Raw genomic sequence first — 52,130 nt, forward strand, 5'->3', positions numbered from 1 at the left:
TTTGGTTTGGCTTTCCGGACGGAGAGCTGTTGGATGCTCCGTTTGGTGTTTTGCTCCTGCAGTTCTGCGTGTACCAACCGGAATGGATCTCGGATTGGTCTGTTTATGTTATGTAACTGTAATAACAAGCGAATTCTTCATACAAACACACGACGGAGGCAGGGTTGACAGAGTTTGTGGCGCACAAGTCAACAGAGGGAGACCCCAGGTCGGTAGCAACTCTTTGTTCGTTTAATTTGCTTCTGCATTCCACGCTGAAATCAGTTGATGCCATGAGTTATTATGTACTAGTAAGTAGTATGTTTGCATATGCACATCCATTCTTTTTAGAAGAATGCAGATTTCTTCGACTGTCCTCGGATCATAGCCCCTACTACGTAATCTGACAGAATGTCTTTGCGTCATTTTCGTGAGTGGAGCTGATTTTTCAGCAAGAGTCCGAGTCAAGCAAAACATGACGCATCGAGTCCAATCTCTAAGAACAAGAAGAAGAAGAAGAAGAAATAAAATGAAACAAAAAGAAGACTAGAAGAGGCAAGCGAGGGAATGAATCTGGAGTTGGGCCGTACATTGCTGGACACAGGCTTTCTGGCTCACTATACTCTTGCACCGCCCCAGGTACAGTGTTCCATCTCCGGTCCAGTCCAGTAGCCACCCAGAGCCAGCGAGGCGTTTTCTGGCTGGAATACGCTTCTCTTGTAAGAAAGCGGGTTTTATATCGCCATTTTGGTCTCCTCCCCCCCTCCCCTTCCTGCAACGAAGTCCGCTGAAGCGAGCAGCGAGAGGAAGAGCGCGGAGGGACATGGAGGCGCAGGGAGCCCAGCGGATGGCAGGAGAAACCCACGTCGGGAGGGTGGTGGCTCCAATCGCATCGCCAAGCACGTCGGGATCCAAAACCAGGTACCGATTAAACTGCCCTGCTCCTGAATCCGGCTAGTCTTGCCGCCACCGTCGCCCGCCGATGCGGATCACTACGCGGCTACGCCCACTCGCGGACTGATTCGAATCATAGCAAATCCGTCCATCACCTCTTTGAGATCTCAGATCCTGTTCAGACTCGGGAATTGATAGTCAAGCCCACCCCGTGGCCGTATTCCGGCTCGAGTAACGTGCGATGTGTCTTTTTATTTTTTTCTGCTCACACTGCAGGTCTTATTAGAAGTGGCTGCAGCATTTCTCTGAGGGTGAATGAGTTGCTGGAGGAAGCCGGAGCGCTAGAGCTGGATACGAATGAGTTCGCTGAACATGCAAGTAGAGGTTCCAGCCTTTGAATTGTCCTTGTTCTGGATCTCTATTTAGTGGAATCGTGGTCGTTGTTGGCTACTGACTTGAGTACATATGATTGGTGAGTCATTTCATTCTGCCATGCTCTTCGAGTCAACTTATATTCATTAGTTTCAGAGAACAATGTATTTACTTCTTATCAAAGAGTACTATAGAACATAAACCATAGTTGCTGAGTTCTGACGTTGAGGCTTCAACTGCAGTCTGCAGAAAGTTTCTGATGATGATAATATTTTTTGAAAGGAAGATGATGATAATATCGACTTGACAACAAGAGACAGTATAAGAAGTTCTGCTCAGTCACAAGTGGGAACTCAGGATTGTGAACGTGACATCTTACTAAGATACAAAGATGCATTGCGCGTAGGAATTGCTTCCTGTAAGGATCACTTTCGAAAGAAATGGCCGTTCGACCACCTCGGTTTTCAGCATAAGCTTTGCTTTGCTTGTGGTCAATGATTTTTGCGAATTCTAGATTAGTTGGAGAGACCTTGTCCAACAGTATCGGTAATGTTCCCGTACAAAAGAAGAGTATTGATATTGTTGCATGCAAAAGGAATGTTGGCAGCTGTCTATTTTGTGCCAAAATTTGGGATAATAAATTTTCGCATGGATTTTGGCTTGTTTGGTTTGAAGCCAAAGAGCAAGAGCCACTTGTTAGCAAATCTTGGCAAGATTCCATTTCGTATGACATCTTAGTTCACCTTTTTGCCAATTCATGGGCGACCGATTTGATGTCTATTTTTTTTTCGAGCAATAGATGTCTAAATTTTGTAAAACGTACAAAGGGAAATTTTGGCTACCAAACATATTCATGGAACGACTTTTGTTTGTCACTGATACGGTCATTTTGTTACCACTAGAAAGTTGATGTAGACTGCTAGACTATTCAGCAGTACCGTTCAGAACAACAAAAGAATATACTTTGTGCAAAACTCCACTGTGAACCAAGTATCCATTTGCTTTTGGAAATTTGGACACATGCATTCTCTGTGTCAGCGTCGTTACATCGGTGTGGCAGCGTATGTAAAGAACAGCACCACCATGGTCCATGGGCATGGAGTAACAGGCAGAAGAAGATGCGCCCCATGCTGCCAGATGCATCATTATGTTAGTGTTGATCTTGATCTCGGACTGGGCTTTTGCCCAACGGCAAAGCCTAGCTCCGCCTTGGTCTCCCCATGCGCCTGATCGGGGGCGCCCAGCCTTCCTTTGGCTGGTGGGCCCCCGTAACACAGCGCCATAATAAATAGGGGTGAGGGGCCGGGGCGCTCGGTACGAGGTTCACCGCGCCAACACCCTCACCCACATAAACCCTAAGCCGATCTACTAGGGGGCGCTGGAGCAGCGGGAAGCTCCGCCACCGCCGTCGCCGCCATCGTCCTCGACGCCGACACGCCATCCTCGACCTCTCTGCACCGCTCGTCGCCGCCTTTGAGCGGATCTCCATCAACGACCAAGACATGGCCGGCTCGAGCTCCACTGGTGGCACAGAAGGTCCTCCACTCCCTCTTTTCTCTATGTAGTTGTTGTAGATCTAGGGATCTTGTACTCAGAAAAGGAAAAGAGAATGGAAACCCTCACTGATCTATGTTCTAGGGATCCTAACAGTATAACAATGGTATCAGTCGCCTTGCTAGCGCATAGATCCAGTAGGGGAAAGATGGATTCGAACTCGAATCGAAAGAATCAGAGAAAGAACAGAGAGAATTGATGAGAAATCCAACTCAAAAGTTGAAATACTAACCCTAACCCTGAGTGAAAAGGGCGTCGGGGCCTTACCTGGGTCCAACCGCCGGCTCCATCGCCGGCCACCAGCCGCGCGGGAGCCCAACAGAGGGCCGGCTCGCCGGCACACAGATCAGGAGCCGCCGCTCGACCGTCGGGACGCCGGAGGCGCACGCGCGCGGGCTCGAGAGGGCACCGTCCACGGCTCACTCAACGGCGGCGCACTCACTCCGACGAGTGCGCGCGCCGGCGAGGAAGCCGCGGCGGCGCCGCCGCACCATTTCCTCCTCCGGCCATCCATGGCTGTCATCGCCCGACGAGAGAGAGAAGGGGGAGGAGAAGAAAATGGATGCTAGGGTTTGGGGAGCCGGCGTTCGCCGGTTTTGTTCCACCGAAAAGGGCGGAGAGCTGTCGGATTCGTGGGAGCCGTGCACTCGCAAGCAAGCGGGCCAAATGTAGCCCAGGTGGGAGCCGTGCACGGGCCGGATTCGTGGCCCAGGCCCAGGCTGCGGCCTGGGCGCCGGGGGCGCTGCGCGCGCTAGCAGGCCGAGCGCCTGCTGGGCCGGGGCGGGCCGTTTTCGCGCCCGGGCCGCCTCAACAGTGAAAGCTTTAAATTGTTTTTCTATTTTCCAGAAGCATTTTCAATAGTATTTTTGAATGAATTTGTTTATAGTTTGATCTCTATTCAATTTTGCACCAATGTGTACATTGTTTAGAGATAAAAGTCCATAGTATTGCTTCTGAAAATAGAATTTTTACATGTTTCCGCAGCAAAGTTTAAAGTTTTTGCTCTCTAATTTAATTCGAACCAACGAGACAATTAAATTTCAGAGCATGTTTAAAGTATTTTTGAATAGTATGGTATTGTTATTTTTCTAACCAATGTTGTTAATTACAATATTGTAATTTCATAGTTCTTGTGGATTTATTTCTATTTCTGCCCAACGGTGATATAGATTTAATTGCATAAATAGTTGTATGTTCTATTTTTGACCAACGTTGGAATTATTACATGCAATTGTTGTTATTATGTTCTCACTATTTTTTGAATTTTTCAGCGGGGATGAATTTGATGGGATTCATCAATCACATACCAACTCTAAAAGGAGACAACTAATGGATCAAGAAGGTTGATCTTACTTTCGTCTGTGGAGAGGTGGATGAGATAATCACCACTCCAAAGCCCACTGAGCCACCGGCTCCAGTGAGAGGGGAATCTGACACTGATGCTGAGTGGTAGAAAAAGGAAAGGGACTATGCTCCCTTAAAGATGGCTTATGATCTCAAAAAGACAAAGTGGAACAATGCCAACAAGAAATGTGTGGCAGTGATAAAGAACACAATTGATCCTAACATTTTGGGTTCAATTAGAGAGTGTGATTCTGCTGCAGAGTACCTTGAAAAGATAATGAATCAGTTTACGGGTTCTTCAAAGACTTATGCCACACAGATCATAGAGCAGTTGGTCACAAAGAGGTATTATGGCAATGCCGGTACTATAAGAGATCATATCATGGGGATGTGCGCCTTGAACTCCAAGCTCAAACCAATGGACTTGGATCTCAAGGAAGAGTTTATGGTGCACCTGGTGTTCGCCTCTCTGCCAAAAGAGTTTGCAACGTTTGTTGTAAACTAAAACTCACAGCCAGAGAAGTGGAACATGGAAAAGACAATAGACATATGTGTGCAAGAAGAAGAAAGATTGAAGCGCCAGAATGGTGGTTCAATTAATTTTGTCCACAACAAAAAGAAAAGGACTTTCCAAGCTGGCTCTTCCTCACAGTCCAAAGACAAATCTCCTATGCCACAGGAGTATCAGCAACAGCACCCTCCAGCACAAGATGAATGCTTCCACTGCCATGACAAGGGGCATCGTAAAGCAGATTGTCCCAGCTACTTAAAGATGATAATGGCAAAGAATGATGAGAATGTAATTTCATTTGTTAATGAATCCCTGTATATACAGTTTTCTAAATCTACTTGGTGGATTGACTCTGTGCAACTGTGCATGTTGCAAATTCTTTACAGGGATTCCGTTCGTCAAGGACTACGCTAAGAAGCGAAAGACAAATTAAAGCTACGAACGAAGTACACGCAGAAGTTGAAGCTATTGGCGATGTCTCCCTCGAACTAGTTAATGGCTTTATGCTTGTATTAAGAGATGTTTTATTTGTTCCTTCGCTTCATAGAAACTTGATTAGTGTGTCACGTCTAGACAGAGATGGTTATGGTTGCCATTTTGAGAATGGCAAATGTGAACTATGGTTTGATAATAATTGTGTTGGTGATGTTTTCCTTCACGATGAGCTTTATTTATTATCTATGCATGATAAAGTACATTCTGTGTATGATGCGAATGTAAATGTGATAGCGTCCTTGTCAGTGAAAGCAAACAGGAAAAGAAAGAGAACTCAAGTTGAATTATCGAAATTATGGCACTGTCGTTTAGGTCATATTTCGAGGGGGGAATTGAAAGATTAGTAAAGAATGAAATTCTTCCTCCACTAGAGTTCTCTGATCTTGAACAATGCATAGAATGCATTAAAGGAAAGTTTGTAAAGCAAATTAAAAAGGGTGCCAACCGAAGCGCAGGAATTTTAAAGATAATTCACACAGACATTTGTGGTCCTTTTCCTGTGCGAAGTGTGGATGGTTGTGGCTCGTTCATAACATTCACAGATGATTACTCCCGTTTAGGATACATTTATCCAATTAAAGAAAGATCAGAGGCTTTGGATAAATTTAAGATATTCAAAGCTGAAGTTGAAAATCAGCATGATAAAAGAATTAAAATAGTAAGATCCGATCGGGGGGGGGGAGTACTACGGTCGGCATACCCCATATGGACAAGTTCCTGGACCTTTTGCGAGGTTTCTACAGGAAAATGGAATAGTCGCCCAGTATTCTACACCGGGTGAGCCTCAGCAAAATAGAGTAGCTGAAAGGCGTAACTATACACTGATGGATATGGTGCGCAGTATGATGAGTTACTCCATCTTGCCATTGAGCTTGTGGATGGAGACGTTAAAAACTGCCATCCATATTCTCAACAGAGTGCCAAGTAAGTCGGTGCCCAAAACACCGTACGAGCTGTGGACAGGCAGAGTACCCTCACTAAACCCCTTGCTTGTATGGGGGAGCCCGGCTGAGGCTAAAGTATTTAACCCAAATATTGGAAAACTGGATCCCAAGACAGTAAGCTGCCATTTCATTGGCTATCCAGAAAAGTCAAAAGGTTTTCATTTGTACTGCCCAGACAGACACACAAAGTTTGTAGAAACGAGACACGCTGTTTTTCTAGAGGAAGAAATGGTCAGGGGAGCATGGTAGCTCGAGAAAGTGATCTTGAGGAGAAGCGGGTCTGTGTGCCTACTCCGATGATTGAAGAGCCGTTTTTCTCACTATTTGTTGCTGCTGCTTCACCGACAATACCTGATATTGTGATGCCAACACCTGTTGTGAGTTCTCAAGCTGTGGAAACAAATGTTGATAGGGAACCTGTCCTTCAGGATCCGACAGAACCAATTGCCACAGATGAGGGGGAGCCACAACAGCCCCAAGAGGATAATGTGCCACAGGTTGAGGAACAAAGTGTACCAGAAGTTGAGGCCCCTAGAAGGTCTCAAAGAGTCAGGAGGTCAGCTATTTCTAGCGACTATAAAGTCTATAATACAGAAGCGGTTCATATGGAGGGTGATCCCACTTCATATGAAGAAGCCATGAGAAGTGTTCACTCATCCAAATGGCAGGAAGCTATGGAAGATGAGATGAAATCGATGAGTTCCAACGGTGTTTAGGATTTAGAGGATATTCCTAAAGGGGCCAAAACACTAGGCTGCAAATGGGTCTACAAGATTAAACGTGACTCCAAAAGAAATGTAGAAAGGTTTAAAGCATGACTCATGGCAAAGGGCTTTACGCAAAGAGAAGGGATTGATTACAATGAGACATTATCTCCAGTCTCATGTAAAGATTCCTTCAGAATTATAATGGCACTGGTGGCACATTATGACTTAGAATTACATCAGATGGATATAAAGACGGCATTCCTTAACGGAGATCTATATGAAAGTGTTTACATGGTACAACTGAAAGGTTTTGTCATGGAAGGAAAAGAGCATATGGGATGTCGTATTAGGAAATCCATTTATGGATTAAAGCAAGCCTCTAGGCAGTGGTATTTAAAGTTTGATGGAACCATAATGAAATTTGGGTTTAAGGAGAATGATGAGGACAATTGTATTTATGCAAAGTTTAAAAGTGGAAAATTTATTTTCCTTATCCTGTACGTGGACGACATTTTACTTGCTAGCAGTGATGTTGGTCTGCTGCTGGAGACAAAGAAATTTCTGTCCTCAAATTTCGATATGAAAGATCTCAGTGAAGCTTCATTAGTTTTGGGAATTGAAATTCATCGAGATAGATGAAAGGGGATATTAGGATTGTCACAGAAGGCTCACTTGGAAAAAAATTCTAAAGAAATACAGTATGCATGCTTGTAAGCCTTCACATGCTCCTATAGTCAAGGGCGATAGATTTGGGAAATTTCAATGTCCCAGGAACCAGTATGAGATCGATCAAATGAAAGCGGTTTCATAGCTTCAGCTGTCGGAAGCCTACAGTATGCTCAAGTATGTACACGCCTTGACTTAGCATTTTTTACCGGGATACTTGGCAGATATCAAAGTAATCCATGACAGGCACACTGGATCATGGTAAAGAAAGCTTTGCGTTATGTGCAAGGCACAAAAGGCCTCATGCTAACCTACAGAAAATCTGATTCTCTGGAGATAGAAGGGTACTCAGATGCGGATTTTGCGGGGGACATCGATGATCGAAAGTCCACGCCTGGTTATGTGTTCACACTAGCAGGGGGAACAATATCGTTGAAAAGCTCCAAACAAAGTGTCACTGCATCATCAACGATGTACGCGGAATTCGTAGCATGTTATGAGGCCTCGGGGCAGGTTGAATGGTTAAAGAAATTCATACCTGTTTTAATAGTGGTAGACAGCATTCAAAGACCACTCAGAATGTACTGCGACAATGAACCCGCAGTGTTCTATGCTCACAACAATAAGTCAAGTGGTGCTGCCAAACACATTGACATAAAGTTTTATGTTGTGAAAGAGAAAATCCAGGATCACTCCATTACTCTTGAGCATATTAGCACAAAGAAAATGCTTGCGGATCCGCTCAAAAAATGCTTACCACCCAACGTGTTTAGTGAACACGTAGACGGCATGGGTTTAAGGGAAAGCATGTGATTCCTGGACAATATAGGGCCCAAAAGTTAAAAGAATTTGTTTCAAAACAGTGAAGTGTATGGTAGCTGTTGAATCTATCGGCAACTGGTTGTGACGATGAAGCATGCTCTATGCGCTAATCTGTGATGGAACGAATAAAGTTAAAAGTGTTGAAGATAAAATATAAAGTTGAAAAAGTAAAGTGAGATCAAGGGGGAGAATGTAAGTGTTGATCTCGATCTCGAACTAGGCTTTTGCCCAACGGCAAAGCCCAGCTCCGACTCGGTCTCCCCACGCACCCTGATCGGGGGCGCCCATCCTTCCTCGGGCTGGTGGGCCCCCGTTGCACAGCGCCATAATAAATAGGGGTGAGGGGCTGAAGCGTCCCCTCATAAGATAAGACTTAAATGTGATACAAATATCAGTCCCAGGAGGCTGATAATATATTTATTACATCAGATGGTACATCACAGTACAACTCTACGCGGTAATGGGCAGTGAAGCGCCACTATCGCGAGGATAATAACTAAAACCCACACAACGATATTAACTACGAAGAGGTCATCAGAGTCTTGCGCCATACGGAGCTTCCTGCGGGTGACCCTATCAACAGGCAAGGTTGGGTGCAGGATAGAACCCCTACTCAACGTCTTCGGGAACGAAGTCTGGATCTTCTTCTGTAAAAATTAAAAAAAGGGTGAGTACAAATGTACTCAGCAAGTACAACCACACCCATGGAGGGGGTATGAACAGAATATAATGCACAGGGTAAACCAAGGGTAAGGCTACAGTTTAATTTGCGGAAAGCTAATTTTTATGCATGGATTTATTTGAAAGAAAGAGGTTTTCAAAAGCCATTATCTTGCACTGAGTAACACGTAGGGTTGATCAACACAAGATCCAAGTTTTAAATTGCTACCGGACTCCTCATCCGTCGTAGCACACGACACAGTTGCCGGACACTTTTTCAAAACAACTCACGCCAACCCATCCATTCCCAGAAGAATCACTAGTTGTGTGACCAAACCGTAACTCGCCCAGTACCGTGGGCACGACAATTCGAAAATATTTTAACTCTGCAGAGATGTGCAACTTTACCCACGAGCGGGGTACCACAGCACGATCACCTTAGTATCGGTGCAGATCCCAACAAAACCATTACCCACCTTAGCTAGACCTGACTAGCCACCACGGGATCCACCAAGGGGCCATTGACCTATCCCAGAGGTTTTAACTGGGGCATAAGTCACACAGAGCTTATCCCTTCTCCTTGATCACCCGTTGCTCTCATCTCTCCTGATGGCTATCAGACTAACTAGTGGGATTTATGCTAAGCTGTTGCCCATACAACGGTCGAGTGGTTTGCACGATAGTGGAGTTAGGCAAGATGACACACCAACTCGATCCTTAGTTGTGACAGGATGGATATCTCCCTTCCTTGCTCAACCACACAGGTACGAGCACACCATTCGGCAATTCACGCGGCCGGTGGTGGTGCGCGTGTAGGGGGCGGCGCCGAGCTGAGCAGCGTGCGGGGAGGGCGCGGCGCGAGGGGCTCGGCGGCCCCGAGCCAGCTCATGGCCGTGCGCAGCAGAGCAGGAAGAGGAAGGGAGAAAGGAGGAGGAGGGAGAAAAAGAAAAGAGGGAAAAGAAAAAGAAAAAGGGAAAAAGAAGAGGAAAAGAAAAAAGAGAGAGGGAGGAAAAAGAGAAAAAAGAAAAGGGGGCGCCAGCGGGATTCGCGGCGATGGTCGCGAGCCAGTCGCGACGTCGACGAGAAGTGACGCGCATGAGAAACGAGGAGAACAGGAAAAAAGTTAGACGGCGACTGATGCGGGTGTCGGGAAGGCGAATCGTCGGGAAAGGTTTCGGGAGATTAGGGGTTTACAAAAGATTTGAGCTCAACGATGCAAAATAAATTTTGAAAATTATTTTTAGCGCGTGATTTATTTTGGTAAATTTTTGGGCTATTACAAACCTACCCCACTTAAAATGAATCTCGTCCTCGAGATTCGGCTGGCTTCTAAAGAGGTGGGGAAACTCCTTCTTCAGAGCATCTTCACGCTCCCATGTAGCTTCTTCTATTCCGTGTCTGCTCCACTGAACTCTGCAAATCCGTACTTCGGAGTTTCTTGTCCTCCTAGTGACAATATCCAAAATCTTGACAGGTACTTCCTGGTGCCGAAGGTTTGTTTGTAGATCTATTTCTTCTTCTGGCACATGCTCTTTCTCAGGTACCCTCAAATATCTCCTTAGTTGAGATACATGGAACACCGGGTGTATATCTGATATTTCTTCTAGTCGCTCCAGATGGTATGCTACGGCTCCGACTTTCTTCAGAACTTGGTACGGTCCAATGTACCGAGGGGCCAACTTTCCTTGTATCTGAAATCTTCGAGTTCCCCGAATAGGTGAAATCTTAAGGTAGACAAACTCTCCCGGGTTGAAGCTTATTTCTCGCCTCCTCTTGTCTGCGTAGCTCTTCTGTCGAGACTGGGCGGCCTTCAGTTTTTCTCTAATCTCGGCCACTCTTTCTTTGGCTTCTTTTATGAGTGCGGGTCGAACTAGGGCACATTCTCCAACTTCTGACAACATCAGAAGAGTTCTGTATTTTCTCCCATAAAGAGCTTCGAATGGTGACATGCCCAAACTTGATTGATAACTGTTGTTGTATGAAAATTCTGCATAGGACAAACTCTGCTCCCAATCCTTGCCATAGGTAAGGACACATGCTCTCAACATATCCTCCATAATCTGATTCACCCTTTCTGTTTGACCATCCGTTTGTGGGTGATAGGCGGAGCTGAAATCCAATTTGGTGCCCATGGCTTTATGCAAACTTTTTCAGAACCTAGAGGTGAATTAGGTCCCTCTATCTGAAACAATTCTGCTAGGCACACCATGCAGCTTTACTATATTTTCCACATAAAGCTTAGCTAGATTTTCTCCACCGTAATTGGTCCGCACGGGTATGAAATGAGCCGCTTTAGTGAGTCGGTCCACTATTACCCATATGGAGTCATGTCCTTTCTGTGTTCTAGGCAAACCCACTACAAAGTCCATTCCTATCTCATCCCATTTCCAAACCGGGATGGGTAGGGGTTGCAACAATCCTGCTGCCTTCTGATGTTCGGCCTTGATCCTTTGACAAGTATAACAATGGACGACAAACCGTGTAATATCCGTCTTCATTCCCTTCCACCAATATTTTTGTTTTAAGTCCATATACATCTTGGTGGATCCTGGGTGGATGGAGTAGGCCGAGTTATGGGCTTCATCCATGATTATTTGCCGGAAATCTCCTTCCTGGGGCACACAAATCATATTTTTATACCATAAAATTCCCTCATTATCCACTCTAAAATCCGGTGCCTTATTTTCTCCAGTCTGCATTCGGATTTCCATCAAGTCATTGTCCGAACTTTGGGCCTTTCTGATTTTATCCTCCAGAGTAGGTTGAATACTCATCTTGCGAATGGAACCTCGAGGGACAATGTGCACATTCAATCGTGCCATTTCTTCCTACAGATGGGCATCCTTGGGTCCATAAGATTTCCGGCTTAAGGCATCAGCTACCACATTAGCTTTGCCAGGGTAGTAATGAATTTCCACATTATAATCTTTAACCAGTTCTAACCACCTTCTTTGCCTTAAGTACAAATCTGGCTGGGTGAAAATATACTTCAAACTCTTATGGTCGGAGTAGATCTCACACTTATTTCCAATTAGATAATGTCTCTAAATCTTGAGGGCATGCACTACGGCTGCAAACTCCAGATCATGGGTTGGATTAATTCTGCTCATGAGGCCTGAGCTGTCGGGAAGCATAAGCTACTACCTTCCCGTCTTGCATGAGTACGCAACCCAATCCTTGTCGGGATGCGTCACAATAAATAACAAAATCCCGATGAATATCTGGTAGGATTAGTACTGGGGCGGTTGTCAACCTTCTCTTCAATTCCTGGAAACTCCTCTCGCAGGACTCCGTCCAAACAAACTTCTTTTCCTTCTTAAGCAGCTCTGTCATGGGCCGGGCTATCATAGAAAATCCTTCAATGAATCTTCGATAATACCCAGGTAATCCAAGAAAGCTTCTGATTTCACTAATATTGGTCTGTTGCTGCCAGTTGGAGGCTGCTTCGACCTTCTCAGGGTCCACTGCTACTCCTTCTGCGGTCAGAATATGACCAAAGAAAGCTACTTTCTCAAGCCAGAATTCACACTTGCTGAATTTTGCATATAGCTTATGTACTCTCAGCTTTTCCAATACTACCCGCAGATGTTGCTCATGTTCCTGAACATTCTTGGAGTAAATAAGTATGTCGTCGATAAAGACTATGACAAACTTATCTAACTCGTCCATAAACACCTTGTTCATGAGATTCATGAAATAAGCAGGTGCATTGGTGAGTCCAAAAGACATCACCGTAAACTCGAACTGCCCGTAACGGGTGACAAAAGCTGTCTTTGGAATGTCACTTTCTCTAATCTTGAGCTGAAAATATCCTGACCTCAGATCAATCTTGGAGAAGTACTTGGCTCCTTTTAGTTGATCGAAAAGGTCATCAATCCTGGGGAGGGGGTACTTATTCTTGATAGTCACTTCGTTCAGTGCCCGGTAATCTACACACAACCTCATACTCCCATCCTTCTTCTTGACAAATAGGACTGGGGCTCCCCAAGGCGACGAGCTTGGTCTGATGGAGTCAATTCGTTGTAGTTCTTCCAGTTGCTTCTTTAATTCTGCCAATTCAGAGGCTGTCATCCTATAGGGTCTCTTGGCTATAGGAGAGGTTCCAGGAACAAGGTCGATGACAAACTCTATATCCCTATCTGGTGGCATTCTGGGAAGTTCTTCTGGGAAAATATCTGGGTATTCGTTTACTACCAAGACTCCTTCCAAGGACTTGGCTTCCATGCTAAACACCATCGGGTCTGGTCCACTTCTCCGGGTATAGCAGGTCACTCGTACTCCTTCTGGGTTCGTTAGATGTACCACCTTGTCAGTACAACCTATGAGACCATTGTGTAGGCTTAACCAGTCCATTCTAAGGATCACGTCTATTCCCTTAGACTTAAGTACTACTAGGTCTACTAGAAATTCTACCCCACTTAAATTAATCCTTACCCGTAGACAACCTAGTTGACACTTGATGTCACCTCCAGGCGTCCGAGTTAATAGGGGTGTTTTTAGTAATACTGTAGGTATTTTATGCTTATTCACAAAGCTTGATGATATGAATGAATGTGATGCCCCAGAATCAAATAATATTGTTGCCAGAGTTGAGCTGACTAGGAACTCACTAAGTACTACTTCTTGTGCACCCTGAGCCTCCTGCGCGTTGATGCGGTTGACACGGGCTCGTCCATAAGACTGCTGGCTGCTGTTGGTGGTGCCCTTGTTGTTGCTGCCGATGGGGACACGGTTGGCTCCGGATACAGGTGGTCTAGGCCCATTCACCGAGTTGGAGAAGACCGATACAGCAGGCTTGTTTTTGGCATACGGGCAGTTGGCAATGTAATGCCCTATCTCACGGCAGATGAAACAGGTCCTAGCATTGTTGTTGGTGGTGGTGACTTGCTTGCATTGTTCTGCGGGGCTTTCATGGTGTTCTGACTCCTGAACTGTGTGTTAGGGGGCCTGTGGGCCTGTCACCTGAGACGGGATCCAATATTGCATTGGGGCCTGAGATCTTGGTGCAGTGTAGCTGAAGCTTCTTGGTTTCTGAAAGCGGTCCTGCTGGCGGGCCTTGCTTTCCAGAAACTTGCGCTTGTTATCCTTCCTTTCTTCAGCTTTGGCCCTTTCTGTGAGAATGGCCTTGTTCATCAGAGTGTTGAAGTCCGGGTAGATCTGAAGGGTAAGCAAGGTCTGGAGTTCTGGGTTCAATCCCTTCATGAACATGTCCTGCTTCTTTTCATCATTGTCCACTTCTTCTGGTGCATATCGGGCCAGCTCCATGAACTGGTAGGTGTACTCTTCTACTGACATGCTTCCTTGCTGCAGTGCGCGGAACTCATCGACCTTGCGCTTCATGGTGGCCGAGGGGATATGATAGTGGCGGAACTCCTTCACAAATTCCTTCCAAGTGATGGTGGAGGCATCTTCGGCAGCGGCACAGTAATTCTCCCACCAGGCTAAGGCAGTCCCGGTGAGTTGGTGGGCTGCCAGAAGAACTTTGTCTCGATCTTGGCATTCGAACAGCTCGAGCTTCCTCTGGATCACACGCAACCAGTCATCTGCATCCAAGGGGTTGCTGGATCCGGCGAAGGTGGGTGGCTTGGTTCTCAGGAACGCTATCAGCTTGTCATTCATGGTCTGCTCTCGTGGCCGCTTATTGACGAGGGCATTGGCCAGTGCTTCCAGTACGAGGGTCTGGTTGTGTATTATTTGTGCCAGGTCCCCGAGGGATGGTGGTGGTGGTAGTGGCACTTCTCCTTGGTTTTCTCCTCCATTCTGGCTCACTTCCTGTTCTAGCTGAAGAGGGTTCTGTCCATTAGGCTGTCCTCCCGCGCCAGCGATTGCAGGGGTCCGGTTGTGGGAGGCCCTCGTACCGCTTCGGGAAGCCATCTATAGATTGGGTAGAGTTTTTGTGGGATTAGGATTAAGTGATGTTTAAATTGTTTAATTCGTATTTTTGAAAAGGCAGAATCTACCTTCCGCCGAAAAGCACACAAACTAAGAACAAGCACACAAAACAACGAGCACAAACAACTTTATTACTGCAAGGGAGAGTACAACACGGGGGCAAGACTAAAACGCGTACTACACGTCCGGTTCCAAAGGCCACTATTAAGGGTACAACTCAAGCCAGAGGGACTGGGGCTTCTTCTAGGGTGCCTTCGGAACATGCTACTCGCAGGGTGAGCCTTGTTCTGGGGCGGAGTGTGCTTCTAGGGGAACGAGCAGTCCTTGCTCGCCATTCTCTAGGTTTCTATTTTCCCGGGGTTGTGCAGCAGCTTCTCCTTCAACGGCGGTGGTAGGCCCTTCAAGGTTCTCGGGCGGGGCTTGTGGGGTTCTCAATAATGGTCCCCATCCTATGACATGCATCTTGAGTAGAACATGGTCTTTCCCAATTGCCGGGACTGGTGTTCCGCTTCTGGTCCATTCTTGCATACACCGGTCCCGGGCCTGCCTGAGGCTCTCCTGGGCGACCGCTTCGCTGCTGACCGCGGCTGCGGCTCTTGCCTCGGCTTGGGCTGCCCGGATCTGTTGCAGTCTTACCGCGAGCTCTGCTTGCTCGGCTCGATGGGTCTGCTCCCTCAGGATTCTGGCTTCCTTGTCAAAGAGCTGATCCAAGGAGGCTAGGTAGGTAGTCACTTGGTACAGGGGGTCTTCTTCATGGCGGCGCCATTCCATGTTTCTCATGCGAGCCTCCCAAACTGGGGTTCTGATGGCCGGGGGAAAGAACCTCATCGGTGTGGGGGCGAGGTGTCCCTCGAAAATCCGGCACAGATAACGGAGTGCCTTCCTGACAGCCAAGGGATAGGTGTCTTGGTGCCTAAACCCCGTGGCGGTCACTCACCATGGTTGGATGTCGAGGTAGCGGTCACTTCTGGCGATGACCAGGATCACCCTGCAGCGGAGGGTACCGTGGTGCTCGTACTCTCTGTTGTAGTACCTTGGGTGTTCCGAAACACCAAGGCTCTTCAGGGCGTTGATCAAAAGTCTGGGGAAGCCAGGTGTAGCTTGGCAATTGCCCTGGGTTCATCCTTCCTCAGCCATCTGGAAACAAAGATAGGGTGAACAAGCTTGCACAAATATTTGGGTACAAAGGGGATAAATGATACTTATTATTATAACATGATGGGGTACATATTCTATGGATACACGATTATTAGGATAGAGGCTCTAGCTTAGGTGTGCTACTCTCCTCTCATGGGGACTCTTCCTCGATCCAGATATGGCGTTTCTTTGGTGGAAAACACTGCTCCATCACATCATCTTCGGTCTGAGTACTCCTATCCCAATGGGTTTCTTCGGGTTCTTCTTCTATCCACCCACTTACTCCTCTGTGAGCCTCGTGGTCTTGCCATTGGGCTTGGAGAGTGGCTAGGGAATACTCGGCTCGTACGCCTCTTGTCCGTTGTTCCTCCATTTCTTGGATTGCCTTTTCTGCCCTGTGGATTTGGTGCTTCGGTTGTGCCACCTGTTCGCGGTAGAGTTCATCCAGGCCGGTGAGGTAGATGGATAGGTGGGAGACCGTATCTTCTAGGTCTTCATCTTCTCTCCCGAGTCCTCTCATTCGGGCAATCCATGAGCGTCCTCTTTCTCCAGTAGGTGGGAAAAACCCCATAGGAGTCCGCTGAAGATGATGCTTGTAGACCACGCGCTGACTTCGCAGGACTTTTCGGGCGGCCTTTCGGTAGGTGTCAGGGAAGCAAAAGCCAGTGGTGGAGATGAACCAGGGGTCCACGTCAGGGTAGCAGGTGCTTTTTCCCACGAAGATCATCATGTCGCACCGAAGAGTGCCCCTGGAGTCGAACTCCCGGTAGACGTACTCTGGTGGGTTCACAACTCCGACGCATTCCAGGCTGAGTAGCAATAACTTAGGGAGGCCGGACTCTGCGTGGCAGATTCCGCCATTCCATCCATTGTCAGCCATCTGGAATATGGCAAGAACCAGCGGTGAGTGCTTGTGTGGAAAAAGGATTAAGCAAGGAAAGTCCTAATGTGGGAAGACTCGAAAAAGGGGTCTTGATCCTAGGGTCACGTCCTACGGCCAACCTACGGCTCTGATACCACCTGAAGCGTCCCCTCATAAGAGAAGACTTAAATATGATACAAATATCAGTCTCAGGAGGCTGATAACACATTTATTATATCATATGGTACATCACCATACAACTCTACGCGGTAATGGGCAGTGAAGCGCCACTATCGCGAGGATAACAACTAAAACCCACACAACGATATTAATTACGAAGAGGTCATCAGAGTCTTGCGCCATACGGAGCTTCCTGCGGGTGACCCTATCCACAGGCAAGGTTGGGTGCAGGACGGAACCCCTACTCAACATCTTCGGGAACAAAGTCTGGATCTTCTTCTGTAAAAATTAAAAAAAGGGGTGAGTACAAACGTACTCAGCAAGTCCAACCACACTCACGGAGGGGGTATGAATAGAATATAATGCATAGGGTAAACCAAGGGTAAGGCTACGGTTTAATTTGCGGAAAGCTAATTTTTACGCATGGGTTTATTTGAAAGAAAGAGATTTTCAAAAGCCATTATCTTGCACTGAGTAATACGTAGGGTTGATCCACACAGGATCCAAGTTTTAAATTGCCACCAGATTCCTCATCCGCCATAGCACATGGCACAGCTGCCAGACACTTTTCCAAAACAACTCACGCCAACCCATCCATTCCCAGAAGAATCACTAGTTGTGTGACCAAACCATAACTCGCCCAGTACCGTGGGCACGACTATTCGAAAAGATTTTAACTCTGCAGAGATGTGCAATTTTACCCACGAGCGGGGTACCACAGCACGATCACCTTAGTATCGGTGCAGATCCCAACAAAGCCATTACCCACCTTAGCTAGACCTGACTAGCCACCACGGGATCCACCAAGGGGCCATTGACCTATCCCAGAGGTTTTAACCGGGACATAAGTCACACAGAGCTTATCCCTTCTCCTTGATCACCCGTTGCTCTCAGCTCTTCTGATGGCTATCAGACTAACTAGTGGGATTATGCTAAGTCGTTGCCCATACAACGGTCGAGTGGTTTGCACGATAGTGGAGCTAGGCAAGATGACACACCAACTCGGTCCTTAATTGTGACAGGATGGATATCTCCGTTCCTTGCTCAACCACACAGGTACGAGCACATCATTTGGCAATTCACACAGAAGTGCCATCCATCCTATCTAAACTCATCTTTTGAAATTCCACATTTTTCCCTTCCCACACACTCACACATTTTCCCTTTATAAAACAAGTTGTACCGTGTTTAAGGTCATAAGATTTCTAGCAGCGATTAATGTCCAAACAAATAACATTCAGACATTAATCTAGGTGGTCAAGGAATGGTTATAGCAAATCAAGGGGCGGCTATCCAACCATGTTTTCAGCAGACAAAACATATGCAGTTTTGCAAAACAGGCCAATGGGTTGTGTTTATAAAATTTGGACAAAACATGCATCAAAGGGCGGTATTGAACTTGCCATTCTCAAAGCCTTCCGGGAAGTCCCGATCGAGGTACTGTCCTTCAAGTTCAGGGTCGCGGAACTGGTCCTCGTTCACTTGTTCGCAGTACTGCTCGTCGACGGGTTCTCCCTCGTTCACACCGTTATCTACGACGCACAGCAGCAAGCACACAATCAAGAAAAAGAAATGAAGGTTTTATCGTTGAGCTCGAAGCGGAAACAATTAAGATATGGAGATAGGAGTAATATTTTTTGGCAGTTTTCTAATGGCATGATCGAAACTATCTTAGAAATGGCGTGGTAAAGTTTCGGAGCGATTGGAGGATTTTTGGCGCATGAAATGATAGGGTAACGAGAAGTTTAGGGCTAAACCGGGATCTAGGGACCTCTTCGTAATTATTTTTTTGGGATGACATGGGCTTGATTATAATTTGTGGGAATATGAGTGGTCACTCTGAAAAGGGCCAGGGGCATACTTGGAATTTTGTTTATATGGTGGAGGGACTAGTTCTCAAAAAAAAGAAAAGGGAAGGGGCCTTTTTGTAAAAGGTTATAGAGATGGGGGTGGACTCTTAATGGAAATGGGGAAAAGGGAGGGGGCCCAAGGCAATTTTGCCTTTCCTCTTCCTCTCTCCCATGGAACAGAGGAGGGGAGGGGGTGCTCGGCGCCGGCGCCGATTCCGACGCCCTGGGGCACGGCGGCGGCCGGGGATGGGGGCACAAGAGGGAGGGAGGCGAGGGGATTCCATCCCCCTTCTCACCTCGGGCTGGGATGGAGCGTGGAGGGCGGGCCACGAGGGCCGGCGGCGACGGCGCTAGGCGGCTCTGGCGACGGCGCTAGGGAACCAGGGAGGAGGAATGCGGGGGCGGCGTGGCTTGTGGTGGTAGTGGGCGACGCGAGGGGCCTTTTTATTGACGAAATAAGGCGGTGGGGAGGAGGGGCGCCGGTGGTGGCCGGTGAGCTCGTCGGGGCGGCCTTAATGGCGGTGGGACCGACGGTGGCGCTGTGATGCGCGGATGTCGAGGCGAGCAGGGGGGCGGTGGCGCGTAGCGGTGACGGTGGTAGCTGAGGGGGGTGCTCGCAGGGGGGGTCGACGCACGGCGGCTGTGCGAGCTCTGCTCGCAGCAAGCGCGAGCGCCAAGGCAGCGGCGCTGTGCCGGGCGGCGCGGCGAGTGCAGGGCGATGGACGGGTCAGGCAGGCGTGAGCGGAGGAGGCGCCACTGTGCTTGACGACGGGCGGCGCGGCGAGCCTCCGGACGCGTGGTGCACGTGGGAGCAGGGCACGCGTGCGCGCGCAGGGAGCGAGGGGCGCTGTGCGGCCGGCGGTAATGGCGGCGGCGCTGTGCTCTTCTCGCGCGCAGGTGGGGTGGTGGCGAGCGGCCGGTTGTGGTGCGCGTGGGCGCACAGGCGCGTGCGCGTGAAACGCGTGGAGGGGGCGGCATCGAGCTGAGCAGCGTGCGGGGAGGGCGCGGCGCGAGGGGCCTGGTGGCCCCGAGCCAGCTCGTGGCCGTGCGTGGCAGAGCAGGAAGAGGAAGGGAGAAAGGAGGAGAAGGGAGAAAAAGAAAAGAGGAAAAAGAAAAAGAAGAAGGGGAAAAGAAGAGGAAAAGAAAAAAGAGAGAGGGAGGAAAAAGAGAAAAAGAAAAGGGGGCGCCGACGGGATTCGCGGCGACGGTCGCGAACCGGTCACGGCGTCGACGAGAAGCGATGCGCACGAGAAACGAGGAGAACAGGAAAAAAGTTAGACGGCGATTGATGCGGGTGTCGGGACGGCGAATCGTCGGGAAAGGTTTCGGGAGATTAGGGGTTTAGAAAAGATTTGAGCTCAACGATGCAAAATAAATTTTGAAAATTATTTTTAGCGCGTGATTTATTTTGGTAAATTTTCGAGCTGTTACAGGGGCCGGGGCGCTCGGTACGAGGTTCGCTGCGCCGCCAACACCCTCAACCACATAAACCCTAAGCCGATCTACTAGGTTCTAGGGGGCGCTAGAGCAGTGGGAAGCTCCGCCACCGCTGGCGCCAGCTCCGTCCCGCCGTCGCCGCCATCGTCCTCGACGCCGACACTCCGCCCTCGACCTCTCTGCACCGCTCGTCGCCGCCTTTGAGCGGATCTCCATCAACGACCAAGACATGGCCGGCTCGAGCTCCACTGGTGGCACAGAAGGTCCTCCACTCCCTCTTTTCTCTATGTAGTTGTTGTAGATCTAGGGATCTTGTACTCAGAAAAGAAAAAGAGAATCGAAACCCTCACTTATCTATGTTCTAGGGATCCTAACAGTATAACACATTAAACCACTCTCCTACTGTCCGTTACCGCTCACCAGTCACCCGTACGCCGCGCCCTTTGGTTCACATGGCTTGTCCCTCGAAATCGCCCAAATTCTAGAGCATTTCTGTGGCGATGTTGAGATGTCGACCGGCCCATGGTAAACTCTCAGCCGGCCAACGGTTTCAGTCCAAGGAAAGAGCTCTCTGGCTTGCTGGCCGGTGACCAAGACACCAACGCTGCCGCTGCCAGTTCCCGGCGTGTGCGGTGTGCCCATCAGCGGCTGGCCCAACCGCCCTCCTCACGTCGCCGGCGACCCATCCACTTCATGCCCGCCGAGCTCGATGCCGGCAAGCGGCGACGGCTCAACCGACCATGCGTCCATGCCTGCCGTTGCCGATCGTCATTCGCCTCGGCAACAGGGAGGGGAGCACGGGGCGGCGCGCCAGAAAACCGGTAGGAAGCGGAGCGCCAGCGCCTCTGCTGCTCGCCAGCCGCACGGGTCTGACGCTCTTCTGCAACGCCCCAACTGATCGAGTCAGGTGGTCTGCCGCTCCGCCGCCGTCTCCGTGTGCTGCTACAAGTCAAAATCCACCAAACCCCGCGGCCCAACCACCAGCTGCCCGTCGCACGTCGCGCTGGCGCGCCTCGGCCTGATTCGTCCTCGTTAGCGGCTGCCGGGCGGCTGGCTGGCCGGCCGTGTTCACCGCGCACCAGCGTCCGGCTCCGTGAAATTGACCTTGACAGCTGCTGCTCCTGTGTCGTGGGGCGACGGAATTAAAATGGAGTTGTTTGGTACTACTGGAGGTCCCGCCCGCGTCAATTTAAATGATCTCGCGTGGCGTAGTTAGTGCTTATGAATTGGTGGTCGGGCATATAGTTGGGCCTTATTAAATTTTTTTTACAGTCACATCGAATCTTCGGACACATGCATGAAGCATTAAATATAGTTAAAAAATAACTAATTGCACAGTCTAACTGATTAGCACAAACTAAATCTTTTAAGCCTAATTAGTCTATAATTGAACATTATTTATCAAGTAACAATGAAATGTGCTACAGTACCAAAACCCAAACATTTTCACCAACTAAACACACCCTTGATATGGGCTTAGATGCCTTGTCCTTTTCCTTCTAGAAGATGAAAATCTAAAACTTTCAGAAGTTAAGATTCAGAATAAATAAAATCAGAAACGTTCAGTCCCCTGATTATATTTATTTATTCACCGAAAATTATATTTTCGAATATTGTAGCATCTGACAAATGTTGTTCGGAAAAAGTCTATATAATCCTCCAACGTATCAATGGTGGATCACATCACCCCCTGAACTACAAAACCGGATTTCTAACCCCCTCACCTTTGCAAAACCAAATATTTAACCCCTTAGGGTGGTTTTACAGCCCGGGTTGCTGCAGTAGTCTGGTTTTATTTTTTATTTATTTTTGCTGAATCTTTAAAAGATCATAATAAATCATAGAAAAATTATAAAATAAAAAATTTAATTTTGTTGGACTCCATATGAGTAGATCTATACAATGAGCATATAATATATTATGTTTTAGTACCAATTTTTTTGCTGTAGCTTTAGATCTATGCTTTTCTGTATGGAATAATTTATAGATGCAACTTCTATGGTCTAATTGTGGTGAAATTTTTATGGTGGGCTAATTATAGTATGCTTTTACTGTAGTAAAATTTCATACTCATTGGATCATGTATAACTTAGTTATAGATAAAGCATAGATTTAACAAACATAAACCTAAATAAAGTTATAACTAAGATATACATGATTCAATGAGTATGAAATTTTTACTACAGTTCAATAATACAATAATTCTCTCACAGTAAAAATTTCACCATAGTTGGACCACAAAAAATGCATCTATGGATTATTCCGATTAATTGCAGTAAAGTATAGATCTAAAACTACAACAAAAACTTTGTGCTAAAGCATACCATATTATATGTTCACTGTGTAGATATACTCACATGAAGTCCAACAAAATTAGATTTTCTATTTTATAATTTTTATGTGATTTACTATAATTTTTTAAAGATTCAGCGAAAATAAATAAAAAAGGAAAAAAACAAAACTGCGCCACTGTAGCAACCCGGGCTGCAAAATCACTCTGGGGGGTTAAATGGGTCCGGTTTTGCAAAGGTGAGGGTGTTAGAAACCCGATTTTATAGTTCAGAGGGTAATGTGATACACCATTGATATGTTAGGGGGTTATATAGACTTTTTCCAATGTTGTTCAGGTGTGAGGGATCACGTTCTTGATATGGAAGGGGAGGAGAAACTATGAGCATGACCGGTGAATGCTGGCCGATTACGCAGAGAAAGGCAGTCTGAACACTTCTCTTGCATCTCCTCCATGCATGGCATCACAAAGATGTGTACCAGATACCAGAACTCATCCTACCACAGTAACAGTAGTAGTAATTCCAGATCACCAGGTGCATGTTGGTAAGAGCTCGGAAGAGCGAAACGTGGAGCCTCTATTTACAGGGTTGTTTATTTCAGAAGAAAATTCGATACGGATTCAATGTGAGGAGGATGAACAAGATATGGATCGCTTTGTTAGTCGGACACAGGGTTCACTTCATGGCTCTAGTTCATGTTCATCCCATATTTACATGCATGCACAGGCAATGCGAGCTGCCATTACAATATGCAGACCGAGCATAATCAAGCGGGAACAAAAAAAAAATCCAATAGTCGCCGAGAGCAAGATCACCGACCAAGAAACACATGCAGATCGCGAGCTAGCTGACTACACCTCACGAGGCGATGAAGAAATAAAGCCGGCGATGGAGATCAGTAGAGCCTGTAGTGGCGGTAGGACTTGAGCATGGCGCCGCAGAAGGTGCAGATGATGGCGCGCCAGGTGCGGCGGTGCACGGTGAGCAGGTAGCAGACCCTGGTGGCGGTCTCCATGTCCGCCACGCTCGCGCACCCGCCGCAGCGCGAGCAGATCCCCGCCGCCGGCTTGCTGCTCCGCACCGTCCGCCGCTGGTCCACCAGGAAGCAGAAGAACACCATCCCTTCCCTCCCTCCCTTCCTTCTTTGATCCCCTTCGGTTTCTTGCACGGCTCGCTCGGCTGTCCAACGAAACTAATCTCCTCGCGCGCGGCGCGTGCTAATATAGCCGCAGCGGCAATGCGGAGCGCGGTGACGAGGCTGCTGTGAGGTCAGCAATGGCGAGCGGCAAGCAGCGCCAGTAGGAAGCAGCAAGCGATTCCGCGAGATGCGACGTGGTGGGGGGGACGGGGGGAGGGGGCCGAGAGGGGAATTTAAGGCGGGGCATATGGATCGCATTGATGGCGGGGTAGGAGTGGTGGTGGCGGCGGCGGCCGAGGGAAGGGAAGAGTAGGGTTGGGGTGGGGGTAAGACCGTCCACAGTGGAAGGAGGAAATGAATGAGCAAATACACCGTTTTGAAATTGTAGATGCACTGTTTGGCACTGTAGACAGAGAGAGCGTGGAAAACGAGGAGGGAGCAAATTTGCTCTTGCTCCCTCTGCTGTGGTCAGCCTAAGAGGAGGCGTTAATGGTCTGGCACAGTCGGCCGACCATGGCGCGTTCATGTTTTGACTTGGCTCTCGCGTGTGTTTAGTTCGCGAAAAATTTGCGAAAAATTGTTGTAGCATGTTTCGATTTTATTTGGCAACTATTGTCTAATCATGGAGTAATTAATTTCAAAAGATTCGTCTCGTCATTTACAATCAAACTGTACAATTAGTTATATTTTTTAATTTTTTAACTACATTTAATACTCTATATATGTATCGTAAAATTCGATGTGTTGTACGTCAATGAAAAATTTTGAGAAATTTTCGCGGAACTACGGGCAGCGTGCACGGGCACAGCGAGGTTGGCTGGCCAGTGCCAGTGGTCACCGCCTCACGGCCTCACCGGTGCTGAGCAGGCAGCTCGTGTCCGAGATGGTTAACCACGGCGGCCCGGCCGGCAGAACTGCCGAGACCAGGACTGGCAGCTTTCCGGTTGAAATTGATCATTGTTTTAGAGGAATCAAGGCTCCATTGCCTCTGTTGTACTCACTCCATTCCAAATTATAAGTTATTTCAAAAAATTTGGAGAATCAAATTTTTTTAAATTTGACCAAATTTATATAACAAAATAATATCATTTATGACATCAATTATTCTTTGTTAGCTATATTTTCATAGTATAGCTATTTAATGTTATAAATTTTTGTGTTTCTCTCTATAATTTTAGTCAAACTTTAAAATGATTTGATTCTTCAAAATTCTTAGAATGACTTATAATTTGAAACGGAGGGAGTAACATGCAAAGCAAGGAGCTTGAATTTCACACGAAAGAGTTTGCTTCTCCTATATATTGAGAACAGAGAAATCTGCCTTTCCACCAAGAGTCTGATCATTTTTTCTACACAAAGGATGTGTTTAGATCATTTTGCTAAAGATTTTTTAAAAAGAATCTCGCTAATTTAGAGTATTAAATAAAGTCTATTTACAAAACTTTCTACACGGATGGGTTGTAAATCACAAGACGAATCTAATTAATTCATGATTACTCCATAATTAGTAGATGGTTACTGTAGCACCACTGTTGCAGATATGGATTAAGTATGCCCATTAGATTCAACTCGTGATTTACAATCCATCCGTGAAAAAAAATTTGTAAATAGATTTTATTTAATAGTCTACATATGAGTCCAAATATTTGATGTGATGATTTTGGGTGTAAAATTTTAAAATCTAAACTCACCCAAATTCAGTAACGGTCCTTGTACGGGGGTTTGGAACGTTTTACGTGCGAAAATTGTTAGAGTCCTTTTTTTTAACGGACATATTCTGATATACACATTAATCTCATGTTCCGATCAAGAAGATGGACAGGCAGCGCGAGGCCCGGGTGGCACTGTCAATCAAAGCCTCACTAAATGCGTAGCCTACCACGCTCCGCTTTGGCCCCAGAACCATCCAACGGAGCAGAGCGAAACAAGAGACTTTCACGCGAAGCAAGCAGAGAGCCCTGTAGACAAAGGCTTGACCTGTTGGCAAACAGATTGCCATTGATTAGGGTTGGTATACTGTACGTACAGAATATGCCATACTGCCGGCTAATTAAGGAGCCGTTTGGAACAGTTACCTAAAATAGCTTCACTAGCGAAGCCAAAGCTGGTGAAGCTAAAAAAACTAGCTTCTCCTAGCTTCTAATTCATCTTAGCACACGATTATAAAATGACTACACGCTATAATATTTGTGTAAGAGCAATTTCAGTAGGACTTCTATTTAGATGACTAAATTCATATTTTAGTCATTTTGCTCATATTTTCATCTCCAGCAGGCCCCTACCCAACTAAAATGAGAACTAAATTTTCTCTCCCACCCCCTCAATTATTTGGTCACCCTCTATTTAGGCTACCAAAAGTAGGGTCATCATTTTTTTCCTTTTCTCTTCTTTTTCCTCCTCTCTCACATTTTCCTTTTTCTCTCTCAATTTAATCGGTGTTGCTGGAGTAAAGATTACATTTTGAGTGACTAAATTTGAAAAATAAGTGATTAAAATGAGTTTTAATCACTCCACTAGAATTGCTCTAATAAAGGTGAAACTGAAGCTAAAATAAACCCTGCCAAATAGACCCTACGCTTCCTATCCGAAATGTGAGTTGCGTGATCTTTTATGCTGTTGCAGCTAGCTCGGTTGACTCGAGAACCTTCGACTGTGTGACTGAATCGTTCCATGATGCCCATGCCATGCCCATGAAGCGAAAGACGGTGCCGTTGAGTGCGAGCGGCATTGATCTTCCAGCGATGGGTCGGTCTCTTCGAATGCGGTCCGATTTCACGGCTAGATTCTGTGCCCCATGCTTCTACATTGTTCATAGGAAGAAATCCAACGCCTTGCCTGTCTGCTGTCCCGGTGCGTAGCATCATCTATCGTACCGGGAGAAATACACGGGCACGGCCGTGCCCGTGCCTGCCGCCCAGCGCGCGCTTCCCGAACCAGTGCGCCCATAACTTGGCCCGCGTGATTTGTCATCCATGCTGCATTAATCCAGGCCATCAGAGGCAGACAAGCCCCATAAGTAAGGGAGGACACGTACTGATCGACCCTTCGACCGCAAGGAATTGCTCGACGGGCTGTCACGTCGCGGTCTCGCCATCATCATCTGCGAAGCTGCTCGTACAGGTGGCACTAGGATCATGCTAGAATGCTTGATCTGATCCACGATTAGTGGAGCCGAGCGTTATCTCTTTCTCGCACACAGTCTTTTCCGCCGCCGTGCACTGTTAAAGAGAGACTTGGCATGTTTTCGAGTCGAGCACATCTATCCGCTGGCGCGATTGCGTACGTGTCGACGGATATGAGTTATTATGGTCACGGATTCACGGTGATGCACTGATGCGTGCACGTACGGTTGACACGCTTGGTAACTGTCAGTAGTCTCCGCTCCGCGCAGTGCTACCGCTCGAGGCGCTGAACAGTGAACACTGAACAGTGCTAGCGTGCTCAGGTCGCAGTCGGGCAGCTGTCAACGTACCGGCGTCCGGCGAGCCCGTACGCGAATGTGCAGAGCATTTTGGAGGCACGAGTACAGCGCACAACAGTGTGATGAGGCGGAGCGACGACACGCGTGGTACGGGCTACGCCTAGATGGCCGGGGTGACCCCCACGGCGACGGCGACGTGAACCGCCGCGGGAGGTGTAGGATTTTAGCCGTTCGTTGGAGTGGCAACGCATCACGCGGCTGCCTTTTGTCTCCCGGTGGAGGGACCCAGGATTTGAAGGTTGGAATTCAAAATTTTAAAAGGCACAGCAAAATAACTGTTTTATATTTATTATTGACATATATGCATTTGGCTACATCTTTAAATACTATAGATTAGTAAAAATAATAGGTACTTAAAAATATTTTTAAATGCCAAGTGAGCCCACCCCTGTGCGGAGTTCCGCATGTCAGTCCTGAGCATGACTGCACGCAGGAGCGGATCTAGCAATGGATTTGGAGGGGTTCCGACCATTTTTACCACCGCTGGATTCATGAAACTCCTCCTAAACTCCTCTATGGTTGTGTTTAGTTCCCTCCCATTCCTCCAAACTTTCCAAATTTTCCATCACATCGAAATCACATCAAAACATTAAATATAGCAAATGATCATGCATGGAGTACTAAATGTAGGTAAATAAAAAAACTAATTGTATAGTTTTGATGTACGTTGCGAGACGAATCTTTTGAACCTAGTTAGGTCATGGTAGGACAATATTTACCACAAACAAACGAAAAGTGCTACAGTGCGCAACAGTGTCCGATATGATATTTTCTCCCAAAAATTCGTGGATCTAAACACACCCTATAATTTTTTTTGTATGAATACGTACACCGGAAAAAGAGACAAAAATTATTTAGAAATAGAAAAAAATGCTCCTCCTAATGCCGGCAAGGGAGCCCCGACGCGCCTGCGCTCCGCACGCCGCCTCCAGCCCCGACTATTCGAGGCTCCGAGCCGCCGCCTGGTTCTGACCAGATCCATTGCCCAATGCCCGCGCTCCTCCGCGCGGCCGCGCCCACTTCCACCCCGGTCGCCGGTCGCGGGGCGCCTCTGCGACCGCCTTCGCGAGTCGCCGGCCGCGGGCCGCAAAGGCCCATTTAAGTGTAGCGTGCAGGTGCCGTCTCCCCACGCGGCCCACTGAACGGCCCATCGGCCAGCGTGACCGACCGAGATCGCGCGTGTCGCCGACCTCCTGCGCGGTGAGTCCGCCCGCGCGATTGCAACCGCGGCACGCAGAAGAGGCAACTGAGCGGCGGCGGCCCTCGCGGGACCGCTCTCCCGAGACGAGCACCGTTGATGGCGCAGGGAGAGGTGAGCCCGCCGTTTCCGCCCTCCCCCTCCTTCCCTCCTGTTACCACCACGCCCCGCGTGTGTTGTCACCCAAATCCGAACCGCCCGCAAGATGTTCGATCAAAAGCTTGATAGGAGCTTCTATGCACGGTGATTAACCTCACACCGTTCTGCAGGCCGACACGCCCGGCGCCGGCACCGCCGGCAGGACGGTGAAGCTCAAGGGCCTGGTCCCGGCGGCGACCAACACGGTGAACACGACGTTCATCGTGCTCGACAAGGCGGCGCCGGCGGCCCGCCCGCCGCACCCCCACCCCCACGCTCAGGCCCGCGGCGGCGGCGAGGAGGTGACGTGCCTGGCGCTGGTGGCGGACGACCCCGCGGCGGCGCACTTCCTGCTGTGGGGCGGCGAGTGCGGCGCCTTCGAGCCTGGCGACATCGTGCTGCTCACGGGCGGCATCTTCTCGTACCACAGGGGGAACGCGCTCGTGCTGCGCGCGGGCCGCCGCGGGCGCGCGGAGAAGGTGGGCGAGTTCACCATGCTCTTCGTGGAGACGCCCAACATGAGCGAGATCCAGCGAGGGCGCGACCCCGGCGACCCCCGGAGGATGGTGCAGGAGGCCGTCGTCTCGCCCTACTCCCCGGTCTTCAAGCCGCCGCGGTGATCTTTCTTCCAGTCGCATCGCCGCTTGCGGCATGGCCATTCTCGCGCGAAGTGTGAGCACCTTGATCTCAACCAATTTCGTGTGCATGCCTGAACTTCTGAAACATGGAGATATTTGCAATCCTGTGATCAAGAAGAATGAAACGAAACACACAAGCTCTCTGAAACCCGTATCAGCTATCAGCACCAATGTCTGTCACGACAAGGTTACAACAAGTGCAATCAGTAGCGCTTTGATTGGTATTGGTACAGGACCGTGTGGCGTGTGCATCACAGTTTTTCTGGGCATATGAATGGTGACCAAGCACAATTGCACATCCGTCGGAACCGATCGATTAGCAAACACGCACCGGCCGGTCGGCACATCGCATATTCGCGTACGGGCTCGCCGGTTCACTGTTCTCGTGCCTCCAAATGCTTTGCGACAGTTCTTCCTGCGGGCTCTGCCGGTAGGCGCGCGCCGCAAGCATCTGCACGCCGAACGGCCAGTGATGGGCCGACAGCTAAGTGATGACGCAGTCGCCAGACCCGTGCGGGGCGGGCGAGCCGCGAGCGGGCCTGTGTCCCGCCTCTTCTTTCATTCTTCTTGCGACGCAAGTCGAGGCCGCCTCGCCGAGAGATCCTCCCCTCCGGCAAGCCAGGAATATAAAACGAGGCTTCCAGATCTTTTCGGCTCCCCCGTTCCCCCTGCCCTTCCCATAACACACACCACCTGTGTCCCCTTCCCCTCCAGATTCCTAGTCCGAGGTCATCGATGATGGCGATGGCTCTCCTACCGCTGCCGCCGCCGCCTTCCTGGTGATCTTCGCACGGTATGTTCACCAACCTCTTCTCGGCTCTTGCCGTGTGGTGTGTTGCGCGTGTGCGGGTCTGGGCGGAGGGGAACTGGAGGCATGAGCGAAACGCCGTAGCGGCGGCGTGCACAACGGGCCGTCGACTGGACTGCAATTTTTTTTTCTGCTCGTACGTCATGCATCAATGAGTCCGCGGGTATATTCCTCAATTCCTGCACGCGGCGTTCTAGATGCGCGCATGCCTGATCAGCCAGGCCAATGGGAATCGGAAGGGGGATGATCATACTTGTCGTCCTTTCCGCCAAATTTCTTGGGGAACAATTTGACTGGTTTTACTTGGAGTACAATTCTTCTAGATGCAGAGTTCGTCGGCTCCAGTTTCCAGGGAGGCTGGTCAATATCAGCGTACTGAAGAACACGTCATTTTCTCCCCCAACCGAATCTTCCCAGGAAATAGCGAATCGAAGCAAAGCCAAGTCGCGTTCCGCATGTCTTGTTTCTTCCTTCCTTCCTTTTTTTTTTTTTGCTCTGCTGCCGTTGTCGTTCATATAAATTCCCTTGCAGATCTGCCATAGGTTTTGTATGCATTGCTGAATTCGATCTCGACGTCAGTTTTGCAGGCTCTTCTGATCCTTCCCTCGCACGCTTGGGGCGGATACTTGCGCGCGCGCAGAGGTTTGCAGCTGAACTAGGCGCGCCGCGGACATGGCGGCGTGGTCTAGGATCGGGAGGGGCACGCAGCTGTCGCTGTCGCAGTCCCTGTCGAGGATCGTCTCCGAGGGCGGCGCGTCTCCGACGGAGGCGGCGTCCGCGCTGCGCGGTGCCGCTGCGCTGTCACGCGCCCGGGGGCAGCACGCGTCGTCGCTCCACGGCCTCGCGTTCGCGGGGCTCGCGGGCAGGAGCGCGGCCGCCGGGGCCCACCTCCTCCCGCCGCCGAGAACCAGGGGCGTCGGCACCACGCCCGCGAGGCTGCGCCCAGCGTCGTCGGCGGCGGTGGCGGCGGAGCTCTCGGACGCGGAGACGAGGGAGCCCGATGCCGCGGCGGCGGCGCCTCCTCGTCCCGTGCCGAGGCTCGGGCCGACGACGCCCGCGGAGAAGCCCCGCTTGGTGGTGCTGGGCACCGGGTGGGCGGCGTGCCGGCTGCTCAAGGACGTGGACACGAGCGCCTACGACGTGGTGTGCGTCTCCCCCCGGAACCACATGGTGTTCACGCCGCTGCTCGCGTCCACGTGCGTCGGCACGCTCGAGTTCCGCTCCGTCGTCGAGCCCGTCAGCCGCATCCAGTCGGCGCTCGCCACCCGCCCCGGCTCCTACTTCTTCCTTGCCAACTGCACCGGCGTCGACACGCGGGCGCACGAAGTGTTCTGCACGGCCGCCGCCGGCGACGGGCTGCCCAGCGACCCGTACCACTTCAAGATCGCCTACGACAAGCTGGTGATCGCCAGCGGCGCGGAGCCGCTGACGTTCAACATCAAGGGCGTCAAGGAGAACGCCATCTTCCTCCGTGAGGTCAGCCACGCGCAGGAGATCCGCAGGAAGCTGCTCACCAACCTCATGCTCTCCGAGAATCCAGGTAGCCACAGCAGCTCACGTTCACACTCGTGTGCAGAAGGGAAATGCATATGTTAATCATCATCAGTTGGGCATTGCAAGATTTCGGTTCTGATGATTAAGTATTACTTTTTCTACTCCAGGCTTGTCTGAGGAGGAGAAGGCGCGGCTCCTGCACTGCGTGGTCATCGGCGGAGGTCCCACCGGCGTCGAGTTCAGCGGTGAGCTCAGCGATTTCATCATGCGCGACGTGCGGGAGAGGTACGCGCACGTCAAGGACTACGTCAAGGTCACCCTCATCGAGGTACGGACGCTAGATGATCAGGAGCATATCTTGCATCGACCGGACTTGCTAAAGAAGTTGCCACTCTTCTAATCGTTCTTCATGAATCATGATCTGTTTCTTTCCAGGCAAACGAGATCTTGTCATCGTTCGATATCGGGCTGCGTCAGTACGCGACGAATCACCTTTCAAAGGTAACAGAAGCTTCAGACAAGACGACAGTGATGACACTCTGAAACGTACAAATGTTCTCGCGAATGCAGATTAACTTGTGATCTCAGCTCAGGGCTTAACCTTGTGTGCTGCATCTGTGACAGTATGGAGTTAAGCTGGTGCGAGGCATCGTGAAGGAGGTGAAGCCCGCGGAGATCACCCTGAGCGACGGCACCCGTGTGCCCTACGGCCTACTGGTCTGGTCCACGGGCGTCGGCCCGTCGGAGTTCGTCAAGTCCCTGGACCTGCCCAAGTCGCCCGGCGGGAGGATCGGCGTGGACGAGTGGCTCCGCGTGCCCTCGGCCCCGGACGTGTTCGCGCTGGGCGACTGCGCGGGCTTCCTGGAGCAGACCGGCAAGCCGGTGCTCCCGGCGCTGGCGCAGGTCGCGGAGCGGGAGGGCAGGTACCTGGCGCGGCTGCTCAGGAGGGTCGCGGCGCAGGGCGGCAGCAAGGCTCACTGCATCGGCAAGGCCGAGCTCGGGGAGCCGTTCGTGTACAAGCACATCGGCAGCATGGCGTCGGTCGGGCGGTACAAGGCGCTGGTCGACCTGAGGGAAAACAAGGACGCCAAGGGGGTGTCGATGGCGGGCTTCATCAGCTGGCTGATGTGGCGGTCGGCGTACCTGACGCGGGTGGTGAGCTGGAGGAACAGGTTCTACGTGGCGGTGAACTGGGCGACGACGCTCGTGTTTGGCAGGGACAACACCAGGATCGGCTGACGAGGATGCAGCTCTACTAGAACGTCGACTGTGCTCCTCTGAATAATCCACGGGAGAAGCAGACTGACTGTCATGTTTGTTCTTTATTTTTTCTGTTCCTTGTTCATCCATGTGTTAGAGAAATCTAATATTCTATTGATTTCTTAGTTCTTACGGTTATAGCGGATCAAACTATCACATTTTCCACCAGAAGTATGAAGCATGAACAGAATTTTTGTTGGTGGTGTTCGGAATTCTCTTTTTTTTTTTGAAACTGTGTTCGGAATTCTCACTGTTCTCGTCAATGCACAGAATTGGATGAATAGGTCCGAGATACGTGAAATCGATGGTTAAAGGGGACCGCGGAGAAAGCCTACAGGGTCCACACGTCGGTGACAAAGTCATCATGATTTCGACGTCAGAAGAGCTACTCCCAGCAGTCCACTGATATCATATCAGATTCAGTGGTTAAAAAGGGTAGCTTAAACGTAAGCAAATGCAAGTCTCTGTAAATTTAGACGCAGAATGACACCATATAACTATTTGTTGGTTGGCCCTATTTGATCGTTTGCTACATCGCACTTCAAATGCTTTTGCCAATATTTACTATTCCAGCACGTACAAATAGTGAACAATAAAACTGTACAATAAATTAAAGATGATGCTTCAGTGCTCCACGCCTCCACTCCACATTGCGACTAGGAAAAAAGATGGATGAAGACATGAAGTAATGCTATAAAAGCTGCACATTCTCTATATAGGTTAAAAAAAAGAAGATGGCGAGTCACATAATGTCACTTGCAACACCACGACAACCTACTGATAATTTTGGAGGGAACATATACTTTCATTTGTAGCACAACCTATCCACTGTCATCTGAAATGTACTCCGCCACACCTAAAATGCAGCTCTCATGGCACTCCTCGTCGCATCACGCTTCATCTCAGCTGCCTTTCCACTGCCTCGGAAGTACATGTACACTTGCTGCACTCATAATTCATAAATAACCAAATTGGCTCAGCTAGTTCACATTAATTTAATTCCGCAAAACCAGATCAGTTGCTTATAGAGACACTGACCTGGATGACCCAGATGCTGAGCAATGACTCGAGACAGAACAATCCAAATCCAACAAAGTAGAAGATCTGCAGAACAATCATATAGATTACTTTGTTACTAGCCAAAGTGGATAATTATATTTTGCATCAGGGAAAGGATGAAGATAATTTTAGTCAAAATATTCAAAGCTACATCTCAGGATAGAAATCTAATTAGCGAAAAAAGGGTCCTGTCCATACCCCAACCAAAGCATTCACGCTGAGAAGATCAATTGCTGGCAAAATTCCTCTGCAAGGATATAGGCCAGAAGTTAGTTCATGCCAAGGATTCATCAAGCTCCTACAGCGATAGTTCACTTATCTAGCCCTCTAGACATTGATCAAAAGATCTTGGGGGTGCTATTGTCCAAATTAATAAAACATCTCATGTTTCTATCTTGTTGCAGTGATGGGGCTGTCTGATCAGGTGGAAATGGAGCAGTTGAGCTTTGTTCTACAATGTTCAACAAATCAACAGCCAACTAAACTGTACTCTGATGTCAGTGTTACTTCATAGCTACATCAAAATGTGCACAGTATACAGATAGTGTCAGTGTGTCACTGATACATCATAGCAAAAAACCATCTGCATTGATGCAAGTTTACAAAGTATGCAAGCTTTCAGTATTCCCAGTTTTCTATACACAAAAAGGCGGGCAAGAAACTTACGCCAATGATTTTCCCTCAAATACAACAGGGGGAGCCACAGCAGAGAACACGCAGAAAAGAATGTGGAACTGTAAGCACAGGAAGTTCAAGCAATTTATTAATGTGCATTTAAAATTATTGAACATTAGATAACTATAATCACGGATGCTTCATAAAGTGACTCATAAACTTACCAAGTAAAGCAAGAAGAACAATCCAAACTTCAATGCGCTATCAGTCCTACAAAACAAGTTCCAGTAAATGTTACCAGATACCAACAAAAAGACAGATGGTCTGAGATACAAAACAATGCAATGATATTTTAAATAAATTACCTCATGGCATTATACAGAGGGCGATACCATAAAACATAGGCACCAGGAACACCAGATATGAAGTAGATTATAGCCAACAACCAGATCTTAACACCTGAAAATAGATTAAACGTTTAAAAAAGAGTGGGATTGATTAACTTGATAGAACCACAGGTCATGGCAAAAGGATTCACTCTACCTTCCCCCTTGATCCAAGCTGTAGTAACTGCTATGACGTTCCAGAACAGGCAGCAAACCAACCCTATTCATTCATACCAAATAAAGGTTCAACATTTTTTACTGCTGAAAATAAAATGCTTCGCATATGAATTAAGATATTCTGTTAACCCTTCCATTTATGCCTCTGAAAATATGTAGATGTCTCAATGCTATTCATCTCTCCATATAACTTCAAAAGAAGCGCACCTTTTCAATACCATTTAAGATCTCAAAAACTTTTACTATGTTTTATAAATCCCATTACATGTACGGACTCGGAGGGTGCAGGGATATAATGACATAAATATTAGAGTCACTAAAAAATGCATCTGCAAGCATATTAACTTAATCAACTGTGCTCTACCTTTAAAATAAGAAAACGTATCTGTCAAAATATCTGATACCCGTTGGCCGTTGCAAAACACATTTGACCAAACTCGCTGCAGGAATGCAAGGTCATGTTTCAAAGGTTGGAACAAATCACTTGCCCGTCTTACATATAGGTTCATAACCCATGGGTAAATAGATAAAACCAATGCAGAACTAAAAAAATAATCAAATATACTGTACCATAAAATAGAGGATATTCTTCACCCAGGTGAAATATATCAGGAATTTGAGAGATTCAGAAGCACCATACCAAGAAACGATGCAAATGCAAAATATTGCATTCTTTGAAGGTGACTTGGTATCTCATTGGTGATATCATGATGGATGAGTGGCAGGAAAGGAGGCCAGTTTTTCTCCTCAATGACGATACCAGCTGCCAAACAAAATAACGAGATGTAAACATGGATCATAAAAAATCTTTATGCCAATGGTGTGTTGAGAAAAAAACGTGAATGAATGTACAAAAGCTGCCAAAAACTTATCATGCATTCATGCTTGGTAGTCATGTTTTATATAACTATGTGTACTGTCATGACCAGAGAAGCCCTTTTCCTTTAAGACGATAGTCACACTATGGTTTGGCAACAGATCAAAAGAAAATATGCGTAAATGACAAATCTACAGCTCTTGCACGAGATATATCCTTATGTTAACAAACTAGAAGAGCTGAGGCTCAGTATTTGTACATGTGTTACAAAAGAATATGGCGTTAGCACTATGTTATTCTTTCAGGTGTAATATACCATACTCGTAACATGCCAACAATAGGTATATCACATGCCTCTTTAATGTAAACAGAAAAAAAAATACTATGAAGCTGCAATGTTTATACTATGACATTGATATACGGAAAGAAATGAGCATTTACCTCGTGCTGCAGCCTCCTCTCTCCTTTTCAATTCCTAGTCAGTATAATAGAGAAAACAAAGAATCAGAAACTCTTCATGCTTGAGAGTCGAGTTTAGAGGGGAAATAACCAGTACGCTCTACTTCGCATTTAAGCCTAGGAAGCAGCTCTTCATGCTTGAAATGAAAAACTAAACCAACTGTCTTGAGCTTAAAAAAGGATTTGTGATTGTTTTGTCTTGTAATGAAATGGAAACAGCACTGTAGATACATGATCAATGTCCAGCATACCTTCTCCCTCTTGTTCAACTCTGCTTCCCTTGCTTGCAGCTCCTTCTCCCTTCTCTTAAGGTCCTGGAGGATCGAGGAAGCATATGTCAACCTAGACAGTAATGGATATGCTTGGAACCGACCAACATTAACTTCTAAGAGCGCTAATTACAGCCAAATTTTGCAGCTGAGAAAAAATGCTCATTCATACGCACCTTTGATGAGTCAAGTGGTATATCCACTGTGGCACTGAAGTCTGCTGGTTCAGGAGGAAGCGGCGAAAGGCGTGAATTGGACGCGGGAGCCACGTTTCTGGGGTTCTACACTCCATTCCGGCAGAAATCACACAGTAGTGAGCAGGCAAGAGACATTAACCCCCCAACTCCTATGACAATCCACAGACGCCACAACTCATAAGAACAAAAAACAACCCACCGGCATGTAGAACGCGCCGCCACCAAAGTTGGACTGCCCGCCAGCCTTGCCACGCGCTTGTTCCTACCAAGCAACCGACCAAAAATACTTCAATCACAAGCACATATATAAAAGAGGTTTCGGGCACCAATGCATCATCATAGCACTATAGCAGCAAGAATTCCCCAAGCAGCGCCGGTGATGGCAAAGTCTTATGAACAATAATAAATAATAAAAAGAAAAAAAAACACATATCGATTCTTCAATCGCCGGGCCGTGGTCAGATCTGCGCCCCGTCCAGATCCAAACAGGACCGAAGCAGCGAGCACCCGGAAGAAATATCATGCCAAAAACGGAAACTAGATCTGCGCCCGGGCAATGGCATGGCGGTATCGCGAAGACAAGGGAGGAGGGTGGAGGATCGGGCGCGCGTACCGAGAAAGGGTTCACGTCCTCCTCCTCGAAGGGGTTGCTGTCGTAGCGCCCCGCCATCCCGCTCCGCCCGCTTTGCTTGCGCCGGCAATGGCGATGGAGATTGGAGTAGTGAGGCGGCGACGAGGAGTCCTGCCCAACGGAAGAGGGAGGAGCGCGCACTCACGCAGCACCGCCCCCACACCGACTAGATGGGGCGATGGCGACTCCGCTTTGCCGTCTTGCGAAGGAGAGGACGCGGGTGAAGGGTGAACGTGCGTGCGCACGCGGAACGACCTGTCCGGCCAGTAACCGCTCGCGGGCCGAACTTCAGTTTTTTCCCGGCTGTTCCCCGTATCTCAAGGGCCCGTCAAATTGTTTATAGGTAGGCCCACTCCACACGGTTCAATTTAAGCTCGTATTTAAATTTAGGTTGCAAGAAGGCTAAATGCTGATGTGGAGGAGAGGAGAGAAAGAAAAAATAGACTGCAAGCCTGCAGCCGACTTCAACACATGAACCAAGAATGCTGGCTGTAAGGATTCTTATAGCCTACCTCTCAGTCTACTCGTTGGTTTAGTCCTTCATCATTAATATATAGCACACCTGTCTCTCTCACAAGATTTTTTGGTTACTGTGTCGAAGCCGGATGTAATGTTACAACCTGCTTCTCCTCTCTCTCCTCCCTTCTATGCTCCACCTCATCATTTAGTCTGCTTGCAGCCTGTTATAATACTCCCTCCGTTCTGAAATGTAAGTCGTTCTGGGAGTGTTTTACTGTGTCCAAATTCATAGAATATTCAATGAATCTGGACATATAGTTTGTCTAGATTCAGAGAATGTTCAATGAATCTGGTAAAATACCAGAATGACTTACACTTCAGGACAGAAGGAGTATTTGCTCTAAATGGGGCCTTATATTAATAGTGAATGGCTAACTACTATATGAGTAAGTTGAAAAATAGGCTGCAAGGATCTTTACAGTCAGCAGCTGGCTGAATTATTAACATTGCTCTTAGAAGCTCACATCTGAGCTAAATATCACAAAAAGGTTTGGTGCTCTTCCTTTATTATTTATACGTAACAATTGATTCTAGCTTATTTGGAGAGAGTGAGCGTACGCTTTTACCACTAAAGATTTTGCCTATTTTCTGGATAGGTGACAATTGTCTATTTCCTTGAATCTCCTTTGTAGGATAGTAACATCACGTAACGCAATGTGCATATAAGGTCTTCTCCAGTTATGGGTGCGGTGCACCCAGAAAACACGGACCACGTAAGCATCTGTTCTCTCTCTATTGATTGAATTAATGCAATTCTTACCAAGAGGGCTCACAACAAAATTGAAAATAATTTGCTTCTTCCATGTTTCCCAGACAACTAGGCAACTGAGAGAGGGCAAAGACTTTATGCAGTTTTTCATTCAGCAAGACCGGCCGAGTCGAACCAAAAGAGTCATCGATTCTTCTTCTCTCTCCCCATACATCGATTTGTGATTGAGTGTGCAGTGGCTGCATCGATTCTTTCCGTTGCCACATCCGAGGAAGAATCGGACACTGGAGAAGGCCTAAACGATGTCACCACCTTTTCTTGTGCCTTGACCAGAAAATGATGTGGCCGAGGCTGCAAAGGTTAGGGCTGGCACCTTCATCAGTATTCTATGACGTTGACAGACGTATAGCCGCGCGATTTTGCAAGCATTGCGGCCATAGTTTCGATAGTGACCTGGATAACCTTCAGGACCTCAAGCCCTTGCTGTGGCTAACTGCCATCTGTTCACTCCGTCTTCTTTTTTTTCTTTCTTTTTTAGGTTAACTGACTGGGGAAAGCCAGTATTTTCCACTCTAGCATTGCTCGATGTCCAAAAGCGCTAACAACTTTAAGGTCTTGTTTAGATGCAAAATTAAAAATTCTAAAACTATCACATCGAATGTGTGCCCACACATGGAATATTAAATCTAGACGAAATAAAAAACTAATTGCATAGTTTGATTGTAAATTACGATATGAATCTATTGAGCCTAATTAAACTATGATTAAACACTAAATTGCTACAATAAAGATACAATAAACATGTGCTAATGGCGGCTTAGTTAGTTTTAATAAATTTTTCTTGTAGTTTTCAGACGAGTTCTGTAATTAATTAAATTTGTCTTATAATTTACAGACGAGTTCTGTAATTAATTTTATAATTAGTCTATGTTTAATACTTCAAATGTGAAAATTTTCCCTTTCAAAAACTTTTCACGAAGCTACTAAACAAGACCTTAGTTGGGGATTTAGGGCTGGTCGTCTGTTGTACAGAGTGGTATTTAGCTGCCAAGAAGCTGGATCCAACTGGCTCCGTCTCGACAGGTTTATTGAAAATAATGAAACGAATCAACGATACACCTGCATTGTGGAACAAATGGACAATTGGAAGGTACAAAATTAAGTAATATCTTCATTTCCAGCAACTACCACACTGATGCACCCAATAGGGACACGACGTGATACCAACAGATACAAACACATCGCGCCAACATCACGCGGTTCCGCAATAGTCAGATAAAGCTATATTATTCAAGATCTCAGCTTTATTTGACGCACAAAAACGAAATTTTACCGCACATAATCTACTATTGCCATATAATAACAACAGGCCAAGTACACCGTCCTGAACAATGTGTACATATCGCCAACACCTATCCTACTGTGTAATGTGCGTATAGAAGCATCATTCCCGTCCGGGAATAGATAAATAGCCCAAAAGTACAATGAGTCACTAGGAAAAACATGGAACATGGCGTGCACAACAGACAAACCCACTTCCCTTGCATCGTCCAAAAATATGTGGCTTAGGGACTTGCAGTTTCTCGCAAACCAAAAGCCCATTCCTAGGGAGTAGCTGTTGCACCAGACATGTGCCTTAAGGATGTCAAGCTCCCTACCTGTGCTCCATATTTGCACAAAAATGCCGATGGTGACTATATTCCAACAAGAGATATATGCTACAGAAGAACTAGCGCCGTGCATCAGGGCATTAGGGGAGTAAGTTGTTTGCTGAAGAGATCTCCAAGAGCCCCACGAACATCCATCTGAAGCATAACCACAAATTAAAGCTCTAGCACTATCGTATGTTTCGTTGATACCTTGAAACCAAACCATATTGGAGAATGTAGGTACCTGATCGCAACAGATAAGTTTGGTAATTAACGGATAGAACTCTTTCAGGTGCCTTTTGAATATCTGAGCATCCATGATGCACATTCCTTTCAAAACCTGAAATGCAAAGAAAATTTGATGTCAGAGCAATAAACAGATTATCCCAAAGTACAGATGAGCATCTAAAAAGTTCTAAGGGTAAAGCTCCAAGAATCCCAGATACATTATACCTTGACAATAACAGGAGCCCGTAGGTCCAATACACGATGTATGTCTGCACTTGCAGCCTCCCCAGTGCTAGGCTGGAGATCAGACGCCTCTTTCAGAATCTGCCCGCAAAAGGAAACCAGCTTTCCTTCTGCTAGGTCCTTGATCTTTTCCTGTTCACCAGATTCCACACTAAAATCATCTGCTTCCTCAGTTGAGTCCTTTTCTTCCTGCTCCACTGTTGATTTATGGAGGATATCTAAATAAATAGTAGTTCCAGCTAGTTCTTGCCGAAGAAGATTCAATGGAGGCCTACACAAATTTACAATGTTAAGAAACTGATGCCTAGGTCAACAAAAGTACAAAGGCATTGGTCTTCAAGCCTTACCTTTCTGGAGGTATATGGTGCATCCTCGTTCGAAGATTCGAAGGTGAATTATACGAAGAAGCAAATTCTAGGAGTGAAAGCAAGATATCCATTATTGCAATTTGCTGTGTGGCTTTTAGCCTGCTCCAATACCTCTTCTGCAATGTTCCATCAGCAGTCAGTCACAGTATATCAACCCAGCTACCCAAGTAGGCTGGCTCATATATCAGGTGAGATGAATTCTTTATTTGCTAGAGAATTTTGTGAAACTCTCATTGTGTCACAGGTGGGCTGGACCCACATATCAGTGAGACAATGGATGGATTCAGAATAAGGCTATGCATACACACTACACAGTGGAAACTGAGTACCTGTATGCTGTCAATTGCACCAAGCAGCAGTAACTGGGTGATACATTTGCTCCTGACAGTTTCCATCATAGGGCTGTCTTCCTCTTCAGCCTTGTCAGCCTCATCATCATCATGTGCCTAGATCAACAAGAACATAGCCAAAGGAGAAAATGTTAGTACTTACATACCGAGCATATTCACAGTATCAATGTCAAAACTCAAAACACTTAGTTCCAATGCTCATAGCTACTTTTTAGATGCCAGATGAGTTACCAGATATGACGGGTTAGAACAGGCTAAAATTATGCCTCATAGAGTCGAGCAGCTTCAACAATGGCCAATTTTTTTTAGAAGAGAAAAATTGCACAAGGTTCAGCAAATCTAATTTACAAATTATTTGAAATGAAAACACTGATTACTAAAGATAACACATACAATTGGCTGTCACAGGTCACAGCAATAGAGTAGCAAGTCCTTGTAGCAAATGGACTTAAGCATCACAACTTAACATAGAAGGTATTACCAAATAACCAGCATCTTTCATGAGATGGACCAAAACAAAAGCTGACGCAATACCAAATAAAAGTCACTAATAAATAGTATTTTTTGTGTGAATGTGTGGTCAAATATTTATTGATGTGCAGATGCCCAAACCATAGTAGTCAGAAAGAACAAGCACATACCTTCACAGGTGAGGGTGGAGCAATATCATCTGCTCGACCTTTTGATTTGGAAGTAAGACTTCTGACCAAAAGATTATCCATCATATTGCCCATAAATCTTTGTCCAATGCTTTTGCCACGTGGGGAGACAGCAGGTTGTGTTCTCCCTGATGGTGATGGCGAACCTAGATGAATACATAAATTGTGTAGATCTTTTCATGTTGGCATTCCATATGGGAATATTGAGCACAAAAAGACAACTAAAGGAACACCTTAGATCAGGATACCTTCTGAATTATCCAGGCTAGTTTGTGGATTTAGCTCTGGATGGCTATGTTCACCATTACTGATGGAGACTTCTCCCCTGTTGCCATGGTAACTATTGCCATGCGAGTCGCTCTCTGCTTTTCTTGAAAGTAGCTGCTGGTTGTTTGATTTCTGAAATCCTAATGAATTGAGCAGTTCAAGGGGCTGAGTTGTGTATGATGCATTCCTGACAAATGAGATCAACAATAATAATAAATAAATAATGAAAAGTAAATACTAACTTTGGTACGAAGAAAATTTCAGAAAATACCTAATACTCTTTAGTAATGTTTCCCAGTCACCATCACTGAACTGGTGACCACCAACCTCTATCAGATGAACTAAAGCGCCAAGAGCAATTGAAACGACGGTTTGGTCTGTTTTCTTGGCACACTCAAGCAGCAAGCTCAGGAGAGGTGGAAGCATAAAAGATACCTCCTGTAAGTGCCACAATCAGATGATGAGCAACCAAATAAGTTTCACTTGGATCTTTAGTTGTATGGGAAGCTTAAATGAAATATAAAATGTTTATGAAATGTAGGGAATCAACAGTTTCATCACGCTGATGTTCTGAATTATGGACATGATGTTCTTGAAGCAACTAAAGTCAGAAGGGAAGAACAGCATATGTACCTTATAGAAAGTATTGAAAAGGTTGCAGATTAACTGCAGTGAATGAATGCTAGTATCACGAAGCCAATCATCCCCAGAAGAAAGCCCGTCCCTTCCAGCATGTCTTACATGATCAAATATAGGAAACAGTACACGATGGAAAATACTCTCCCAGAAGGGAGAAGAGAACTTGTGTCCTCTCTCATTCAGCAAATCAAACAATACTTCAAGTGCACAATGTCTAACTTCTGGTCTGGAGTCTAGAGTCAAATCAGACAAACCAGCCAGCATTGGGAACCAGTAGTGCTCCGTCACATCAAAATTTGCCTCTGGCGCAGCATCAATAGGTTTAACAGCACCACCTGGAATGAAGCCCTGTATGATGAAGAGATAAATGAGGCAAACAAGGTTTTCCCAATTCCCATGAATAAGAGAGCAAGAGAAATACAACATCAACAAAAAGTGGACAAAGACAACTTGATATGCAAGTAAAGGTTACTAATAATCCCAACCTCTGCCAAACGATCTTCACATATACGTAGGAGAGCAATAGCCTTCAAACTAATTCGAGGAGTGCATTTGTTATTTGCAAAACCAATAAGGCAGTTGACACAATCCATAAAGCAATCGCCAACAACTTGATCAAAATGTTCCAAAATAACTGCAAAAAGTCATTTAATTCACAAAGTCAGACAATAAGATTTCAACATCCCTATAAGCTGGGTAAGACACAGTGCATGCCAGCTATATAAATTCCTTATTTACCTTGTTCTACGTTTTCAAAAGCACTCTCAACAATTGATTCGTCCTCATCATCGGCTGCTGCGGTGAATATCATGAACACACAACGCCAGCCTGATTTTATGCTACCAACTTTCGACTTGATCAACTACATGTTCATCCAGCAAAGTTTTTACATGCAACATCATTTGATAAGAAACATCACATCATTATATTTCATTGGTGCATCAAAAATTCATGTGTAAGGACATACCTGAACAATGCAATCAACAATTAGGCCGCGGATTTTTGAGTTGTTACTATTCCTCATTAAAATGACAAAAGGCTTCAGTATGTCACTCTGAAATGTGAAGTTGTTTAATTCCGCACGCTCCAAGTACTTCATACCAAGCTGCCTTAGTGAGTCAATGGCATACATAGCAACTTTCTCCTCATGGTGGCTTCCAGCAGCAATAAAATGCTGGGCCAACACAGACCATATTCTAGCCCACACCTACATTTCCATATATAAATGGTGAGTTATTGCCACTTATGTCAGATTGTATATTTAGACCCCACTTATTTATCACTTCACAATTATACTATTATAGTCCAAGAAAAATACTGAGAAAAAGATGGCACAGTGCAAACAAGAGCCAGAGCATACCAGACGTATACGAGCCATGTTATAGTAGCTTATCTCAACAAGCTTTTGCAAGCTAAAGACACGAGCAGGTGTTTGTTTCAGCTCTTCAGCTGAAACACCGCAAAGGGCGGTGAAAAATTCAACAATTGAATCACTTGGCAGTTTTACGCTGTTTACAAAGATTTGTTCAGCAGGCTTCCCAGCCAACTCTTTCAGAGATTGGACTACAGAGTCCCTCGATATTTGATTTGATCCCATCATTACAGTTGCAGATATTGAAGGATTTGAAGTGATATACTCAAGTCTCGAGACACATTCTAAAACAGCATTCCAAGTATCTTGTAAAGCATCCATATCTGTGTCAGCTAAACCAAGAAGAGTCCGCAGTGCCTCAACATTTTTACTACGCATCTCCTTGGGAGCATGCAAAAATGTAAACCTGCAAAAAGTTACTTAAGACATTGCTATATGAAAATTAAATGTTATTGCACTATATGAAGAAGTTCAAAGGATAAACCTACCTCACTAAGGACGTCAAGAAAGCATAGCGCATGGTGTCCATCCCAAGAACACGAGTAAGATGGATGCCAGCTCTAAACCCATCCATGCATGATACAACCCTAGGCTTACTGTCACCTTCCTCCATGGTCACAGAAAATGTTGCAAGCAAAGGCCATCCTACAGCTTCAAGCATTGGTCTAACAAGCTCAACCTGCTGTGCAACATAAAAAACACCTTTCTTCTGTCCCTGATTCTTGAAAAGTGCCTGAGTCTGTTTGATGATCTTTTCACTCTCTGCCTTTGTATCACTTGCCGACTTCAGTCTTGGAAGGGCTAAATTAAGGATATTGACAAGACGGCCTCTTTCTTCTGTTTCAGGTCTCTTAGTAGTTTTTGATGCATCATGCAAATCATCTTTCATTTTTATCTCTTCCTTGACAATGGAATCATAAATTTCTTCCAAGAGCTCCTTCGGAGCACATTCCTCTGCATCACTCACAGTGTTCATACGAACAAAATCTGATTTTAACATCTTAGGCCACACCATCGGATTATGTGCATCAGTATTCAACATTATAACAGCATAAGCAAGAACATAAGCAGTATCTGCATTTTTGAAAAGCCCAGGATTATCAGCACAGTACCTGCAAATAGTCACATCAGCATTTCAGGTTCACTGGTGGACATCTTGAAGAAAAAACACTATAAATACAAACATACCGCTCAGCAAATTTTTCCATTATACGATCTATCTTCTGTGCCTCACCAGGAAGGCGAAATCCTTTCAGGAACTCACGAATTGCAGCATCAAACTTCAACCCCGAAAACTTCATGGAGTCAACATAGGCATGCATCACAGCAAGAGGGAACTCTTCATGCTGCCCCAAATATTCACCAATCATAACCTGCATATAGCTAACAAAAGTTAGATGAAGGTAGACCTTTTTTATTAAAAAACATTAAATAATATTATATTGCATGTTACAGCAAGACTCCTGATAAAATCTTAAAATCACCTTATCCAAGCTGGGAGTGTTCTTGAGAAACTGAGCTACAGACGACGCCTTATTTTCAATTAACTTATTTGACAATAAATACTCAATCCCTTTTGCTGGTTTACGATTAAACTGCAAAAGATGTAAAAGACTTAAGAAACTTGGTGAGATTTTGAAGTGGTTAAGAAAAAACTGCAGGCATCCCATTCCCACCTCTGAAACTGCAGCCTCCATAGTCGATTTATGAGCTTTGGCTCTCTCAAACTGATTCCGACCGTCCTCTTGGCTCTTCATCTCATCGGTTATCAAGCTCCTTGAAGCATCCTCTTCTTGAGATTCAACAATGCTCCCTTGCTTAGTGGAATCTCTTCGAAGTTGCTCCCAATCAGCCAATGACTTCAGAATACTCACCAAGCACTGCAATTCAAAGTCTTCATGTCAAACTAACATTAAACCAAAAAAATATCAAAGAAATGTGGGTAATCTAAATTATAGTAACCTGGAGAGATGACCCTTTTACAGAAACTGTTTGAGATGACACATTGGAGTTAGTATCAGCAATTTGAGATCCTTGTGCAATTTTTGAGAGTGCACTAACCTGATAGAGATATATTACTAGACACGTTACAAGTCAGAAAAAAAAGATATGTTTTTTATGAGAAATTCATAAGCTATGCTTTGTGAACAGTTAAATAAACTTATGCTTACCATACGTTCAAAAAGATTTGGTCCCTCAAGATCACAGTCATAGTTCACAAACACATCTGCAAGCATTTGGGGATCTTTGCAAACTTTCTCCAACATCCTGGTTGGAAAGTCAGTCAAATAACATCAATTATACATGTATAGGATATCTAGAATGACCAAAATCTGTCCATGCATTATACATGTAGCTGAGATTCCATAAATGAAAAAGAGGTGCACCTAAGAACACTGGCCTTCTGGCTGAGGGGGCTATCAGAGCTATCTAGAGACCTTAAAACTATCAGAGGAAAGAAGACACCAATTTCCCCCTGCACAAATATTTAAAGAACATGAAGAATGTAATGATATCAAAAGCAACACAACACAACAACAAACAATATTCCCATAACATGAGTCCTCTTAATAACAAATTTACCTTCAGACTCTCTCTAAAACGGAGCAACAGAACTAAAAATATTCCACAAGCATACTGTCAAAGAAGAAAAGACAGTTTAGCATGATAGCATACTTACAATCTATCAGTACTGTCACATCAAGTATGATGAAAATCAATATTGATAAATTTTCAATTTTGACCTGAAAAACAACTGGAGATGAAGAGACGCATGCTCGCAGAAGAGCGTATGAAAGATATGCTTTGACCGAATCAATGAAGTGGAAATTTTTTGTGAATGCATCGCTGACTCCTTCTAGCAATCCCTGGAGATAATAGCTACGAAATAACATCAAAACAAACTAACAAACAATATTAGCAACCCAAATGAGCTAAACTAACCTGTAATAGTTCAAGTGACAACAGCCTTGTCTTTGTAGCAACCTCATCGCTTTCTTCTTTCATGCTCATCTGAAAGGATGATAAAAGGCAGGAGTGCAACTGTGACGTTCCTGTTAGTTCTCATTAAAATAACACAATTTAAGCAACCAACCTTGCAAAGAGTTCGGAAGAGCAATAGCGCATCCCGTTGTATTATATTCACAGTGTCCAGGTCGATTCCACTGGAAAAGGAGGGGGGGACAAAGGCAATTAGACAATTAGTAACTGCCACATCTGAGTTTCTGATGTGTCACCTGGAAATGCAAGCAAAATCCATGTACTAAGCATAACTTAACAAGATTAACGACACAAGCTTAACAAACCGTGAAACTTTCTTCCCATCTTCAAGTTCAACAGCCTTGTCCAGAACAGCCTCCAACCCCTGTAAAAGAACAGGTATTTGAAGGAACTAACGCAATAAATGACACATTTCGGAAGTCCTAATAGAATCATCAAAAAATCAAAGCAACAAGCGATCCAGTCTCACTACCTTAATATCTGCTCCTCCTGCAAGATTCTGAAGCTCTTCAACAGACGTTGGAGGTGCTTCCGAAGCCCGATTCATGGACAATGCATCTCCCAGGGTAACTTTTTCCTCATCTTGGCTATCAGTAGATATTTCCCCATTTTCAGAGTCCTTTGCGCTAGATGAAGGTGTATCTTTAACCACAGAGCTTGCAGACGATACAGAAACCTGGAACCAAGAAGTAAAATAAATACCTAGAAACAGCCTCAATGAATAATTTTCTTATGCATAAGAGAATATATGTGGAAATTATTTGCCTGCTCAGATTCCATTCTCCTGAATACAATGCTGATCATCTGGGTCAACATAGCCTTTGAGGTAGCCTGGTTCACAGGGCTCTTGCTACGGAAATACAAATGAACAAATTATCAGACAAGTTTTAAATGGTAGCATAGTGCAAAAGAGAAGGCGGCAATATAAAAGGTACCTATTGAGAGCAATGTTATAGCATACTCTAATGACCCCAAGCAATGGTTCTCCATGAACTGCATTCCAAAAAAACAGAATCAAACTCAAAATATGCATTTGTTACACATATTGTTCACACACAAAGATAGCTACATGCAGAACTATTTCGGCCTCAATGCCATAGTAGCAGTAAAATACATGAATGTATTAGCGACTTCCACCTTGTTTTCTTACATGATTTTATAAAGGCACTTCCATATACAAAAAAGAGAAGTGTAATAGGAATATTTGTCCAAACTTATACATGCATCTTGAAGTGTTGCATATAAGCTTAGCAATTGCCTAATAAACAGCATAAGTTAAACTTGCCCAATAAACAGAATATTAGGAAACAATGAAACATAGAAAATAAGCTTGTACAGATTACCTCTAAACCTATTTGAAGCAACAGCATTGAGAAGCACTTTCAAGACCTGGAGAATAGTACTGCAACATGGAGGTGATACTCATGTTAGTACTGAGCAAAAGTGTGGCAAGGCATTATCTCAGTTTAAAGTGATTGTACCTGTCAGAGGAGGTGTTATCGACACAGCCACAGACCATGCTTAGGATTTCTGTAAATAATGGGGAATTTTTACCACCTTCTAAACCAGGATCACCTTCTAAATGGTCATAAGCAATAAGTTTCTGGTAAAAGATATTGAACAATTCAATCAGAAATGATCATTCAAAATTTTAAACTTAATATGGCATTTTATAAAAGAAAATGAGGGGGTGAAGATATTAGCAGGCTGATTCTTGGTCCAAAAAAAATGCGGTAGAAAAGGAGCGGCCAAGAGGGTGCCACAAAAGGGTGACAAGAGGGTGCCACAAAAGCTAAAAGGCAAATTCTATAGGACAACAATTCGTCCGGCGATGCTATACGGTGCTGAATGTTGGCCTACAAAAAGGCGACATGTCCAGCAACTGAGTGTAGCAGAGATGCGGATGTTGCGGTGGTTTTGCGGGCACACAAGGAGGGATAGAGTCCGGAACGAAGTTATTCGGGATAGGGTCGGAGTGGCACCAATTGAGGAGAAACTTACCCAGCATCGGCTGAGATGGTTTGGACATGTCCAACGAAGGCCTCCTGAGGCGCCGGTGCGTAATGGGGTTCTTGAGCGGGTCGATAATGTAAAGAGGGGTAGAGGTAGACCTAAACTGACGTGGGATGAGTCGGTTAAGAGAGACCTTAAGGATTGGAATATCTCTAAAGAGATAGCTTTGGATAGGAGCGCTTGGAGACTAGCTATCAATGTGCCTGAACCTTGAACTTATTTCTTTCGGGTTTCATCCCTAGCCTACCCCAACTTGCTTGGGAAAAAAAGGCTATGTTGTTGTTGTTGTTGTAAAAGGAGCGGCCACTACTGCATTGATCTGGACTACTTTGCAACTAGCATAAGATCCACACATTTGATGCAACCCCAAGTAATTTATCAGTAAGCACTGCCCAATTTTTGGACACATTGTATAAGGATAGAATTATGGAAATAGATTTATAGATGGATTATGGGGAAGATATGGTAGCACCAGACCTCACATCTGTATAACTCTATAGTGAATTACCGCACGAGGACCAAAATTCAGAGCTACACTAGATGTATATGATGGAAATTGGCAACATATAACTTATATAGACATATTTGTACATCATGTTTGTGAATTCCAGATTATGTGTAGCATAGTTATATAGACGTGTTTGTGCATCATGTTTGTGAATTCCAGATTATGTGTGGCATAGCACCCTATCTTATTGACCTTGGTAATGCAAAATGTATATTGACAAATCAAATTAATGTCTGGACAACTACCTGAGTACCTGTTCATATTGCGGGCTCATTTTACTACCTGAGTTCTATTTTGGACACTACTACATATCCTCGTCGTATGACGATAGTATGGTGTTACATCTCAATCTCGTCAAAATTGTAAATACATCAAATGGTACAAACCTGTAACTACCTATCATCTCTAACCCAAACTACCAATGGTCAGGGACTTGGCTATGCAAATGCAAAATGAGTTAGGATCCATGCCAGCATCTACCCTAGACAAGGAAATGTGATTTTATCATTCTAACGTCCAAAACGTTCATGGCGCCAGCGCGAATGATCCCTTCAACAGCATGCATTTCCGCTAGTCAACCGTGCTGGGCGCCAATGCAACACGTCTGCCGCGTTCGCGAGCCTCATTGCCTCAGGCAGGCAGGCAAGCAAGCAAAGGAAGAGAAGAAAGGGGGTGATGATGATTGACTGATTGATTACGTGGAGGCAGTCGAGCGCAGGCTCGACGAGCTTGACGTGCTTGGTCTCAACGGCGAGGCGGAGCGGCTGCAGCACGAGCTCGGCCTGGGGTCCCTCGAGCACGCGCCCGGCCGACGCGAGCGCCTCCGTGATGACCGCGCCCTCGGCCGTGGCGCCCTTGATGCTATCTGCGACAACATACGCCACAGAGATCACCGCAGCTCCATCGTCAGCCACCGAGAGATCCCAATGCGCGGGAGGGGAGGCGGGGGAAGGGCACGCACCGAGGCATGACTGGATGGATTGCTGGAGCGCGGCGAACTTGCCGCGGTTGGCGGCGCACTCCTTAAGCATGGCCTCGAAGGCCCGGGTGACGAACCCGCCCGCGGCGCCCGCCATGGGCGCGGATCTCAGCTCCGGCCGCGGAACCGGGGGGGGAAGGGGCGGAGTGGTTAGATCCGAGGAGGAAGAGTGGGCATGGGATAGGAGGGCGCGAGATCTGGAGGGGGTGCGAGATCTGAAGGAGGAGGAGACCGAGAGCCCCCGCTGCTGTCCTCGGCTGGGCGGATCGGACCTGTCGCGACTCGCACAGTCGCACGCACACACGCTCTCGCTGGCTGATTTCAGCAGCCAGATCGGCAGGACGAAATTTCTTTACGCGGGCATATACTTGCCTTGGCCCGGCGTTTTGCTGTTCTTGTGCTAGAGCTAATTGATCGTGTTCCTACGACTTGGTGTGTGGAACTGTGGATAAATTTTTGGCGGATGACCGGGAGTCTTGGACGATGGTAAAAGATACTCCACGACCGGGAGTACTTTGTTTCACGGTCGCACCAACATATTTCTTAATCTACTTTTTTTTAAGAAAAATGGTTTCATCGATCTCGACCTAACATGACGAGCTCAAGTTGTTACAAAATGCCCTTTAAAAAGTTATAGAATATTTTTTTCATCATCTTGATTTAGGCCATATACGATTCGCCTGTTTTGTCCCCTTTCATGTGATGATCTGCCTAGAAATGGTGGGGCCTTTTTAACGTGGCGAACAGATCACGTCTGGCAAAAAGTCAACTGCGTGACGAAGCTGCCACGCGCCATGGCTGCGAGGTAAAGAGCTCCAAGGATTTGTTTCCTTCAAAGAAAAAAATGTTGCGCCGGTCCGTTCTCGTTAAAATACACGGGCAAGAACAGCTTTTCATGTACCTTCGTGCTCGTCAGTTCGTGGGGCCGTGATTTCCTACTCGCTGCCGCAACAGTCGATGCCGTCGCTGAACACGAAGTGGCGACCAACCTGCGAGGACGTGCGACATGTCCGTCAGTTTTGTTTTGTTCGCCCGTGTGCGGCAGTCAACAAGCCAGGCACGACCAGAGAACATTTGACTGTGCTGGGTTTCCGTCTGAATCCACAGGCCACAGCCAGCCACGCATTCCGAAAGCAAATCCATCTCACCGTAGCAAACTGCAGATATTTACAACCAACAACACAACACCAGCCTTGTTTAAATTCTGCAAAAAAAATTTGACAAAATTTACTGTAGCAAATTTCAATAGAAATTTAGAAGAACCA

General features: G+C 46.4%; 5 protein-coding genes and 1 long non-coding RNA gene across 10 annotated transcripts; 3 read left to right on the plus strand and 3 right to left on the minus strand.

Annotated features, from left to right (window-relative positions):
• The first annotated feature begins 713 nt into the window (after positions 1 to 713).
• Positions 714 to 2,099, plus strand: LOC120661689. 2 transcript variants are annotated; one of them, XR_005670022.1, is made up of 3 exons: positions 722 to 900; positions 1,150 to 1,345; positions 1,488 to 2,099. It is a non-coding gene; the product is annotated as an uncharacterized LOC120661689 (long non-coding RNA). The 2 variants fall into 2 exon arrangements; XR_005670021.1 differs by having other exon boundaries at positions 714 to 1,345.
• Positions 2,100 to 23,232: 21,133 nt separating this feature from the next.
• On the minus strand, positions 23,233 to 23,932 carry LOC120661690. Its single transcript, XM_039940605.1, has one exon. It carries the CDS (start codon positions 23,715 to 23,717, stop codon positions 23,493 to 23,495), a length of 225 nt encoding a protein of 74 aa, XP_039796539.1. The 5' UTR covers positions 23,718 to 23,932; the 3' UTR covers positions 23,233 to 23,492.
• Positions 23,933 to 28,337: 4,405 nt separating this feature from the next.
• On the plus strand, positions 28,338 to 29,414 carry LOC120658978 (SOSS complex subunit B homolog). The gene is made up of 2 exons (XM_039937075.1): positions 28,338 to 28,528; positions 28,684 to 29,414. Exons 1-2 carry the CDS (start codon positions 28,514 to 28,516, stop codon positions 29,170 to 29,172), a joined length of 504 nt encoding a protein of 167 aa, XP_039793009.1. The 5' UTR covers positions 28,338 to 28,513; the 3' UTR covers positions 29,173 to 29,414.
• Positions 29,415 to 29,822: 408 nt separating this feature from the next.
• On the plus strand, positions 29,823 to 32,954 carry LOC120661691 (internal alternative NAD(P)H-ubiquinone oxidoreductase A1, mitochondrial-like). 3 transcript variants are annotated; one of them, XM_039940607.1, is made up of 5 exons: positions 29,823 to 29,983; positions 30,578 to 31,538; positions 31,660 to 31,820; positions 31,928 to 31,993; positions 32,117 to 32,954. In XM_039940607.1, the coding sequence occupies exons 2-5, from the start codon at positions 30,671 to 30,673 to the stop codon at positions 32,729 to 32,731; spliced, it is 1,710 nt and encodes a 569-aa protein (XP_039796541.1). In that variant the 5' UTR covers positions 29,823 to 29,983; positions 30,578 to 30,670; the 3' UTR covers positions 32,732 to 32,954. The 3 variants fall into 3 exon arrangements, with proteins under 3 accessions (XP_039796541.1, XP_039796542.1, XP_039796540.1); XM_039940608.1 differs by lacking the exon at positions 29,823 to 29,983 and adding an exon at positions 30,025 to 30,455; XM_039940606.1 differs by lacking the exon at positions 29,823 to 29,983 and having other exon boundaries at positions 30,463 to 31,538.
• A 331-nt stretch (positions 32,955 to 33,285) lies between these two features.
• LOC120661693 (secretory carrier-associated membrane protein 1) lies at positions 33,286 to 37,635 on the minus strand. 2 transcript variants are annotated; one of them, XM_039940609.1, is made up of 13 exons: positions 37,345 to 37,632; positions 36,931 to 36,993; positions 36,711 to 36,815; positions 36,517 to 36,579; positions 36,248 to 36,281; positions 35,630 to 35,752; positions 34,970 to 35,032; positions 34,792 to 34,885; positions 34,651 to 34,696; positions 34,478 to 34,545; positions 34,010 to 34,058; positions 33,791 to 33,856; positions 33,286 to 33,695 (listed from the first exon to the last, which is right to left on the minus strand). In XM_039940609.1, the coding sequence occupies exons 1-13, from the start codon at positions 37,399 to 37,401 to the stop codon at positions 33,609 to 33,611; spliced, it is 918 nt and encodes a 305-aa protein (XP_039796543.1). In that variant the 5' UTR covers positions 37,402 to 37,632; the 3' UTR covers positions 33,286 to 33,608. The 2 variants fall into 2 exon arrangements, with proteins under 2 accessions (XP_039796543.1, XP_039796544.1); XM_039940610.1 differs by lacking the exon at positions 34,010 to 34,058 and having other exon boundaries at positions 37,345 to 37,635.
• Positions 37,636 to 39,842: 2,207 nt separating this feature from the next.
• On the minus strand, positions 39,843 to 51,204 carry LOC120661694 (brefeldin A-inhibited guanine nucleotide-exchange protein 5-like). Its single transcript, XM_039940611.1, has 32 exons — positions 50,848 to 51,204; positions 50,585 to 50,751; positions 48,847 to 48,968; positions 48,709 to 48,767; positions 48,301 to 48,358; positions 48,131 to 48,215; positions 47,838 to 48,041; positions 47,671 to 47,729; positions 47,460 to 47,529; positions 47,309 to 47,377; positions 47,110 to 47,232; positions 46,949 to 47,002; positions 46,753 to 46,841; positions 46,537 to 46,633; positions 46,328 to 46,426; positions 46,042 to 46,245; positions 45,850 to 45,960; positions 45,554 to 45,738; positions 44,854 to 45,477; positions 44,354 to 44,771; positions 43,961 to 44,200; positions 43,732 to 43,855; positions 43,479 to 43,627; positions 42,988 to 43,341; positions 42,626 to 42,792; positions 42,336 to 42,541; positions 42,070 to 42,233; positions 41,408 to 41,524; positions 41,058 to 41,194; positions 40,693 to 40,981; positions 40,484 to 40,579; positions 39,843 to 40,395 (listed from the first exon to the last, which is right to left on the minus strand). Exons 1-32 carry the CDS (start codon positions 50,960 to 50,962, stop codon positions 40,333 to 40,335), a joined length of 5,118 nt encoding a protein of 1,705 aa, XP_039796545.1. The 5' UTR covers positions 50,963 to 51,204; the 3' UTR covers positions 39,843 to 40,332.
• Positions 51,205 to 52,130: the final 926 nt, after the last annotated feature.

This window comes from Panicum virgatum, chromosome 2N (assembly GCF_016808335.1).
Source record: "Panicum virgatum strain AP13 chromosome 2N, P.virgatum_v5, whole genome shotgun sequence".
In the NCBI taxonomy this organism is placed as follows: Eukaryota; Viridiplantae; Streptophyta; class Magnoliopsida; order Poales; family Poaceae; genus Panicum; species Panicum virgatum.

What these genes read in the sequence shown, in the direction of transcription:
- LOC120661693 (XM_039940609.1), bottom strand. Translation starts at nt 37,401, where the DNA reads ATGGCGGGGCGCTACGACAGCAACCCCTTCGAGGAGGAGGACGTGAAC. An exon ending in GCGGCGCGTTCTACATGCCG is followed by an intron (nt 36,816 to 36,930) that starts GTGGGTTGTTTT and finishes AATGGAGTGTAG; the next exon opens with AACCCCAGAAACGTGGCTCC. An exon ending in TCAGCATCTGGGTCATCCAG is followed by an intron (nt 33,696 to 33,790) that starts GTCAGTGTCTCT and finishes TTATGAGTGCAG; the next exon opens with CAAGTGTACATGTACTTCCG.
- LOC120661690 (XM_039940605.1), bottom strand. Translation starts at nt 23,717, where the DNA reads ATGGTGTTCTTCTGCTTCCTGGTGGACCAGCGGCGGACGGTGCGGAGC.
- LOC120661694 (XM_039940611.1), bottom strand. Translation starts at nt 50,962, where the DNA reads ATGGCGGGCGCCGCGGGCGGGTTCGTCACCCGGGCCTTCGAGGCCATG. An exon ending in CAGGAGGAGCAGATATTAAG is followed by an intron (nt 47,730 to 47,837) that starts GTAGTGAGACTG and finishes GTTCTTTTACAG; the next exon opens with GGGTTGGAGGCTGTTCTGGA. An exon ending in TTTTCAATACTTTCTATAAG is followed by an intron (nt 42,793 to 42,987) that starts GTACATATGCTG and finishes TGGCACTTACAG; the next exon opens with GAGGTATCTTTTATGCTTCC.
- LOC120661691 (XM_039940607.1), top strand. Translation starts at nt 30,671, where the DNA reads ATGGCGGCGTGGTCTAGGATCGGGAGGGGCACGCAGCTGTCGCTGTCG. An exon ending in TCAAGGTCACCCTCATCGAG is followed by an intron (nt 31,821 to 31,927) that starts GTACGGACGCTA and finishes GTTTCTTTCCAG; the next exon opens with GCAAACGAGATCTTGTCATC. An exon ending in CGACGAATCACCTTTCAAAG is followed by an intron (nt 31,994 to 32,116) that starts GTAACAGAAGCT and finishes CATCTGTGACAG; the next exon opens with TATGGAGTTAAGCTGGTGCG.